At 41.8% G+C, this 72089-nt stretch overlaps 1 protein-coding gene across 1 annotated transcript; it reads left to right on the plus strand.

Annotated features, from left to right (window-relative positions):
* Positions 1 to 7769: 7769 nt before the first annotated feature.
* On the plus strand, positions 7770 to 60096 carry LOC123766503 (ankyrin-2-like). The gene is made up of 5 exons (XM_069304660.1): positions 7770 to 7811; positions 22783 to 23073; positions 35037 to 35201; positions 35607 to 36035; positions 55854 to 60096. Exons 1-5 carry the CDS (start codon positions 7770 to 7772, stop codon positions 57624 to 57626), a joined length of 2700 nt encoding a protein of 899 aa, XP_069160761.1. The 3' UTR covers positions 57627 to 60096.
* The last annotated feature ends 11993 nt before the right edge of the window (positions 60097 to 72089 follow it).

The following is a 72089-nucleotide window of genomic DNA, read 5'->3' on the forward strand; positions in this document are numbered from 1 at the left end:
CATCCAAATCTACTGAAGTCATCTTGTATGCTCTTGCTAATTGCCAGGATGATAAGCTGATATGCAATATAATGAATGTCAGCAGACACAAGGACTCAAGTATGAGTGGGGTATATGCTGTGGCGTTTGCTGCATCACTTGCAAGTGGTGTAGATCCGGTGAACCTCGTATGATATGCAGAATGAGACAACATCTTCAAGAGAACTTTAAAGGAAAGTGTCTCATCTCATTCCCTGCAGCTCAGACACTGAGAAGAAAACGAATCATCCGGTCATGCTCGATGGAAGTGTACTGCATTTGCAGAAAGCTAAATGATTTGAAGCTGATGGTATGCTGTGAACGTTGCAATATTTGGCACCATGGATCATGTGTAGGTGTTACAGAATGTAATGATGATTCGTGGATTTGTTTCTTGTGCGCTAGCAAGTTGTAAATTATAATTTAAAATACTTAATTAATACATTATTATTATTATTATTATTATTATTATTATTATTATTATTATTAGTATTATTATTATTATTATTATAACCTTACCAAATGCTTTGCTGAATCAAATAATGTTATTACTTTCAATGTGTTACAATAGCATAATTAAGTGCTGCAACTATCAGGTCTTTTATATAGTCGGTATTTGTTATATTCTGCACTCTTTTAATGTTATTTAAATTTCAAATAGAAATAGTTTTTAAAGTATGTATCTTAATAAATTTGAACCTTATATTATTTAACATCAACAAATTAGATTTCGAATATTAAAACCAATTTCAACCAATTAAAGGATTTATTCTTTAATGTTAAAAATTGTTCAAACTGAAATAAATATATAACACTGTACGGTACAGTTGTGTTTAATTATGTTTTGCGATTCCTTTGGAAAAGGTATTTGTGCACCAAGTACTACTAGGTCATTATGAGATATGCTGAATGTTGTCAATATACCATCTGAATACGCTTCACTTTGCGTTAATCATTGAACGTCCTAATGATTAAGGTCCCCAAAAAGACTTAATCAGACCTCAGTGGATATTTTTACTCTCCCTCTCTCTCTCTCTCTCTCTCTCTCTCTCTCTCTCTCTCTCTCTCTCTCTCTCTCTCTCTCTCTCTCTCTCTCTCTCTCTCTCTCAGAGCATCCCTTTATGTGTTGTATGTGGGTGCTGAAGTTCAGTCTCTTGTCTATGTACCCAAGCAAACCCAAGCAAACTACTGTGGAAATGTGCAGGACAAACATATCAATTGTGACACTAGCTCTCCACATATAGCATTTGCTTAATTTAGAAACTGTACTTGTGGTCGATCTCGAACACATGTTGTTGATGTGACGATGTGTTATGAATTTTGTGGCTAGCTCCTCAAGATTGTAACTTGCTTAGATAAATAAATTGTGTGTTCAGTCCCTGAACCCATTATGTGATAAATTAACTAAACTAAAAACTATAGTCTGGCGACGAAACCTGAACTGCATAATGTAAATAGGGATTAACCAGAAAAAGATATAGGTGAAGAATAACACCAGGTAACTGGAAAGCTGCCGCCCAGTTGGGTGGGTGTGGAGCAAGACTAGTAACTGTGCGACTCCTCATAGATGTAAAGTGCCTTGTATAGTGACTGTTGTGAGCCTCTTGTTGAATCACTTGTGACACAAAAAATTACTGATGTGTGTATTTGTGTGGGTGATTAAATATGTATGTGTATTTATATATGTATACGTATGTATATGTACATGTATGCATAAGTATGTGTACATTAATAATTTTGTAACTAGCGTCAAAAGATTGTTATTTGCTTAGCTAAACGAACTAGAGGGTTCAGTTCCTGAACCGATTATGTGCCTCTGTAATCCTTTACACCACCGCCCACAGGATGGGTATTATGGGGTGCATAATAAAGAAAGAAAATGAATGGACCGAACCCCACAATTCATTTAGCTAAGCAAGATACAATCTTAATGAGCTAGTTACAAAATTCACTATAAGTCGTCAAATCATAAATGGGTTCGAGATCGACCACAAGTAGTGCATTATATAATTTATCAGTATTGTGCAGCCTGTGATCCCCGCCTGGCTGGATACTGATACCTAGGTAATTTTCATGTGTCCGGACACCGGCAATAAGGTGGTATTATTTACTTAACTTAAGAGATATATATTTTTAAATGTTGTCACATTAACGACTACATCTTCCTTTCTTCTGACATATAGATTTTTAAGATTAATTAAAATATATGGAAACTAATTATACAATTTATTGGCTGGTGTGCAGGGCTTCACACTCTCAGAGCAAGCCATCAAGTAACTATCAAAACGCATATATCTTCGTTTTCACTTCAGTTATATTTATGACAAAGGATTTTAAATGTATCCTATATTTCTACCTTTCAGATGACATAAATACTTTCGTTAATTACAATATCTAGATCAAACTAATATTGATTTTCAAAAGGTTGTATATTTTCCATCAATGGAGAGCATCAGCCAAGAAGCCTTCTTTAAAATATGAATATCTTTCCTCACCCAATAAGATCTAATCTCTGAATAAAACGCAAAAAAAAACTTGATTGTAACCTATCCACCGCTGCCCATTGGATGAGGGAGAGGGGGTTATGTGTAGGATAAACATATCAATTGTGACACTAGCCCTCCATATATGTCAGTTGCTTAAATTATAAACTGTACATGTGGTCGGACTCGAGCCCATTGTTGATGTGACAATGTGTATTGACTTTTGTAACTAGCTTATCAAGATTATAACTTGCTTGGCTATATGAATTGTGGGGCTCATTCCCTGAGCCCATTATGTGCCTCTGTAACACTCCACTATCGCCCATAGGATGGGTATGGAGTGCATAATAAATGAACTAAACTAAGCTCTGCCTTTTTGATAACATATACAATTATAAGCTTTATTTGTGAATCTCAATTAATTAAACAATATATCACAGAGCCTGTAGGGTTCGGTGAGATGAGCGAAGAGACATGGGAGATTTTACATAAGTACAGTACATGGTAGTTTAAGTAGCGAACGCATGTCAACGAATAACGAGTATATATAACAAAACCATTGTCCTATGAAGTCGATTTAACTTCCAAACATATATTTTTTAATTAATGTTAAATGTTTTCTGGCTAGTTATGTTAGATTTTATTAAAAATACGTATTCTACTTGTTAACATTATAATTTAAATTTGTGATAATTTGAGCAGAGAAGTGCGACAACTGGATATGCCAACAAACACTTTCCAAACAACGATATATCTTGGATAAGTCGCTCCACAACATTGCTGCTTGGACCATCGACTTCCTTTGATGCTACTTATTTCATAATGAAATTATATTAGTTTGGAGTAAATATATGTTTTCTCATGTTCTGCATTCAGCACCCACATTATAGTGAGTAAATATACCATATTACTTCATTACTTAAATAATGCTAGGAGGGTTTGAGTAGCTTTGGGTATTTAGTGCACAGAATCTCCAATAGATGGGGCGAGAGTCGCCCCATCTCTCTCACCCGAAAGAGAGTCGAAACTTAATTTAAAATTGATATATCTTTGTTCTCGAACATGATATATTTCATTTGGTGCAATTATAATAATGTTCATATATCGGTCTTTCTGGAGGCATATAAGATTTTAGGCTTTATTAGCGTATCTTTGTTAATTATACAATATATCGGCAAGTGCGTAGGCGTCTGCACTCCATGCCCGACAAGCTACTGAGCGTTACTATAAAAACATATGTATTTTCACTTGAGCTATAAATATGTCTATTGTAATGTATTTAAAATGAAGCTCTTATTTCTATCTTGCTTAAGACTTATAAAACATTTGTGTTTATTAACGAATTTACGTGAAATAAACATTGATCTGAGAGAGAGTTGCTCTGTCGTTCAGTCTGTACGGGGTGGGAGCTCCGTAATTTTTAAAATACAATAATCTTCATTAGAAATTTAAATATGTCTATAGTAAAGTGTTTAAAGTGAAGCTTATGTGTCTGTCTTTCTTGAGACATATAAAACATATATGTTTACTAACAAATTCACGTGAAATAAACATTGTTCTGAGAGAGAGTTGCTCGGTCGATCGATCTGTCCGGGGTCGGAGCTCGGCTATTATAAAAGTACACGTATCTTCGGTTTAAATTTAAATATGCCCATGGTAAGGTATTTAGAATGAAGCTTATATTTCTATCTTTCTTGTGACATATAAAACTTTTACGTTTATTAAGGAATCTGCGTGAAATAGGCATGGTTCTGAGATGAATGCTGCGGTTTTCGAGTTCGACGCGCGGCAATGGACGCCATATACACATCCAGTGGGTGTTATTGGACCCCATACCTATTTTATGGGTGGTTGGAGCCCCATACCCATTCTATGGGTGGTTGGAGCCCCATACCCATCCTGTGGGTTGTAGTGGACGCCATACTCATCCTGTGGGTGGTATTGGACCCCATACCCTTCCTGTGGGTGGATGTGATCCCCATACTCATCCTCTGGGTGGATGTGACCCTCATACCCATCCTGTGGGTGGTATTGCACCCCTTACTCACCTAACAGGTGGTAGTGGACAATATACCGATCCTGTAGTTGGTATAGTAGACACAATACCATCCTGTTTAGAGTAGTTTACCCCATAGACATTCCAATGAATCATCGTTTTCTGTTAGCGTTCCTACAAAACATCCTTTAAAGATTTGTAAAGCACCAACTATGGTATATAATATTGATTGGTGAATGACTGTTATTCTATGTAATAATTTTTAGTGCTTATTATAATTTACTAAGAACAACTAATATTTCTCAAAACAAAACTACGAACCTTCAATAGGAAGTAGCTGATCTATAATATTCTAAGAGCATGGACAATAGTAGGTAAATTTCACAACCCATGTGGGACCTGAAAAGTACAATTTTCCTTATAATTGAACCAATCACGACTATTCTGCTATCTAGGTTGACGGACGGGTACTGTGAGACGCAAGTTGGTACGTGAGGAAGAGTTTGGGCCTTGGAAAAAAAAGTAACTGGGAATATATCACATATTTACTAATTCATATTCAACATATTGACTTTAAGCATTAAGTCATATATGTGCTGTCTTGTGTGAGAACGGGTTGATACTTGCATACGTTATCATTAAATGAAGGGCAGTGTGTTATACCATGATAGTGAATTATTGTGTCCATTAATATAGAAATGTTTGATTGAGCTCAAGATCAGTGCAGCGAAGTATTTACGTGCTATTGTCGCAAATATTGTGTGTTCAAACTTCTAGTGATCTTTGAGAATTTAAAGAAACAGGCGCCTCACGCCCCCAGGCAAACAAGTACACGAACATTCGCGCGGTGGGAGTCGCCCAGCTGATTTTGACATTGACGTGAGGGGGGAGCATTGCCGGCTTGGCGAGTTCATGATTATATGTGGGAACGAGCGACTTCCGCCTGAAACAGCTGTTTGCTTATTGATATAATCTTGTGATGTCTTTGAATTTTTTTTTATGTAAAATACAATATACCTTGGTGTTTATATCATCCCCTCCATATTTCTTGTGGCTATATAATACCTGAAAGGAAATAGTGATAGAAATAAATACCTGCCTGATATCAGATCTATTGAGTGTGTTCTTGCCACTGCTACCACAATTCAACAAAACCACTGACGTGTTACTGGACACTGGAAACACCAGTTGGCGACCTTGTGGTTAATAGTAGAGCCCATGCCGGGGCGGGCACACAATAGTTAAGAGAACAAGTTGTGTTCCCACTCTTTCTCGATCAGAGGCCGGTTGGGATTGACTGGGATACTCTCCTGGCGTACAGTGGCGCCACGAGGATAGAGTGAAGACCCTCAGGGCTACGGTGAGTGACCTTGAGTATACTGTTACTCGCCCCCTCTCATAATGAGGTGAACCCCAACAATATATATATATATATATATATATATATATATATATATATATATATATATATATATATATATATATATATATATATATATATATATATATATATATATATGTATATAAATATATATATATATATATATATAATCTCTATATATATATTCTATTATATATTTATATATATATATATATATATATATATATATATATATATATATATATATATATATTCTAGATATATATATATATATGTATGTATATATATATATATATATATATATATATATATATATGTATATATATATATATATATATATATATATATATATATATATATATATATGTATATATATATATATATATATATATATATATATATATATATATATATATATATATATATATATATATATATATATATATAATATATATATATATATAGAAGGGGTACCACCTCTGGTGTAAGTGTTGGGACCTATAGCCTCGGAGAAGAAAATAAAGAGTACTCAGAGAAGACCTTGTGGATCCTCACTGAACACTGATATTTTCTTCTACCACCCCTATTCTTTTGGTATGTGTGTATATTTATCTAACTTTATTTGAAAATGTCAATACACAAAAAAAGTTACAATATTGATTACATGCAGGGTACAAGGCTGCTTCTCACAAGTTGAACAGCTCCTCCAGCTCCTCAGATGGCGGGCAGGAACTATGTATGCAGTGAGCATTTCCTCTTTGGATTGCCACACTAAGGCGCTGAAAAAGAAAACTGGCAGCTCTAGGGTCTCTAGTTGTTTCGATTAGCTTAGACCCCAACTCCTTCAAAAAGCTAGCAGCACTTTTACCCCAGGCATCAAGTGTCTCTGAGGCAATGGGGACAAAATTGTAGTGGTGCTCAAGGTCTCTGTATTTACGTGACTTGGCCGCTTCCCGGTGATTGGCAGCTCCTCCTGCTTGTGTAGCACTGAAGTCAACATAGGTATTGGCTAGAGGTGAAACGCAAGTGTAGTCCCACACCAACTGTCAACCATTCTTCCAGGGGTTCACCGTGATTCCGTCTGGGCGACCGACAGGCTCATCAGAGTTGCGGGACATTAGGTAACGGGGTTGTCTCTCTGCTGGACAACCGGCTGTGGTAAGGCTTCTCTTAATAATGTCATTGACCTCACCGTGTCTTGCATGCCATCCTCCTGTCCTTTGGCAGAGAAGGCCATGCCGTCCGTATCTGTCGGCCTCTGCCTCGCCGCAAATACACCTGTATTCGGTGTGGATTGGGGCAGCGAGGCGGAGAGCCACGGCAATTCTGAGGGCCTGCGGTGTGAGACGGGTGCCAGTTGCTGACATTGGGGTTGCTAATAGGAAATCACCTGCATGGGGAGCTGCTACAGCTCTAAGTCGGGCAGTGTCATGCGGTGTTGTCGCAGCTTCTAGCAAAGTTGCAGCTTCTTGGTCGGCAATGGGGCGACCCCAGCTGGATTGCTTATGGGCTTCAGAAGGCGGTGGTTGGGGTGCTTGTCCTGCGAGAGAGACCCATTTGGTTGTGCAGTCTGTGAAGCTGGGATCATGCACCCCTGCCTGTTGAACTAGGTGCTCAGGTAGGATTTCCTTCACCAAGTTGTCAGACCCCACTGAAGAGGACAGGAACGCTGGTACAGTAATTTGTGTTGCTGTGCGCACGCCAAGGCCCCCGAGTCTGACAGGAAGGGAGGCCTGTTTCCACTGTGAGTCGCTGAGGAAAAGATTGAGGGCTTTTTCTAGTGTTGATTTCAGCAAGCTGTCGTACTCTTCTAATTTAATATTGTTGAAAGATGGCGAACATCTTAGAAAGTAGGTCAGCCTGGAGAGGGTCAAGCAAGGGAGGGTGCATCATGAGGATCGATGTCTTCAATCCTCTCGTTCATCCTCTTCAGGTCAGTGATCTTCTTACCAAGGACCCCGTCGATGGCATTCCTTCCAAGAGGAGCACCTAGGAGTGTGCTGTCCTCAGGGTTGGTTGTATGAATGTCAGGCAAAACAACCTTTATTTGCTCTATTATGTGCTGGTTGGTGGAGGTTATTTCGCACCTGGAAGGGTTCAGGATGAGGCCTAGGCTTGCTCCTTGCTCCTGAATTATTCTTATGTCGTCCAAGAGTGAGGCTGGGGAGCCGGCTAGAGTACCATCGTCCAAAAACCAAATTTTGAGCTCACTGGACAGGTTCTCGGTCACTTCCTTGATAACTAGGCAGAAAAGAAAAGGAGCAAGGGGGTCACCCTGTTGGACACCTTGTGATTCAATTTCATGTTCTCCAAAAAGCAGAGTTAGATTCTTGCTGTAACATGAGTTTACAAACTGGTAGAGGGAAGGAAAAATGCGATGAACCGCACTGAGTACTGCATCCCTTCATGAAAACTTGACTTATTCATGAAAACTTGACTTATTAGGCAAATCGGGCCTTGCATAGTACGCTGAGAAGTGCGTTCTGGCTACGCTACTAGGTACGATATATATATATATATATATATATATATATATATATATATATATATATATATATATATATATATATATATATATATATATATATATATATATGTCGTACCTAGTAGCCAGAACACACTTCTCAGCCTACTATGCAAGGCCCGATTTGCCTAATAAGCCTAGCTTTCATGAATTAATTATTTTTCGACTACCTAACCTACCTAACCTAACCTAACCTAATGTTTTCGGCTACCTAACCTAACTTAACCTATAAAGATAGGTTAGGTTAGGTTAGGTAGGGTTGGTTAGGTTCGGTCATATATCTACGTTAATTTTAACTCTAATAAAAATAAATTGACCTCATACATAATGAAATGGGTAGCTTTATCATTTCATAAGGAAAAAAATAGAGAAAATATATTAATTCAGGAAAACTTGGCTTATTAGGCAAATCGGGCCTTGCATAGTAGGCTGAGAAGTGCGTTCTGGCTACTAGGTACGACATATATATATATATATATATATATATATATATATATATATATATATATATATATATATATATATATATATATATATATATATATATATATATATATATATATATATATATATATATATATATGTCGTACCTAGTAGCCAGAACTCACTTCTCAGCCTACTATTCAAGGCCCGATTTGCCTAATAAGCCAAGTTTTCCTGAATTAATATATTTACTATAATTTTTTTCTTATGAAATGATAAAGCTACCCTTTTCACTATGTATGAGGTCAATTTTTTTTATTGGAGTTAAAATTAACGTAGATATATGACCGAACCTAACCAACCCTACCTAACCTAACCTAACCAATCTTTATAGGTTAGGTTAGATAGCCGAAAAAGTTAGGTTAGGTTAGGTTAGGTAGGTTAGGTAGTCGAAAAACAATTAATTCGGAAAACTTGGCTTATTAGGCAAATCGGGCCTTGCATAGTAGGCTGATAAGTGCGTTCTGGCTACTAGGTACGACATATATATATATATATATATATATATATATATATATATATATATATATATATATATATATATATATATATATATATATATATATATATGTCGTACCTAGTAGCCAGAACGCACTTCTCAGCCTACTATTCAAGGCCCGATTTGCCTAGTAAGCCAAGTTTCCATGAATTAATGTTTTTTCGACTACCTAACCTACCTAACCTAACCTAACCTAACATTTTCTGCTACCTAACCTAACCTAACCTATAAAGATAGGTTAGGTTAGGTTAGGTAGGGTTGGTTAGGTTCGATCATATATATACGTTAATTTTAACTTTAATTAAAAAAATTGACCTCATACATGATGAAATGGGTAGCTTTATCATTTCATTAGAAAAAAATTAGTGAAAATATATTAATTCAGGAAAACTTGGCTTATTAGGCAAATTGGGCCTTGCATAGTAGGCTGAGAAGTGCGTTCTGGCTACTAGGTACGACATATGTATATATATATATATTGTGACGATAATCTCCTTCAAGAGATTGAGCCTGCTCTTCCCTCCAAAATTACGTCTTCACAATTATATAAAAAGACTATGGAAGAAATGTCCAACAACGACAACACCACCAGCAAGGCTTGCCAGGGTGAGCAGAAACGTATACAGCCAGCCACCTGTTCGAACTCCAACCACCAAACTACCCGTTGATCGCTACGACTCCGCTGATTGGTCGCCGGTCTGGCTGCACCTGCACTCGCCCCCCAATACTACCTGATGTCTGGGGTCGCCCCAACATCAGTCCTCAGAATGTTCAGTGCTTTCGTAGCCAGCACTCCTCCCAGCTAGACGTTAGCGTGTACTGAGAGAGGTGGTGGCTTTAAGCCAATATTCCAGCACCTCCCACTTAACTTTTGTTGCACTTCTTGTTATTTTGCCTTAACGTAACTTTTCATTGTGTCATTTAAGTATTCTTATTATTTTGATTGATTGATTTTATTATAAGAATTTGTTTGTGCATTATTTTCATGTTTTGATTTATTTAACGTAATTAAAATTTCATTGTTAAAGTTTACTTGTGTTTTGTGTGTCTTCTCCTTGCCTTACCACAGACGAAGTTCCAGTTTTTCTATTTTTTTTTATAACTATGTGACGAGGCCATACCCCTAGCCTTAAACAGCCGAACACCAACGCGTTACCGTCACAAGTTATATGGGGGCCTGTCCTAGGAGCTTCACTCAGGTACTGGTGTCAAGTGGTAATTTATGGTAAGCGTATTTAACTTTGTTAACGTAGCTTTACTATTTTTCATTCAATTTCATTTTTTATAAGGTGCGGTGTATTGTGCATTACGAGAGTAACATATAGTGAAGGTGAGACAACTTTGGATTACGTGGTGACTGTAGGCCTCAGTCATACTCTTAATTGGTCATCTCTCCCTCCATGTTATTACTCGTATTTACCATCTATGTCCCTTGAATATTTCTCATTCTGACAGATCATCATATTGGTACCCTGGTACTGTGGTCTGCCCCGGGTCAAGAGTACCCAATCTTCTGCAATCTGACTGTAGGAGGACAAAGAGGGCCATAGTTCCTCTAGCTCGAACTTTAGTTGCTGAATTGGGACCTCAGCAGCAGTTCTCGTCACCAGTTGACACCTCGCACCCCTACACGTCAGTCAGAGATGATGATACATACAACGGTAGGGAATTAGCTTATTTTTTCAGAGCACAAAAGTTCGCTAATTCTGTAAGTATCATATTAAATTCAGTAGGAAAAACTTGCTTTATGTCCTATAGAGACTTGGCAAGGTATGCCTACATCCTTGGACTACCAATTTTACTTTTGAAGCATTTAACTGTTTCATTTGTTTTCGAAACTTTGTTTCATTTGTTAGTAGGATTTTCTTGCCCTTATTCTCTTACATGAGTACCGGGTACAAGATTTCCTGCGCCCTTGATTTAATTTAATCATTTAATATCTTTCACTTAACGTTAATTGTTAAAGATCACACAGGATAGGTACCAGTTGCCACGTTGTCCTGTTTCTGACATTTCATTATTGAACATTCGTGTACCTTTATTTGCTAATTTCACCATGTTTCGTCTCCAAACTTTCCGTGCAAATCCAGCAGGTGAAATAGGGACTTTAAGTCGTGCCAAGAGGACTGAACTACAAACTCTTGCACATGAGTATCAACTAGAAGTTCCCTACCAAGCCAACAAAAATGACCTACACAACCTGTTGCTGGATTACTATTTAGAGCAAGGTAAGATAGACTCTGAAACTCATGAAACTTACTATATTGCAGATAAAACTGATTTGGCCACGCTGAAACTCAAACTAGAGCTGGCCAAGATTGAACGTGAGCAGCAAAGGGAAGCAGCTGCTTTGAGGAGGGAAGAACAAGAACGAGAAATCACCCTCAGAGAACGTGAAGCTGCCTTGAGGAGAGAAGAACACGAACGTGGACTCGCCCTCCAGGAACGTGAGGTTGCACTACTCCAGGAGCGGGAACGAGTACAGCTTGAAACACTCCAGGAGCGGGAACGAGTACAGCTTGAAACCAAACGACGCGAGTTGGAGATGCAACGCGAACATGACAAGCAACAAGCGACTCTGGCTCTAGAGTGTCGTCAACGCGAAATCTCCTTGGAAACTTCACACTTCACTCAACGCCAGCAAGCTACTGCCAATCTTCCCGTCAGTTTTAATATATCACATGCAAGTAAGTTAATGCCATCCTTTGTAGAAGCAGAAGTTGATGTGTTCTTTACCACCTTTGAAACCCTTGCTAATCAACTCAGTTGGCCTGTCGACCAATGGGCCACACTTCTCAGAGTCCATCTTACAGGTAGAGCTGCAGTCACACTCAGTACTTTGGCGTCTGAGAATGACTACTACACTCTGAAACAAGCAGTGTTGGACGCCTACCTACTTTCCACCGAAAGTTATAGAAGGAAATTCCGTGACCACCTGAAGGCAAGTACCACTACCTTCCTCGAGTTTGCTAACACGAAACGGAGGTATTTCATGAAATGGCTGGAAGCAGCACATGTCTCTACTTTTACAGAACTCGTCAACCTGATGCTTGTTGAAGAATTCTTGAGACGTGTGCCGCCTCCTGTCCGCCTCTACTTAGCAGATAAAGAAGAAACCGACTACCTGAAGTGTGCTAAGTCGGCTGACACTTACAGCCTCATCCACCGGCTGACACCTGAACCATCCTCCAGTAAGAAGTCGTGGTACAGTTACGAGAAGGTGAGCCCCGATCAAGCTGGTTCACAACTGTACTGCAAGTATTGTAGACTCTATGGACATACCATAGACAAGTGTGGTAAGTCTCAATACAAGGGAACCACTGACCAACAACGACCCAAACCAACTCCTCCTAAGTCCGGTAAGCCTGTGATGAATGTTGGTGTTGATGTTAATGATCTTTCTCTTTTCAGTAACCACCTGTATACTGGAACTGTCTCTGCCAACGGTTCAAATCCGGAGGGACGTTTCAAATTGAAGATCTTGAGGGACACAGCGGCTCTACAATCGATCATCTTGAAGTCGGCTGTGCCCAACATAGTCTACACCGGGGAAACAGTCTTCATCACTGACCTCACTGCTACCACTCCATACCCTCTCGCCAGAGTCCACCTGAATTGTCCCTACGTGAACGGGGAAGTCCAAGTCGCCGTCAGGGAAAAGCCTTTTCCCATGCCTGGAGTGCAACTTCTCCTAGGCAACGACTTGGCAGAAGACCTGCAACCGACCAACCTGATCGTCATGGACAAACCCCAGGTGTGTAACTCTGTGCCAATAGATCCTATTCTCGAGTATGTTCCAGCAGAGGTTCAAGAGAGTGATGAAGTTTCTCCTCCGGTTCTCGTGACCACCCGTGCACAAGCCGCACGTCCACAGCCAGCTGACTCTACTGCTACCGCTGTCCCTCAAGACCCTCAGAAACTACCCCCGCATCTGACCAAGTTGGAGTTCCGTAAGTTGCAGAGGGAAGATCTTACTTTAACACCATTGTTTTTCCAGGCTGAGACTCAACCCGACAGTATTCCTGGGTTCTTCCTAGAGAACGACTTGCTCTACCGCAGATATAGACCCAGTAAACTGAAGGAGGAGGACGATTGGGCCAACACCGAACAACTTGTGATTCCCACCAGCCTGCGGCCCACTATTCTACACCTGGCCCACGGAGCATTCTCCCACTACGGCTTCAACAAGACTTACCATGGGATTCGCCAAGACTACTACTGGCCAGGTATGGTAAATAACGTCAAACAGTACGTAAAACAGTGTCATACATGTCAGATGGCAGGCAAACCGAACGTCTCCATTCCCAGAGCACCACTGATTCCCATACAGGTGCCTGTGGAACCTTTCCACAGACTCATAATAGACTGTGTTGGTCCTTTACCTCGGACCAGTTCAGGTAACGCCTACATCCTAACCATCCTGTGTCCTACCACCAGATTTCCCATAGCAGTTCCAGTGAAGAACATCACGGCTGCTACGGTTATCAAACATCTACTGAAGATCTTCACTCAATACGGATTTCCCAGGGAGATTCAAAGTGACTGTGGCACCAACTTCACCAGTGATCTCTTCAAAAGGACACTGGAGGAGTTCAACATCAAACAGGTATTGTCCAGCCCCTATCATCCTGCTTCACAGGGTTCTCTTGAACGTAGTCATCAGACCATCAAAGCACTCTTGAAAAAGTTTTGTAGTGAAACCACAAAGGATTGGGATAAGCAGATTGACCTAATAATGTGTATTTTCAGAAGTCTCCCCAATGAGTCCCTAGGAGTATCTCCTTATGAGATGCTCTACGGCCGTAAGTGCCGTACTCCCCTTAAGGCTTTCAAAGACTCTCTCAGAGATGCCACCTTCAGTGAGCATCAGAATGTGCCCCAGTTTCTTCAAAACCTTCAACACATTCTAGAGAGAGTCCACCGCTTCGCTCATGATAATCTATTGAAAGCCCAGGTGAGAATGAAGACTCATTACGACCAGACCAGCAAAGTAAGAAAATTCAAGCCGGGAGACTTCGTCCTTGCTTATTTCCCTATCCCAGGTTCACCTTTACAAAACAGATTTTCAGGACCCTACTGCGTCAAAGAGTGCAGGAATAATAATAATTATGTGATAGAGACTCCAGATAGGCGGCGGAAGACCCAGCTGTGCCACGTCAACCTCCTGAAGCAATATAATGGTACTCCTCCCACTGTCTTGACTAACTATTCCACATTCACAGAACCCTACATCCACAGTGAGACCATCCCGGCTTCTTCTCCCGAAAGCACTGACAAGGAGTCGGCGCTTTCTAATTCCAAAATCCTTAATGATCTTCCCAAATGCTTTCAGGATAATAATCGTGCTCCTATGCCCTCTTCTAATTCCACTCTCACCTCGTCAGATAAGCCCTACATCCTCCATGTCGACGCCAATGGTACCGACGATGGTGGTGTCGTGATGCAGCAACGAGGCGAGAAGAATACACCTGTCAGCGACTACTGCTACAAGGAACGACGGAACAATTGGCAAGGAGCTACTCTTCCTCATCCTGAAGCTTCCGCACTTCACTCCACACCTGAAAAGTGCTCGGTCCACCATCAATACGGACCACACCACCCTACACCTCCTGCAGCACGCCCACTTCTCATCTCAACGTCTTCTACTATGGGCTTGCTAACTGCAGAAATTCAACCTGGAGACACGCTATACCAAGAGTCTGACAATATCTTAGCCCATGATCTCTCCAGAGTTTATGAAGTAGAAGCAACTCCATCCATTACTCCACCACATAACGACGTACTTCTTCCAGAACCGCAGGCTTCGGGGGAGAGTTGTGACGATAATCTCCTTCAAGAGATTGAGCCTGCTCTTCCCTCCAAAATTACGTCTTCACAATTATATAAAAAGACTATGGAAGAAATGTCCAACAACGACAACACCACCAGCAAGGCTTGCCAGGGTGAGCAGAAACGTATACAGCCAGCCACCTGTTCGAACTCCAACCACCAAACTACCCGTTGATCGCTACGACTCCGCTGATTGGTCGCCGGTCTGGCTGCACCTGCACTCGCCCCCCAATACTACCTGATGTCTGGGGTCGCCCCAACATCAGTCCTCAGAATGTTCAGTGCTTTCGTAGCCAGCACTCCTCCCAGCTAGACGTTAGCGTGTACTGAGAGAGGTGGTGGCTTTAAGCCAATATTCCAGCACCTCCCACTTAACTTTTGTTGCACTTCTTGTTATTTTGCCTTAACGTAACTTTTCATTGTGTCATTTAAGTATTCTTATTATTTTGATTGATTGATTTTATTATAAGAATTTGTTTGTGCATTATTTTCATGTTTTGATTTATTTAACGTAATTAAAATTTCATTGTTAAAGTTTACTTGTGTTTTGTGTGTCTTCTCCTTGCCTTACCACAGACGAAGTTCCAGTTTTTCTATTTTTTTTCATAACTATGTGACGAGGCCATACCCCTAGCCTTAAACAGCCGAACACCAACGCGTTACCGTCACAATATATATATATATATATATATATATATATATATATATATATATATATATATATATATATATATATATAATATGACCGAAAAAGTAAGATTAATAATTCTAACACGAATTTTTCAATATTTCTTATGTTTCTTTTCACTGTCGATAGTAATTGAATAATCAGTTCTCCAAAATTCATTTTTATTTCTAGTATGATGCGACACTTGAACGCGTTTCGTTATAACTTATTACATTTTCAAAGACTTTAGTTTACACACACACAACTATAACCTGCAAACACTAAACAGAGATCTTACTATGCTATAATTCAAACGGCTTTTCATTTTATATACCTGCATTTGGGTGAGGTGATATGTTACAACAGTTTTGGATGAGGTGAAAACAAACTTTCAACACAAGTTAGAACACGAAATATTGGGTAATATTGGGTAAATTTAAAGGGTAAGAATGGAAGTAAATGCAAAGGGCCTATTGGCCCATATTTCTTGATGCTTCTATATTGGTGCAGAGCCTTGAAGTGGGTAGAATATAGTTGTGCATTAATTGGTTGTTGATTGCTGGTGTTGACTTCTTAATGTGTAGTGCCTCGCAGATATGAAGCCGCCTGCTATCGCTGTATCTATCGATGATTTCCGTGTTTTTTTGTTAAGACTTCTCTGGTGATGGTCTGGTTGTGGGAAGAGATTATATGTTCCTTAATGGAGCCCTGTTGCTTATGCATCGTTAATCGCCTGGAAAGAGATGTTGTTGTCTTGCCTATATACGGAGTTCTTTGAGGCTTACAGTCCCCAAGTCGGCATTTGAAGGCATAGGCGACATTGGTCTCTTTCAAGGCGTTCTGCTTTGTGTCTGGAGAGTTTCTCATGAGTAGATTGGCCGTTTTCTTGGTTTTATAGTAAATCGTCAATTGTATCTTCTGATTTTTGTCTGTAGGGATAACGTTTCTATTAACAATATCTTTCAGGACCCTTTCCTCCGTTTTATGAGCTGTGGAAAAGAAGTTCCTGTAAAATAGTCTAATTGGGGGTACAGGTGTTGTGTTAGTTGTCTCTTCAGAGGTTGCATGGCATACGCCATGCAACCTCTGTTTCCGATTTAAAAATCGGAAACATTGAAATGGAATCGTAACATATTTAGTACAACATATGTTGCTTTTACGTGCAACAGATGGTGCTGTTTTTCAATAAAACAATGTTTTTTACCTGTCACACGTGTGGCATCTGTACTTATACTCACGAAATGAACGGTATGGTAAACAACACAGCTCAACTCCAATGCAATGTCAAACAAAATAATTAAATCAAAATGAAATCATATCGAAATCTATGAAACTACATTTTGTCAATGCTATCGGAAACATTGAAATGGAATCGTAACATATATATTGTAGCGTATGTTCTCTTACGTGCAACAGATGGCGCTGTTTCTTAAAAAAAGAATGTTTTTAACTGTCCCAGGTGTGACATCTATACTTATTCTTAGGAAATGAACGGTATGGTAAACAACACAGCTCTAATCCAACGCAATGTCACACAAAAGAATTAAAATGAAAATCAATTGAAATCTACAAAAAAATCAATTCATCAGTGCAATCGGAAACATTGAAATGGAATCGTAACATAATTAGTACAGTGATTGTTGCTATTACATGCAAAAGATGGCGCTGTTTTTCGAAAAGCTAATTTTTATCTGTCACAGGTGTGGCATGTGTATAGTAGGCAAATAAAAAACCGCTCGGATTCGACTGGAACGTTGTGACAAAATTTCAAAGCAATCGGTGAAGAACTTTCGGAGATTAGCGATTTTGAACAAACAAGTTTTTTATTTATATAGATAATGACCTTGAGACAGTACCTAGCAAAGGTGACCTTGAGACAGTACCTAGCAGAGGTGACCTTGAGACAGTACCCAGCAGAGGTGACCTTGAGACAGTACCTAGCAGAGGTGACCTTGAGACAGTACCTGGCAGAGGTGACCTTGAGACAGTACCCAGCAGAGGTGACCTTGAGACAGTACCCAGCAGAGGTGACCTTGAGACAGTACCCAGCAGAGGTGACCTTGAGACAGTACCTAGCAGAAGTGACCTTAAGACAGTACCTAGCACAGGTGACCTTGAGACAGTACCCAGTAGAGGTGACCTTGAGACAGTACCAAGCAGAGGTGACCTTGAGACAGTACTTAGCAGAGGTGACCTTGAGACAGTACTTAGCAGAGGTGACCTTGAGACAGTACTTAGCAGAGGAGATCTTGAGACAGTACCCAGTAGAGGTGACCTTGAGACAGTACCCAGCAGAGGTGACCTTGAGACAGTACCCAGCAGAGGTGACCTTGAGACAGTACCAAGCAGAGGTGACCTTGAGACAGTACCCAGCAGAGGAGATCTTGAGACAGTACCCAGCAGAGGTGACCTTGAGACAGTACCCAGCAGAGGTGACCTTGAGACAGTACCAAGCAGAGGTGACCTTGAGACAGTACTAAGCAGAGGTGACCTTGAGACAGTACTTAGCAAAGGTGACATTGAGACAGTACTTAGCAGAGGTGACCTTGAGACAGTACCCAGTAGAGGTGACCTTGAGACAGTACCAAGCAGAGGTGACCTTGAGACAGTACTTAGCAGAGGTGACCTTGAGACAGTACTTAGCAGAGGTGACCTTGAGACAGTACTTAGCAGAGGAGATCTTGAGACAGTACCCAGTAGAGGTGACCTTGAGACAGTACCCAGCAGAGGTGACCTTGAGAAAGTACCCAGCAGAGGTGACCTTGTGACAGTACCAAGCAGAGGTGACCTTGAGACAGTACCTAGCAGAGGTGACCTTGAGACAGTACCAAGCAGAGGTGACCTTGAGACAGTACTAAGCAGAGGTGACCTTGAGACAGTACTTAGCAGAGGTGACCTTGAGACAGTACCCAGTAGAGGTGACCTTGAGACAGTACCCAGCAGAGGTGATCTTGAGACAGTACTTAGCAGAGGTGACCTTGAGACAGTACCCAGCAGAGGTAACCTTGAGACAGTACTTAGCAGAGGTGACCTTGAGACAGTACTTAGCAGAGGTGACCTTGAGACAGTACTTAGCAGTGGTGACCTTGAGACAGTACTTAGCAGAGGTGACCTTGAGACAGTACTTAGCAGAGGTGACCTTGAGACAGTACTTAGCAGAGGTGACCTTGAGATAGTACTTAGCAGAGGTGACCTTGAGACAGTACTTAGCAGAGGTGACCTTGAGACAGTACTTAGCAGTTGTGACCTTGAGACAGTACTTAGCAGAGGTGACCTTGAGACAGTACTTAGCAGAGGTGACCTTGAGACAGTACTTAGCAGTTGTGACCTTGAGACAGTACTTAGCAGAGGTGACCTTGAGACAGTACTTAGCAGTGGTGACCTTGAGACAGTACTTAGCAGAGGTGACCTTGAGACAGTACTTAGCAGAGGTGACCTTGAGACAGTACTTAGCAGAGGTGACCTTGAGACAGTACTTAGCAGAGGTGACCTTGAGACAGTACTTAGCAGAGGTGACCTTGAGACAGTACTTAGCAGAGGTGACCTTGAGACAGTACTTAGCAGTGGTGACCTTGAGACAGTACCCAGCAGAGGTGACCTTGAGACAGTACTTAGCAGAGGTGACCTTGAGACAGTACCCAGCAGAGGTGACCTTGAGACAGTACCCAGCAGAGGTGACCTTGAGACAGTACTTAGCAGAGGTGACCATGAGACAGTACCCAGCAGAGGTGACCTTGAGACAGTACCCAGCAGAGGTGACCTTGAGACAGTACCTAGCAGAGGTGACCTTGAGACAGTATTTAGCAGAGGTGACCTTGAGACAGTACCCAGCAAAGGGGACCTTGAGACAGTACCCAGCAGAGGTGACCTTGAGACAGGACCCAGCAAAGGTGACCTTGAGACAGTACCCAGCAGAGGTGACTTTGAGACAGTACCCAGCAGAGGTGACCTTGAGACAGTACCCAGCAGAGGTGACCTTGAGACAGTACCCAGCAGATGTGACCTTTAGACAGTACCTAGCAAAGGTGACATTGAGACAGGACCCAGCAAAGGTGACCTTGAGACAGGACCCAGCAGAGGTGACCTTGGGACAGTATTTAGCAGAGGTGACCTTGAGACAGTGCCCAGCAGAGGTGACCTTGAGACAGTACCTAGCAGAGGTGACCTTGAGACAGTACCCAGCAGAGGTGACCTTGAGACAGTACCCAGCAGAGGTGACCTTGAGACAGGACCCAGCAAAGGTGACCTTGAGACAGGACCCAGCAGAGGTGACCTTGAGACAGTATTTAGCAGAGGTGACCTTGAGACAGTGCCCAGCAGAGGTGACCTTGAGACAGTACCTAGCAGAGGTGACCTTGAGACAGTACCCAGCAGAGGTGACCTTGAGACAGTACCCAGCAGAGGTGACCTTGAGACAGTACCCAGCAGAGGTGACCTTGGGACAGTACCCAGCAAAGGGGACCTTGAGACTGTACCCAGCAGAGGTGACCTTGAGACAGTACCCAGCAGAGGTGACCTTGGGACAGTACCCAGCAAAGGGGACCTTGAGACAGTATCCAGCAGAGGTGACCTTGAGACAGGACCCAGCAGAGGTGACCTTGAGACTGTACCCAGCAGAGGTAACCTTGAGACTGTACCCAGCAGAGGTGACCTTGAGACAGTACCCAGCAGAGGTGACCTTGAGACAGTACCCAGCAGAGGTGACCTTGAGACAGTACCCAGCAGAGGTAACCTTGAGACTGTACCCAGCAAAGGTGACCTTGAGACAGTACCCAACAGAGGTGACCTTGAGACAATAATGAGCAGAGGTGACCTTGAGACAGTACCCAGCAAAGGTGACCTTGAGACAGTACCCAGCAGAGGTGACCTTGAGACAGTACCCAGCAAAGGTGACCTTGAGACAGTACCCAGCAGAGGTGACCTTGAGACAGTACCCAGCAGAGTTGACCTTGGGACAGTACTCAGCAGAGGTGACCTTGAGACAGTACCCAGCAGAGGTGACCTTGAGACAGTACCCAGCAGAGGTGACCTTGAGACTGTACCCAGCAGAGGTGACCTTGAGACAGTACCCAGCAGAGGTGACCTTGAGACAGTACCCAGCAGAGGTGACCTTGGGACAGTACTCAGCAGAGGTGACCTTGAGACAGTACCCAGCAGAGGTGACCTTGAGACAGTACCCAGCAGAGGTGACCTTGAGACAGTACCCAGCAGAGGTGACCTTGAGACTGTACCCAGCAGAGGTGACCTTGAGACAGTACCCAGCAGAGGTGACCTTGAGACAGTACCCAGCAGAGGTGACCTTGGGACAGTACTCAGCAGAGGTGACCTTGAGACAGTACCCAGCAGAGGTGACCTTGAGACAGTACCCAGCAGAGGTGACCTTGAGATAGTACCCAGCAGAGGTGACCTTGAGACAGTACCCAGCAGAGGTGACCTTGAGACAGTACCCAGCAGAGGTGACCTTGAGACTGTACCCAGCAGAGGGGACCTTGAGACAGTACCCAGCAGAGGTGACCTTGAGACAGTACCCAGCAGAGGTGACCTTGAGACAGTACCCAGTACAGGTGACCTTGAGACAGTACCCAGTACAGGTGACCTTGAGACAGTACCCAGCAGAGGTGACCTTGAGACAGTACCCAGTACAGGTGACCTTGAGACAGTACCCAGCAGAGGTGACCTTGAGACAGTACCCAGCAGAGGTGACCTTGAGACAGTACCCAGCAGAGGTGCCCATAGATGCCCCAGGCTTATGTGTCTTGACCAGCCATAGATGCCCCAGGCTTATGTGTCTTGACCAGCCATAGATGCCCCAGGCTTATGTGTCTTGACCAGACATAGATGCCCCAGGCTTATTTGTCTTGACCAGCCATAGATGCCCCAGGCTTATGTGTCTTGTGTGTTATGTGTCAATGACTATAAGAACTACTGAAGGGCAGACTCTATATGTAGATTACTCTTTAGTAAGGTCGGGTATTAGTACTCGTACTCTGATACAAGTAGGAACAAGCTCGTGTCCACACGACATAAGAGCCCGTCCCCCTACAACCTTACCTTGAGGTGCTTCCGGGGCTTAGCGTCCCCGCGGCCCGGTCGTCGACCAGGCCTCCTGGTTGCCGGACTGATCAACCAGGCTGTTGGACGCGGCTGCTCGCAGCCTGACGTATGAGTCACAGCCTGGTTGATCAGGTATCCTTTGGAGGTGCTTATCCAGTTCCCTCTTGAACACTGTGAGGGGTTTGCCAGTTATGCCCCTTATGTGTAGTGGAAGCGTGTTGAACAGTCTCGGGCCTCTGATGTTGATAGAGTTCTCTCTCAGAGTACCTGTTGCACCTCCGCTTTTCAACGGGGGTATTCTGCACATCCTGCCATGTCTTCTGGTCTCATGTGATGTTATTTCTGTGTGCAGGTTTGGGACCAGCCCCTCTAATATTTTCCACGTGTAAATTATTATGTACCTCTCCCGCCTGCGCTCAAGGGAGTACAGTTTTAGGCTCTTTAGTCGGTCCCAATAGTTTAGATGTTTTACTGAGTGGATTTTAGCAGTAAAGGATCTCTGCACGCTCTCCAGGTCAGCAATTTCTCCAGCTTTGAAATTGGCTGTCATTGTGCAGCAGTACGTCACTCTAGAGTGGAGTACAATACAATGTTCACGAGAGGTTGTTAACTTAGTTCTGGCTCAGCGTATACGAAATACACAACATTAGTGTAGAGTTAAATCCCTCCATCAATGTTCAAAAAAATTTTCCGAGCAAGTAACTATTAAGGGACGGCTTTCAACCTGAGTAAGTTCTCGATCATCCAGTACATAAGCGAAACATTAAAGGTTTACTCACCTACAAACTTGTGATGATTCACCATCAACAAGAAGAGCGACATTTGTCTAAGACTGTGACATTGTGCAGGTTGAGGGTGGACCAGGAGAGATGTACGAGCAGCTGCTGGGTGTGATCAGCCTGTGTGACGACACCCAGCAGGCAGGTCAGCTGTTGTGGTCAGGAGCGTCCCTGGAGCCCCTGGGATGCTGGAGCGTCTCCCCGCTGTGTCTGGCCGTCACCAGTAACCGGTGCAGGATCACCACCCTCCTGCTGGCAGCTGGAGCCCCGCTCACCACCACCTCCCATGGCCTCAACCTGCTGACACTAGCCTGGTGCTCCCCCGACGTCACTCTCCGTCTTCAGGTCACCATCACGCGGGTGAGTGACCACCATACACCAGTTGATATAGTGTCCACCATACACCAGTTGGTATAGTGCCCACCATACACCAGTTGGTATAGTGTCCAACATATACCAGTTGGTATAGTGTCCACCATACACCAGTTGGTATAGTGTCCACCATACACCAGTTGGTATAGTGACCACCATACACCAGTTGGTATAGTGACCACCATACACCAGTTGGTATAGTGTCCACCATACACCAGTTAGTATAGTGTCCACCACACACCAGTTGGTATAGTGTCCACCATACACCAGTTGGTATAGTGACCACCATACACCAGTTGGTATAGTGTCCACCATATACCAGTTGGTATAGTGTCCACCATATACCAGTTGGTATAGTGCCCACCATATACCAGTTGGTATAGTGTCCACCATATACCAGTTGGTATAGTGTCCACCACACACCAGTTGGTATAGTGTCCACCATACACCAGTTGGTATAGTGACCACCATACACCAGTTGGTATAGTGTCCACCATGCACCAGTTGGTATAGTGACCACCATATACCAGTTGGTATAGTGTCCACCATATACCAGTTGGTATAGTGTCCACCATATACCAGTTGGTATAGTGTCCACCACACACCAGTTGGTATAGTGACCACCATACACCAGTTGGTATAGTGTCCTCCATACACCAGTTGGTATAGTGTCCACCATACACCAGTTGGTATAGTGTCCACCAAACACCAGTTGGTATAGTGTCCACCATATACCAGTTGGTATAGTGTCCACCATATACCAGTTGGTATAGTGTCCACCATATACCAGTTGGTATAGTGACCACCATACACCAGTTGCTATAGTGTCCACCATACACCAGGTGGTATAGTGTCCACCATATACCAGTTGGTATAGTGTCTACCATATACCAGTTGGTATAGTGTCCTCCATACACCAGTTGGTATAGTGTCCACCATACACCAGTTGGTATAGTGTCCACCATACACCTGTTGGTATAGTGTCCACCATATACCAGTTGGTATAGTGTCCACCATACACCTGTTGGTATAGTGTTCACCATACACCAATTGGTATAGTGACCACCATACACCAGTTGGTATAGTGTCCACTATACACCAGTTGGTATAGTGTCCACCATATACCAGTTGGTATAGTGTCCACCATATACCAGTTGGTATAGTGTCCACCATACACCAGTTGGTATAGTGTCCACCATACACCTGTTGGTATAGTGTCCACCATATACCAGTTGGTATAGTGTCCAACATATACCAGTTGGTATAGTGTCCACTATACACCAGTTGGTATAGTGTCCACCATACACCTGTTGGTATAGTGTCCACCATACACCTGTTGGTATAGTGTCCACAATACACCAGTTGGTATAGTGACCACCATACACCAGTTGGTATAGTGTCCATCATACACCAGTTGGTATAGTGACCACCATACACCAGTTGGTATAGTGACCACCATACGCCAGTTGGTATAGTGCCCACCATGCACCAGTTGGTATAGTGTCCACCATACACCTGTTGGTATAGTGTTCACCATACACCAATTGGTATAGTGACCACTATACACCAGTTGGTATAGTGTCCAACATATACCAGCTGGTATAGTGTTCACCATACACCAGTTGGTATAGTGTCCACCATACACCAGTTGGTATAGTGTCCACCATATACCAGTTGGTATAGTGTCCACCATACACCAGTTGGTATAGTGACCAGCATACACCAGTTGGTATAGTGTCCACCATATACCAGTTGGTATAGTGTCCAACATACACCAGTTGGTATAGTGTTCACCATACACCAGTTGGTATAGTGTCCACCATACACCAGTTGGTATAGTGTCCACCATACACCAGTTGGTATAGTGTCCACCATACATCTGTTGGTATAGTGTCCACAATACACCTGTTGGTATAGTGCCCCCCATGCACCAGTTGGTATAGTGTCCACCATACACCAGTTGGTATAGTGTCCACCATACACCTGTTGGTATAGTGTTCACCATACTCCAGATGGTATAGTGTCCACCGTACACCAGTTGGTATAGTGTCCACCATACACCTGTTGGTATAGTGTTCACCATACACCAGTTGGTAAAGTGACCACCATACACCTGTTGGTATAGTGTTCACCATACACCAGTTGGTATAGTGACCACCATACACCTGTTGGTATAGTGTTCACCATACACCAGTTGGTATAGTGACCACCATACACCTGTTGGTATAGTGTTCACCATACACCAGTTGGTATCATGTCCACCATACAGAAATTGGTATTGTGTCCACCAGTAGTGAAATTTACGACGTAGACCGTGTGCACCATCTGCCAGCTGGTGTAACAGGTGCACCAGCAGTTGTGCACCATCTGCCAGCTGGTGTAGCAGGTGCACCAGCAGTTGTGCACCATCTGCCAGCTGGTGTAACAGGTGCACCAGCAGTTGTGCACCATCTGCCAGCTGGTGTAACAGGTGCACCAGCAGTTGTGCACCATCTGCCAGCTGGTGTAACAGGTGCACCAGCAGTTGTGCACCATCTGCCAGTTGGTGTAACAGGTGCACCAGCAGTTGTGCACCATTTGCCAGTTGGTGTAACAGGTGCACCAGCAGTTGTACACCAGCTGGCAGATGGCACGCGCGGGGCTACATTGTAAGGGTTAAAGTGCGTGTGGCCTTAGTTATGGTGGCGACGTGGGCCGTGTGAGTAACCACAAACTCCACCCCCATGAACGTGTACAAAGTGCACCAGCTGTGGCAGGTGGTTAACCTAGTCTTCATGTTGTTTGGGGGAAAGTGTGTGTGGTATAGAGGGCTAAATTGTGTATTGAATGTTGTAGATTGGTAATACTAAGTATATATACATTTACATATACATATATATAATATAGCTGTACCCAGCCACGCGTTGCTGTGGCTGAGCAACACATATGCTTCTGTGCCACAGCAACCTTTCCCTCTCTCCCAGTCCTCCTTACCTTTTCCCTGTCTTCCCAACCTTTCCTCACTCCTCTGTCCCCTCGTCCTCCCAACCATTACCCACTCCCCCGTCCCCTCATCTTCCTCCTCGCCATTCACCCCTCCTCCGTCCCATTGTCATCCTCACAATCCCCCCCTACTCCACCATTCCCTCGTCCTCCTAACAATTCCCCACTGTGCAGTCCCCTCGTCCTCCCCACTGTCTCCCACTCCCCCATCCCCTCGTCCTCCCAAACCATTACCCCCCCCCTACCCCGTCCCCTCATTCTCCACTTCCCTATCCTCTATTCCTCCCCACCATTCTCCACTCCACTGTCCCCTCGTCCCCACTATCCCTAATTCCCTCGTTCCCTCGTATGCCTCACTATTACCTCCCACCTTGTCCCCTCGTCCTTCCCTCCATACCCCACTCTCGTCCCCTCCTCCTGTCCACCATTTCCCACTCCCTCGTCCAAATGCATTCCCACATGATCTGATGTTTCCATAAGAAAATTGTAAACATTATATAATCTGATGTTTCCATAAGAAAATTGGAAACATTATATGATCTAATGTTCCCAACACTGAAAAATAAGAAAAACAGTTACAAAACGAAATGAAAAAAAACGAAAAAATTACAAAATAAACTATTCTCACAAAATGAATGGTATGGTAAACAGCGCAGCAAAATTCCAATGCAATATCACAAAAAAATTATTAAATCAAAATTTAAATAAATTGAAAATTTAATTTATACATGAACTTGGAAACATCGAAATGGAATCATGACATATTTAGTATAGCATGTGTTTCTCTTACATGCAACAGATGGGGTTTCTAAATCAAATAAATTGAAATCTATGAAAATTAAATTTATCAATGTAATTGGAAACATTGAAATGGAACTCGTGACATATTTATTATTGCGTTCATGTTGCTATTATATGCAACAAATGGAGCTGTTTTTCAAAAATGCATGTTCTTACCTGTCACAGGGGTAGCATCTATATAGTAAGTATATAAAAAGATGCGCCTATTCGAATGCAACGTTGTGTCAAAATTTCAAAGTAATTGGTGAAGAACTTCCAGAGATTATAGCGAGTGTTGCTCTTACGTCCAACAGATGGCGCTGTTTTTCCAAAAAACATGTTTTTTCCTGTCACAGGTGAGGCATGTATATAGTATATATGTGAAAAGACGCGCCTATTCGAATGCAACGTATGACAAAATTTCAAAGCAATCAGTTATGAGGTTTCAAAGATTTCCCTCACATGAAAAATACATGAAAAACTTAGTTTTTCAGAAAAAACATGCTTTTTACCGTCGCAGACGTGACACTTATATAGTATGTATATAAAAACATGCTCGGATGCGAATGAAACGTTGTGTGAAAATTTCAAAGCAATGTGTGAAGATCTGTCGGAGATTAGCGGTTATGCACAAATGAACATTTTTAATTTATATTTATATAGATATAGATACTAACTGTACCCGGCGTTACTGTGGTTCAGCAATGCACATGCGATGTTGAGCCACAGCAACCTTTTCCAGTCTCCCAGTCCACCCCACCACTCCCTCCTCCCCCATCCCCTCGTCCTCCCAACCATTCCTCACTCCTCCATCCCTTCATCTTCCCGACCATTCCCACACCCCCGTCCCCCCTCGTCCTCCCTACTATTCCAACCGTCCCTTTATTCTCCCACCATCCCCCACTCCACCGTCCCCTCGTCCTCCTAACTATTGCCTAATTTAACGTCCCCTCGTCCTCCCCACCATCTCCCACTCCCTCATTCCATCATATTCCCTACCATTCCCCTATCCCCCATCTCCTCATCCTCCTAACCATTCTCCATTTCACTGTCCACTCGTCTCCACCATCCCTAACTCCCCTATTCCGTCGTCGTCTCCACTGTAACCCGCTCTCTTGTAAACTGTACCCAAATGGGTTCATGAGTGTCGCCGGGGGTTCAACAGTCAGGGAGCTTAGTTAATAAGCACCATGACTGACCAATCCTTATAGACGATCATTGGTGCGGTGGTCACGGTACTGTGTACGTTTAGGGGGTCATCCTGGAAGGCATGGGTTCGAATCCTGGCCGAGTCAAAGAGTTCTTAGTGATATATATATATATATATATATATATATATATATATATATATATATATATATATATATATATATATATATATATATATATATATATACATATATATATATATATATGACGTACCTAGTAGCCAGAACGCACTTCTCTGCCTACTATGCAAGGCCCGATTTGCCTAATAAGCCAAGTTTTCCTGAATTATTATATTTTCTCTAATTTTTTTCTTATCAAATGATAAAGCTACCCATTTCATTATGTATGAGGTCAATTTTTTTTTATTAGAGTTAAAATTAACGTAGATATATGACCGAACCTAACCAACCCTACCTAACCTAACCAACCCTACCTAACCTAACCTAACCTATCTTTATAGGTTAGGTTAGGTTAGGTAGCCGAAAAAGTTAGGTTAGGTTAGGTTAGGTAGGTTAGGTAGTCGAAAAACAATTAATTCATGAAAACTTGGCTTATTAGGCAAATCGGGCCTTGCATAGTAGGCAGAGAAGTGCGTTCTGGCTACTAGGTACGTCATATATATATATATATATATGTATATATATATATATATATATATATATATATATATATATATATATATATATATATATCACTAAGAACTCTTTGACTCGGCCAGGATTCGAACCCATGCCTTCCAGGATGACCCCCTAAACGTACACAGTACCGTGACCACCGCACCAATGATCGTCTATAAGGATTGGTCAGTCATGGTGCTTATTAACTAAGCTCCCTGACTGTTGAACCCCCGGCGACACTCATGAACCCATTTGGGTACAGTTTACAAGAGAGCGGGTTACAGTGGAGACGACGACGGAATAGGGGAGTTAGGGATGGTGGAGACGAGTGGACAGTGAAATGGAGAATGGTTAGGAGGATGAGGAGATGGGGGATAGGGGAATGGTAGGGAATATGATGGAATGAGGGAGTGGGAGATGGTGGGGAGGACGAGGGGACGTTAAATTAGGCAATAGTTAGGAGGACGAGGGGACGGTGGAGTGGGGGATGGTGGGAGAATAAAGGGACGGTTGGAATGGTGGGGAGGACGAGGGGGATGGGGGTGTGGGAATGGTCGGGAAGATGAAGGGATGGAGGAGTGAGGAATGGTTGGGAGGACGAGGGGATGGGGTAGGAGGGAGTGGTGGGGTGGAATGGGAGACCGACAAAAGTTGCTGTGGCTCAACAACGCATGTGCATTGCTGAACCACAGTAACGCCAGGTACAGTTAGTGTGAGATTTTTTTCTACGCCTACCTCCCTTAGGAGGTGGACTACAAGTTTAAAGTCTGCTCACGGCAGTTAAGCATGAGTCCAATAGAAAAAGGAAAAGCATGAGCAAACCGCCAGGCCTCCACCACCAAGAGTGAAAACCTGTCCACAAGAGGCCGCTGGCTCCTCCTAGTTAAACAGGACGTTAAAACTAATAAAGGGTAACCGACGGGTTCTCACAATCAAATATTTATATTTGATGTGGCGCTGTGAATTGGAATTTCGAATTCCCAAGAACAGCCGCCTTATCAAGATCACATCAACATTTAATAATAATATGCAGAAATATGGTGGAATAATATGGTTGAAGGGTTGACATCAAAGACCGTTTTCTATAACATAACAATTTATTAATAACAAGAGTCTAACTACTACATTACCGAGTTTGCGTTACGTTAATGTCCATCCAGTGGCACGATAACAAACAGCTAAATAGCAACCCTTGCTGTGTGGCTGCATACTGAACTAACCTGAACACACGTGTGCCCACTGATGACGCAATATTGCAAATCAAAGAAAAATATCAGACTAAGTTACACCACAGCGAATGGTTACGTTACTGTACATCAAGTGGCATTTGCAACACAGCTATTCAACAGCCCCTCGAGAAGTGACAGCAGGCTCCATCTTGCTGACACTTCGGGCTGACAACATGAACTAACTGAACAAATGAAGGATATCCACTGAAGACAAAGACACAAGCAGGCAATCAATAGTGTCTCGGTTTCCCTGACAGCTACTATAATCACAAACTTAGGGGTCCTCCCGCCCCCCCAGGAGAGACCCACGTAACTAGGCGGGAGTTCAACAGTGACCCCCCTTATCACAACCCAGTGTGAACACTCTTTGCAACTCCCAACAAGAAGTTGCCCTGTTGTAAACAGTAACAAAGACAGGCAAGGCGGGATTCTGGGACACAGCTCCACAAATCCCTAGATGACTCTACTCTCGTCACCAGACGACAACCAAAAGAAATTGCCTTAAGTGATTAATTACGTTAATTGACTGATAGCAGCAGTCAGCAACAAAGTACTACGGTAATCACAAACAATTGTCTCACACTAGACAACAACATGATGATACTCTACGTTAATCTTTAACACTTGTCTCTCTTGTTAACAATAACTCAAACATATATTACATCACACTTGACTCCTTGCAAGTATTCAGTGAGTAATTCTCAATTATTACATATTAAGGTCAAACGGACCACTAAATACATCCCCATTGAGTTACGTTAACTAAGCCTGCCCTAACTTGGTAGCTTCTCCACAGTCTGTGTCAAAAAATTACTAGTGAGTGTTAATTACCCTAATTAAGCCCCTAATTAATTCTGAGCGATTAATTAACTGTCACCAGGACCGATAATTAATCATCCATAAATACGTCTCACTCCGCACTGCCTAAGCAGGTCTCATCAAACACTGTGAATTCACGGGAAAGGAGTTAATTACCCTAATTAACAAGATGTGCCACTAATCCACTGTCCTCAGATAGGATATGATTAATACAACGATTTATGCTAGCTCCATGACCTCGCTTTACCGAGTCATCGGAGCTCTCCAGTGTTAATTACTCCACTAATTAACCTGAGCCACTAATTGCTATTCCCCAGAAAGGTAATTAGTCTCGAGCATATTACGTTAACACAAATACTGACAGACTCTCTCCCACTACGTGAATTCATGATGAGAAGGCTAATTACATAATTAGCTAGAGTGGTCAATTAGTTGTCACATGGACAATTAATTGCCCCTGAGACGTATCTCATTCAAACTCAACACTGTTCTCTCTTAACAGCCCTCACTCACTCCACAATACTAAGTGTGCACCCCTTATCCAGTTAATTACCCCTTACTTAATTAACTCACTGAATCCTTAAGTCCTCAACACAACTTAAAGAAACAAAGTAACCCCAGCGTTACATAGGTCACACTACAATGGCATGCAACATCATAAAAGCACTGCCCACATATGGTTGCAGCTACTGCAACTCGCTAATTACTGTGCCCACACAATAATGACACACGGTTGTGCAACACACAAAAGTATACTCATATTACTGGCCCCCTCTTATCTTCTTGCACCCGATTGCAAAGGAATACTGTGAACACACACACTTACCTCAGCAAGGCAATTAACCCATCAATTGCCTGCTCTCATTAAGTACTGTGAATCACCCTGAATAATCCTAGAGGTCCCTTAAACCCTCAACACAGTTCCTGGGGCAATAATATCGTATAAACTGAAACAATACTGCACAAACCTGCAACATAATGATGCCGTCAGCATACCCCACATGCTAATGACATCATTAGGCAATCAGTCAGCAATCACATCTACTGACTTACCACACAACACAGTACATAAACATGCAAATGAACACATAGAAATGGCATTCACATAATCAATGAAAATTATATCACCAAGTAATTGTACTTAACTACCTCTAATGATTATAATTTTACGGTACTCTATGGCATTAATCCAGTCTGAACGATTATATAGAATCGACAGGCTGGATCACTTATATGGTAAATCTCTACACTGACTGGTTACATACTCTAGTCAGTCTACTATACATACAGTGTGGTCCTGTGTATAATATCTATCTCCAGGTACCGCCCCTATCAATCACCTGGCCCTACTGACAGCTGTCACTCAGCTGCTTCTCAAGCCTGGCGAGGCTCTGAGACAAGCTCTTTCCGTGAATTTCCACCGGTACCCATCACACTGTAATAGTACTCATTTCTACTGCCCTCTTTCCTTTATTTTTTTCCTCATTTCCCAAGTCACTACCACACTAGCTGACAACACTTAGCTTGCTTGCTCCTCATGCGTCGACAAGATGTGGCCCTAGGCTGTCCCGGGAAAGTGGCCAAGGCATGTGGCCTAGGCATGGCCCACAGCGCCCCTCCCGAACTGAGAGGGGGGGTGGGGTTTGGCCGCGCAGGTGACCAGGGTGGGTGGCCGCACACGGGCCGGGCCGAGCCGCTGGGTGGCCTGGGGGGTGGCCACGGGTAGCGCATGACGTCATAGCACCCCACCGGCTGAGCTGGCGGGCGGGGTGGGGGTGGGGTTTGGCCGCGCGGGTGGCCTGGGTGGGTGGCCACGGGTGGCCACGGGTGGCCGCGGGCTGGCAGGCTGCCGCCCACAGAAGTACCCATGCAGCTGGGGGGTGACAATGGCCGGCGGCGTCCCCACACTGACGCAGCCTGGCGGAATGCAAAGTCCAACATGGGCCTGTAATATCACACTCACTTATACTGCCCAACACCAATTGTCCATTGCCACTAGACAGGATACTCGACCCACCTGTCACACCATGAGGCTCTGCCAGCCTGCCTCATGGGTGAACACAGTCAACTGTCTCTTTAGGTTTTTACTGTTTCTTCCGTAAATCCTTGGCCCCATTCACCTAATTGGGCCTTGACACAACCAGGGATAGCAGGGGTGCCATCCCTGCTAGTTAACATGGTAACGTCCGCGATTAACGGGATGGAGGGGGAAAACTCCCCCCCTCCACCCAGACACGTCCTAGTCCACCTGCTACCCTGCTCCGACTGACGATTTCCCGCGCTAGGGAAACTCAAAATGCCCATACCTTCTCCCTACCTTGTCTTGACCAATCAGCTTGGAGCCGGCACGGCTCCTCGTGCCGGATCCAACTATAGCTCTTCGCGCCAAAACTAGGCTTGGAGCACACATGCCTGACCCAATCATATGCCTCCGTCACCCTCGGGCGTCCTGTGACGTCACAAGGAGGGGGAGGCCTAAACACAGGAGCGATGTATCCCATGTGGGGGGAAAGGCAACGTTCACTCCACTCTCCCCCCACCTCTAACGGTTTTTAGTCAAGTACCACACCGTCCTATTTCACAGAAACAGGAAAATCTCTGTAATTCTCTCTACAGAGCAATCACAGACTTCTAACTACTCACAAATGATAGTCCGTAACATATGCTTTCATTCAACACCCAACAAGCATATGTTATTTTGAAAGCTTCAGTTTCTAGAGTGTCTAGCCTAATCTAGAAACTAGGAAAACTAGCTGAGGGATCTAGATCCCTCACAGTTAGTATCTATATCTATATAAATAAAAATTAACAATGTTCGTTTGTGCATAACCGCTAATCTCCGACAGATCTTCACACATTGCTTTGAAATTTCACACAACGTTTCATTCGCATCCGAGCATGTTTTTATATACATACTATATAAGTGTCTCGTCTGCGACGGTAAAAAGCATGTTTTTTTCCTGAAAAACTGAGTTTTTCATGTATTTTTCATGTGAGGGAAATCTTCAAAACCTCATTACTGATTGTTTTGAAATTTTGTCATAACGTTGCATTCGAATAGGCGCGTCTTTTCACATATCTACTATATACATGCCTCACCTGTGACAGGAAAAAACATGTTTTTTTTTTTAAAACAGCACCATCTGTTGGACGTAAGAGCAACACTCGCTGTAATCTCCGAAAGTTCTTCACCAATTACTTTGAAATTTTGACACAACGTTGCATTCGAATAGGCGCGTCTTTTTATATACCTACTATATAGATGCCACCCCTGTGACAGGTAAAAACATGCATTTTTGAAAAACAGCGCTTTCTGTTGCACATAATACCAACATGTACGCAATACTAAATATGTCACGAATTCCATTTCAATGTTTCCAATTGCATTGATAAATTAAATTTTCATAGACTTCAATTTATATGATATTTTATTCAATTATTTTGTGTGACATTGTGTTGGAATTGAGCTGTGTTGTTTACTATACCATTCATTTCGTAATTATAAGTATAGATGCCACTCCCGTGGCAGGTAAAACTGTGCTTTTCTTGAAACACAGCGCCATCTGATACATGTAAGAGCAACACACATGCTATACTAAAAAGGTTACAATTCCATTTCACTGTTTTTGATTGCATTGATAAATTTAATCTTCATAGATTTTTAATTATTTTCATTTTGATTTAATTATTTTTTGTGATATTGAATTGGAACTTTGCTGCGTTGTTTACCATACCATTCATTTTGTGAGAATAGTTTATTTTTTAATTTTTTCGTTTTTTCATTTCGGTTTTTTTAACTGTTTTTCTTATATTTCAGTGTTGGGAACATTAGATCATATAATATTTCCAATTTTCTTACGGAAACATCAGATTATATGATGTTTACAATTTTCCTATGGAAACATCAGATTATATGATGTTTACAATTTTCCTATGGAAACATCAGATCATGTGGGAATGCATTAGCCCGCGCGTGCCATCTGCCAGCTGGTGCACAACTGCTGGTGCACCTGTTACACCAGCTGGCAGATGGGGCACAACTGCTGGTGCACCTGTTACACCAACTGGCAGATGGTGCACAACTGCTGGTGCACCTGTTACACCAGCTGGCAGATGGTGCACAACTGCTGGTGCACCTGTTACACCAGCTGGCAGATGGTGCACAACTGCTGGTGCACCTGTTACACCAGCTGGCAGATGGTGCACAACTGCTGGTGCACCTGTTACACCAGCTGCCAGATGGTGCACACGGTCTACGTCGTAATGTGTATACAGGTGTTGGTGCATGTGTTACAACAATATAATGTGTTTACAGGTATTCCTTCATATAATGAAGCAAGAACGTCCAAAGATCAAAGAGCTGGGAGAGCTTGGTGCAGGTGTTGATGTAGTAACAGAGCTTAGTGCAAGTGTTGATGTAGTAAGAGAGCTTGGTGCAGGTGTTGATGTAGTAAGAGAGCTTGGTGCAGGTGTTGATGTAGTAAGAGAGCTTGGTGCAGGTGTTGATGTAGTAAGAGAGCTTGGTGCAGGTGTTGATGTAGTAAGAGAGCTTAGTGCAGGTGTTGATGAAGTAAGAGAGCTTGGTGCAGGTGTTGATGTAGTAAGAGAGCTTGGTGCAGGTGTTGATGTAGTAAGAGAGGTTGGTGCAGGTGTTGATGTAGTAAGAGAGCTTGGTGCAGGTGTTGATGAAGTAAGAGAGCTTAGTGCAGGTGTTGATGTAGTAAGAGAGCTTGGTGCAGGTGTTGATGTAGTAAGAGAGCTTGGTGCAGGTGTTGATGTAGTAAGAGAGCTTGGTGCAGGTGTTGATGTAGTAAGAGAGCTTGGTGCAGGTGTTGATGTAGTAAGAGAGCTTGGTGCAGGTGTTGATGTAGTAAGAGAGCTTGGTGCAGGTGTTGATGTAGTAAGAGAGCTTGGTGCAGGTGTTGATGTAGTAAGAGAGCTTGGTGCAGGTGTTGATGAAGTAAGAGAGCTTGGTGCAGGTGTTGATGAAGTAATATCCACCATAAGAGGCGAGGCCCCATGGAGAGCCTGCTGGCCCCGAGGCAGGTCAGTGGTGAGCCTGACTCAGCTCATGGTTCAGGCGGCTCGTGCCAAGTGCACCTTGACCTGCAGCTTCCTCCACCTGGCTGGTGCTCAGTCCTCCTTATGTAGCAAGTCCGGCGCGAGTCCTCTGCACGCTGCCCTGGACGCTGGACACTGGGAGCTGGCGGCCCGGATGGTGAAGGACATGGACGGCTCTCTGTATGTTCCTGACCCCACAGGTCGCCTGCCCACAGTCACCCTGCCTCCACACCTCGCCCACTCTCTGGAGCAGGTCAGTGTTCATGCTCCACACCTCGCCCACTCTCTGGAGCAGGTCAGTGTACATGCTCCACACCTCACCCACTCTCTGGAGCAGGTCAGTGTACATGCTCCACACCTCACCCACTCTCTGGAGCAGGTCAGTGTACATGCTCCACACCTCACCCTCTCTCTGGAGCAGGTCAGTATACATGCTCCACACCTCACCCACTCTCTGGAGCAGGTCAGTGTACATGCTCCACACCTCGCCCACTCTCTGGAGCAGGTCAGTGTACATGCTCCACACCTCGCCCACTCTCTGGAGCAGGTCAGTGTTCATGCTCCACACCTCACCCACTCTCTGGAGCAGGTCAGTGTACATGCTCCACACCTCGCCCACTCTCTGGAGCAGGTCAGTGTTCATGCTCCACACCTCACCCACTCTCTGGAGCAGGTTGTGGGAAAAACCTGCTGGGATTAATATAAGAGGAGACTACCAGGGACTTGTACTGAACTAAATTAAAAAATTACTGTCTGCAAATTAATTCAACTAAAATCTCTAGCTAGGGTTGTAAATCCTAGCCCCTCTTTTCCTAATGACAGACTGTGGGCTGTAAGGGACAGGTGGGGTGAATGACTTGTTGATAGAAGTTCCAGTCCACCTGTAGACAGGGATCTCACATCAGCTTGTATTTTATACAAGGATAAGATTTAATAAATTCAGTTGTATGACTGAACACTGGCTCTGTTTAAATCAGGGATTTAAACATACATAGTCTAACCTAGCACCATAACTTACAGCCAATAGATTCTTATACTATAAACAACAAATTAAATTGTAAAAGTATAATAAATGACCTTAAATGTAGTCTAAATATTGTTAAGTAAGTACTAGAAATTATATTCAATTAAATGAACTTATATGATAACTTAAAAATAACTAAGCAAGCAATTGATAACTTAATTTATATATTCAAATATATATGCAGACATATTCAATTTATATGATACAGTTAGCTTGAGTGAATCTCTTCCAATGCTATGGACACTTGTGAGGTTTTTACTTATTGAGGCTGAATTCTTTCTGACACAATGGACACTCATGAGGTTCAGTGCTTGGATAAGATTCACAGCTACACTACAATTTTAATAAACTTACTGATATGTGAGGCTTAGCCTCGCTTTTTAACCAACAGACAGATTTATAGGATATTAAAGCTACACAAGCATACAATTGGCCAATCATATACCAAATAACCTTCAATATACTTCTCTGCCAGTCGGGGTGCCTGTCTGACAAGTTTGCCAGACTGATTAACTCTCCCTTGTTGAGTTTAGGCACGATATTTTGCTACAGCGTTGCTGTATGATGATCTGGTAGCGTTGCTACGTGATTATCCTGCAGTTGCAGAAGAATGATTGGAGATAAAGATAAAGAATGAAGGTGGAGGAAACCGTGTCACCGTGATCTCCACTATACACTCTTATTTTATGTAAATGTTCTAGGATTTTCCTTGTAGATATTGTCCAGGTACTCCCCCAGTTCTAGAGAGTATTCACTGGCGATAAAATGTTAAATAAGGTGTCCTTGAGCTGGTAATGTTCGCTAAGGATCAGTCACTCTTGTTCACTCAGTTGTAAACAAACGCGGAGTGCCTCGAGGCATCGTCGTGGGCGCTTCTCGCCCTCCGAGATCCTGCCATGCTCTGAGCACGGTAGCCTTCTATGAATATTGATTGATTATTTTTACAGTCTAGACTTATGATTGAAATAAGATGTGATTATAATATAATTAGATATAAGATTTAAAGATTATAAGTAGTATTTGAAAGAACCACTGAATCTTATTAAGGATTCGATTTTTAATCTACCGGATGTTGAATAAATGTTCCAATAGTTTTTTAATTAACAAATCCTTCTAGAAGCTTCTGGATCCTTGAGAGATCATGTACAAAGTCACGTAGGCATCAAAAGGGCCCCTGTTGCGTACGTGTTCATGGTGCCATTGTCATCCAGGATCAAGCTATATAATGAATCTTTAATGATTCTAATATGATTTTGATACGATTTAGATATGATTTTGATATGATTTAGATATGATATAGAAATTATACATTTCTTAGATGATTATTAGATATGGTGGGTAAAAATTTCCCACATCTTCCAGAGGGAGAGAACTGGCACAGAGTCCAATACTTAGGACAATAGTAACCATATGTATTTATTTACTCTCCATTGGATTGATAATACAAGTGCAAATTTTGCTTGCACTTTTGTGCTGCTGTCCGTTGTGGACGATTGTGTCTGTTAGGAGTCTGTGGGTCTTGTGGAGTTAGAGTGTCTTGAGGTCTCTCAGGATCTAACTGCAGCTGGCTCACTGATTCCATGTGGATGAGTTTGTCCAATGTCTTCAGGGAAGTTGTTCCTTTAGACAGGATTTTGACTATTCTCAAAATCCCCTGACTATCTGGATGGACTGAGACAACTTTACCTAATGGCCAGTCAGCCCTAGGGCCATCACTGTCTACCAAGAAAATATCGCCAGGTTGGAGATTAGCTATATTATGTGGGACATTGGCCCCATAGTGATGTTCTCGTAGAGATGTAAGATATTCTTTTGTCCAAACATCATTCCATTTTTGGATTAGGCTGGACAGATGCTTATACCCCTGAACCAACTCGCTCTGACCCACATATGAGGGATCTCTGATCTCATCATCCACTAGAGATGGTACTGGAGTCAGAAGTCTTCCATACATTAGGTGGGCAGGACTTAATGGCTCATGTTGAGTAGGATCCTCAGACAAGTAAGTCAACGGCCGGTTATTCACCCTTGATTCTATTTCCGTGATTACTGTCTGGAGTTCTTGAAGATTGATTTTCTGACGGTGTAGAGATTTTCTCAAGGATCTTTTTACAGTTCCTATTAACCGTTCATAAAATCCTCCGTGCCATGGGGCTCTCGGAGGGATAAATTTCCATCTGCAATGACGCTGTTCCAGTGTGGAAGTAACTGCAGGATGGGAACAGATTTCCCGTAGACATGCTTCTCCAGCTACCAAGTTTGCTCCGTTATCTGAAATCATCAGCTTAGGGCATGATCGGCGTGCTGCGAATGATTGAGCAGTCATATCGGGTGTTACCTCTAGATGTACTGCCCTGGTGGTAGCACAGGTGAACAGACAGATGTATGCCTTGATAGGTTGCTTATCTGCAGTCCCTGTTAGATATATTGCTCCTGTATAATCTACTCCTGTCGTTTCGAAAGGTTGTAGATGGACCACTCGTTCCTTTGGTAGGGGTGGTGGCCCTGGATAAGAGCAAGTTCTTGCATCGTACCTTCGGCATATCATGCAATTCTTCAAGATTGATTTGACTGACTGTCTTCCCTGAGGAATCCAGTACTGCTGTCTGATTTGTGTGAGTGTGTGTCTAACACTCCTCCATGTTTGATGATTTGTTGATGTGTATGCAACACAATCAACCTTGTGACCCAATGATTTTTTGGTAAAAGCCATGGATGCACGGTATCTAGATTGATATCTGCGTGTTTCAGTCTCCCTCCACAACGCAGAATGTTGTGATTTTCTTGGTCTATCCACAGACCGAGATTGTGTTTTAACTTATGCGGAAGATTTTCATAGTTATTCCCATAAGTTTCTCTCTGGGCTTGTCTTACCCAATAGATAAGTGCATCAGGAAAAGTGTATTTTATACCTTTTTTCCTGAGATAATGAAACACGTTCGGTGTTACATTGATTAATTTGATGAGCGAGGAGTAACGAGTACAATCCAAGACTGATATTTGAGCTTGCTGCCTGGTGGTAGTTATGGTTTGTGTCGTAATGACGTGTGGCTTTTGTTCAGGCCAACTACCATTCACTAACCATCGAGGCCCATGAAACCAAATATCTGCCTTTGCAAACTGTTTAAATGTCATACCTCTTGATAAGAGATCAGCTGGATTATCCTTTGTTGGTACATGCAACAATTGAAAGCCTGCGGAAATTTCTTTAATTTCCGAGACGCGATTTTTTACATATGGAGTTGGACAGTTGTCGTTTCGTACCCATTGTAAGACAGCTTCATTGTCAGACCATATGATGACATCTTTGATGTTCATGGTAGACAAGACTTGTTTGATATGTAGTGCTAAGCGTGTGCCAGTTAGCAGTGCTGTTAGTTCCATCTGAGGCAAAGTCCTCTTTTTTAATGGAGCGACTCTGGCCTTAGAGGTGATAAGATATGATTGATTAGAAGTCACTAAGTAAGCACAAGCTCCAAAAGCTTTGGCTGACGAGTCTGCGAATACATGTAGTGATACTTCTTCATTTTCCTCGACTATGTGTCTCGGAAAGATTATCTTTTCAACCAAAGTTTGTTCTTGAGCCACTTCCATCCAAGCTTTTTGTAACTGGATTGGTAGTGGATCATCCCAACCAACCTTAGCTTTCCATGCTTCTTGCACCAATAAACGCCACTTGATAATCAAAGGATTTAGTAGACCAAGTGGGTCGAATACTTTGCTAACTTGTGAAAGCAAATCCCTTCTTGTAGTGATGTTGTAATTTACTGGCACAGATTTGATCTATATTGTGTCCGATATTAAATCCCAATCCATACCTAACACCTTTTGTGATTCTGGTACGTGATATTCAGGGTAATCTCTTGCTATTTGATTATTCAATGTTGCATTATTAGAGGCCCAAGATTGTAGTGGCATGTTGGCACCTTGTAGCTCCTTGTTGGCCTCTTGATATAATTGTAACAGTTCAGTAGTACTGTTAACTGTCCCTTGAAAATTATCTACATATAGATTTTGACTGATTTCAGTCTTACAGGGACTTGATGATTTCTTCAGATGAGTATCTAGAGTTGCTTGCAATAGAAATGGACTGCTTGTCGTGCCAAAAAGAACTGATGAGAATCTGAAAGTCACTACAGGACTATTGACATCTTCTGGGTTCTCTACCCATAGAAACTTAGTGAAGTCTCTATCTTCTTCTTGTAAGCCAACTCTTAGAAAGGCCTTACTTATATCTGCTGAATACGCATATTTGTTAAGTCTAAACTTCAACAGTATGTCATACAATTTCTGAGTTAGACTTGGACCTGTTTGCAAACAATCATTTAGACTGGTACCTTGGGGTCCAGATTTAGAGCTACAATTAAAAACTATCCGTAAAGGAGTCATTTTTGATTCTCTCATTACAGCCATGTGTGGTAAAAAATAGCCTGTTTGCTTATTGTCATGTTTCACGACTTCGATGAACTTATTCTTTAATTGTTGAGCAATAATCTCATGATAGAGTTTTAAATGCTCAGGCCTTTTTCTTAGCTTTGCTAGTTGCGATTTAAATTGACTATAAGCCATGTGATAATTGGTAGGTAAGGTTTTATGGTTTATTTTCCATGGTAGCCTTACCCAGTACTGTCCATCATGGTACTGTACAGTTTCTAAGTACTGATTGTATGCACAGACATCATCAGGACTTGGTTGTTCAGGAATTATTCCTATGGCATCAAGTTCCCACAATTGATGTACAGATTCTAATCCATCATCAATCATGTGGGGGATTTTAAGTGGTGACTGTTCTTGCCTAGTCATGCCACTATTACAGTTTCTGTATGATGTGATTTTTCAGGAGTTGAAGGTTCAAGATCTAGTATAGGTCCTGTCATCAATATACCTCCTGCTGATTTGAGTATATTCATACCCATAGATTCTTCTGATCCCAGAATGAATCGATGATAGTAGTCAGCTCCAATCAGGATTCCGATATCTCCTATGTAGTCAGAATCAAGCAGAGGATCTGCTAATTGTATTCCTTTTTCTTTTAGGAATCTAATAGTTGCTGTCAGACCAGTCACTTCCATTTCAGTAGGAATTTTATCAACTACTATGGCTTCTACTGTCCTTTGGGATGTACCTAGACAGACATTGAGTTTTACTACTGGAAAGGTTCTACGACCAGAATTAGTAAAAAACCCTGATATAGATGTAGATACTTGCTTTGAAGATTTAAGTTGTAAATCTTCTGCCATCTTTTTACTGATAAAGGTTTTCTGTGACCCTTGATCAAAAAAGCCTCTAGTTGCAATACAAATTCCTTGATTGCATAGTTCTAGCTGTGCAGTAGGCAATATAGCTGTTGTAACAATTTCTGTATCCAAGTCGTTGACATTGCTCATTACTGTACAGAATTGTACGGCTGTTGTGATATTATCATCTTTGGGCTTTGCCTGAGATGCAGGTTGATTATTGGAAGTCTGTGATCTGGATTGAGTGTTAATATCACTACAGAGTGCTGTGTGATGTACACTTTTATGACAATATTGGCAGTTTTGCAATGGAGTGTTACACTCACTTGTATCGTGCTTCCGTAGACAACGGATGCACCTGTTGAGAGATTTCAGTCGATCGATTCGACTGGCACGGCCTTCATATACTGTTCATTGATAAATGGTATGTGCTTCTTGACAGAATAAACATTTTGGGGCACTTGTAGCTCCTTTTGTCTTATCTGTCTTAGGAGCTTGGTTTCCTACAGTTCTGTTAACTGTGGGGGATATAGCATAAGAGCCAACATTATTCTGTTTCCACTTTGCAGAAGAGGAATTTTGTTGCCTTGATTTTTGACTGCCATTTTGGACATTTTTATTTTTGTCCGTGGATTCACCTTTGGGGATTTTTTCTTGAGATCTAAGTTTTCCTCGGCTTCGTAATCTTTGTACGTAAGCTCGAAGTCCATCAAAGATTTGGCTTTGTGATAAGATGTTGTTACAAGTATGTAACACTTGTAGGTAAGTAATTACATGCAAGTAGGTCATACAAGCATGTAACACTTGTACTCCTCCAAGGATTTCCTTAAAGGATGAATTGTATCTGTAATAATGTGTAACTACATTATTCATGATGTAATGAAGCATTTTGCTTTTTATTTTTTCTTGGCTTTGCCTTTTCTATTAAGTAAGTCTCTTTGAGATGCTTGATTAACTTCAGATTTTCTGAGGCTGCTTTCACTCCAGTGAAAGCATGAAATTAAGTGATCAAGACTTTCTTCTTGGATTAATTAAGATAGTTATCTTAGATGGATGATAATATTTGTATTGACATTGTCAATGGGCTGTTAGCCTTTCAGATTGTGTTGTGAGATTAAGATTGGTCTTAATCCCCAATTGTAGACTATTGTAGCCAAGTGATGATGACATTTGTCTATCACCTGATTTAAATGGTCTGTAGGCTGTAGATTCAAGTGATTTTTTTAGACACTTTGTGTCCTTTTCTTTTCTGTTTCAGCTGCTGGTGGAACACTGTTAGCCATTTTGACCTTTTCCGAGTTTCGGAGATTCCGAGATTTTTCTCTTTTTTCTGATGAATATGTTTGATGTTAATGTATTTTGATAAATGAGCTTTCCTGTCTACTTAGGTAATGATTCCAAAGATCGTCCTTCATTTCCTCCCTGGAATCTGGTTGTAGCAGGTGTTCAATTATCAAAAGTACTGTAATAATTTGATTTGTGACCCAAATGCACCAAGTTGGTAAATCTTGTAATAATTTTTTAAAAATAGTAAATGGCACTATTTTTGCAAAGTTATTACAAAATCTGTTACCATAATAGTTGCTTGATAAAATACAGTAGATTGCCTACTGGTTTTACCTGTAATAGGGTATGTACAGTATATTATGGTTAGATTGTAATGAATGCTCTTACAGTGATGATAACACTTTTTTAAAAGAATTTTATGTAATGAGCAGCTCTGAAAATCAGTAGATTAGAGATAATGCTAGATAATACACTTAAATATGTATATAATGTTACCACAAGTGAGGTAGGTAATTGTATGATTAAGATGCAGTTGTGTCTGTGGCACTGATATACTTAAGTACTGTGGTTTCTTAACACTGAACAGTATCAGTATGCTATGAATGCTTACTAGTTAATGGATATGGTGGCTTAAGCCACTGCAAACTATTTGTTTACTTAAATATATAGCTATGATAAATATTGGCTGATAGCTAGGTTAGGCTAGAATATGTAAGAATTATTCCAATGCAAAATCAAGAAGTTTCTTATGTATTTGGCATTGAAATATTCGGTAAACGAATGATCATAAATATCTAGGTACAAAGGACCATTATTATCCGGTTCGAAGGACCATTAATATGGGAAAAACCTGCTGGGATTAATATAAGAGGAGACTACCAGGGACTTGTACTGAACTAAATTAAAAAATTACTGTCTGCAAATTAATTCAACTAAATTCAGCTAGGGTTGTAAATCCTAGCCCCTCTTTTCCTAATGACAGACTGTGGGCTGTAAGGGACAGGTGGGGTGAATGACTTGTTGATAGAAGTTCCAGTCCACCTGTAGACAGGGATCTCACATCAGCTTGTATTTTATACAAGGATAAGATTTAATAAATTCAGTTGTATGACTGAACACTGGCTCTGTTTAAATCAGGGATTTAAACATACATAGTCTAACCTAGCACCATAACTTACAGCCAATAGATTCTTATACTATAAACAACAAATTAAATTGTAAAAGTATAATAAATGACCTTAAATGTAGTCTAAATATTGTTAAGTAAGTACTAGAAATTATATTCAATTAAATGAACTTATATGATAACTTAAAAATAACTAAGCAAGCAATTGATAACTTAATTTATATATTCAAATATATATGCAGACATATTCAATTTATATGATACAGTTAGCTTGAGTGAATCTCTTCCAATGCTATGGACACTTGTGAGGTTTTTACTTATTGAGGCTGAATTCTTTCTGACACAATGGACAATCATGAGGTTCAGTGCTTGGATAAGATTCACAGCTACACTACAATTTTAATAAACTTACTGATATGTGAGGCTTAGCCTCGCTTTTTAACCAACAGACAGATTTATAGGATATTAAAGCTACACAAGCATACAATTGGCCAATCATATACCAAATAACCTTCAATATACTTCTCTGCCAGTCGGGGTGCCTGTCTGACAAGTTTGCCAGACTGATTAACTCTCTCTTGTTGAGTTTAGGCACGATATTTTGCAACAGCGTTGCTGTATGATGATCTGGTAGCGTTGCTACGTGATTATCCTGCAGTTGCAGAAGAATGATTGGAGATAAAGATAAAGAATGAAGGTGGAGGAAACCGTGTCACCGTGATCTCCACTATACACTCTTATTTTATGTAAATGTTCTAGGATTTTCCTTGTAGATATTGTCCAGGTACTCCCCCAGTTCTAGAGAGTATTCACTGGCGATAAAATGTTAAATAAGGTGTCCTTGAGCTGGTAATGTTCGCTAAGGATCAGTCACTCTTGTTCACTCAGTTGTAAACAAACGCGGAGTGCCTCGAGGCATCGTCGTGGGCGCTTCTCGCCCCCCGAGATCCTGCCATGCTCTCTGAGCACGGTAGCCTTCTATGAATATTGATTGATTATTTTTACAGTCTAGACTTATGATTGAAATAAGATGTGATTATAATATAATTAGATATAAGATTTAAAGATTATAAGTAGTATTTGAAAGTACCACTGAATCTTATTAAGGATTCGATTTTTAATCTACCGGATGTTGAATAAATGTTCCAATAGTTTTTTAATTAACAAATCCTTCTAGAAGCTTCTGGATCCTTGAGAGATCATGTACAAAGTCACGTAGGCATCAAAAGGGCCCCTGTTGCGTACGTGTTCATGGTGCCATTGTCATCCAGGATCAAGCTATATAATGAATCTTTAATGATTCTAATATGATTTTGATACGATTTAGATATGATTTTGATATGATTTAGATATGATATAGAAATTATACATTTCTTAGATGATTATTAGATATGGTGGGTAAAAATTTCCCACACAGGTCAGTGTACATGCTCCACACCTCACCCACTCTCTGGAGCAGGTCTGTGTACATGCTCCACACCTCACCCACTCTCTGGAGCAGGTCAGTGTACATGCTCCACACCTCACCCACTCTCTGGAGCAGGTCAGTGTACATGCTCCACACCTCACCCACTCTCTGGAGCAGGTCAGTGTTCATGCTCCACACCTCACCCACTCTCTGGAGCAGGTCAGTGTACATGCTCCACACCTCGCCCACTCTCTGGAGCAGGTTAGTGTACATGCTCCACACCTCACCCACTCTCTGGAGCAGGTCAGTGTTCATGCTCCACACCTCACCCACTGTCTGGAGCAGGTCAGTGTTCATGCTCCACACCTCACCCACACTCTGGAGTAGGTCAGTGTTCATGCTCCACACCTCACCCACTCTCTGGAGCAGGTCAGTGTACATGCTCCACACCTCACCCACACTCTGGAGTAGGTCAGTGTTCATGCTCCACACCTCACTCACTGTCTGGAGTAGGTCAGTGTTCATGCTCCACACCTCACCCACTGTCTGGAGTAGGTCAGTGTACATGCTCCACACCTCACCCATTCACTGGAGCAGGTCAGTGTACATGCTCCACACCTCACCCACTGTCTGGAGTAGGTCAGTGTACATGCTCCACACCTCACCCACTCTCTGGAGCAGGTCAGTGTTCATGCTCCACACCTCACCCACACTCTGGAGTAGGTCAGTGTTCATGCTCCACACCTCGCCCACTCTCTGGAGTAGGTCAGTGTTCATGCTCCACACCTCACCCACTGTCTGGAGGAGGTCAGTGTACATGCTCCACACCTCACCCACTCTCTGGAGCAGGTCAGTGTACATGCTCCACACCTCACCCACTGTCTGGAACAGGTCAGTGTTCATGCTCCACACCTCGCCCACTCTCTGGAGTAGGTCAGTGTTCATGCTCCACACCTCACCCACTCTCTGGAGCAGGTCAGTGTACATGCTCCACACCTCGCCCACTCTCTGGAGCAGGTCAGTGTACATGCTCCACACCTCGCCCACTCTCTGGAGCAGGTCAGTGTACATGCTCCACACCTCACCCACACTCTGGAGCAGGTCAGTGTACATGGTCCACACCTCACCCACACTCTGGAGCAGGTCAGTGTACATGCTCCACACCTCACCTACACTCTGGAGCAGGTCAGTATACATGCTCCACACCTCACCCACACTCTGGAGCAGGTCAGTGTACATGCTCCACACCTCACCCACTCTCTGGAGCAGGTCAGTGTACATGCTCCACACCTCGCCCACTGTCTGGAGCAGATTAGTGTAAATGCTCCACACCTCACTCAGTATGTGGGTGAGGTGCTCCACCTCCACAAGTCAGTTGTTCAACTCACTACATTCATACTTAACTAGGCATGACTAAACTAACATCCAGTTATGGAAATTTATCACTATGCAATTATATATATTCAATGATATTCCATTGACTAGTGCACTAAGGTACTACGATAGTAGTGTAAACCGGGACAGAAGCCGGCAATTTTTATTTTTTCCCATGCCGGCTTCTGGTCCCTGGGTTTTACAAACTTTTTTTCCCATGCCGGCTTCTGGTCCCTGGGTTTTACAAACTTTTTTTCCCATGCCGGCTTCTGGTCCCTGGGTTTTATGAACTTTTTTCCCATGCCGGCTTCTGGTCCCTGGGTTTTATGAACTTTTTTCCTATGCCGGCTTCTGGCCCCTGGGTTTTACAAAGTTTTTTTCCCATGCCGGCTTCTGGCCCCTGGGGTTTTACGAACTTTTTTTCCCTATGCCAGCTTCTGGCCCCTGGGTTTTACGAATTTTTTTCCCCATGCCGGTCTATGCACCCTGGGTTTTCTCGAATCAACTTGCCTGGGGGATTAAAATGCCGGTCCCTGTCTCGTGTGTTTTGCGTTACCTCAGCGACCCTTGCACAGGCATAGCCAATGGTCAATGACGTCACCAGCAAGCCGCGCAGCGTTCCTGCACAGGCACGTTCAAGGTGATTAAAAAGCCGGTCTATGAGTCGTGTGTTTTGCGTTACAACAGTGACCCTGAAACCTAATGGAAAATACCATCATCCCTAGTCTATATTAAATTTCATATTTACTTCCAACCATCACCCATTACATGTATCAAAGGGGCAGCAACACAGAGCAAGAACTACCATGTATCTCAGCGTTCATCCCTGTAACTGAACCAGGTCTTTTTTCCTAAATGTAAAACTTATCCAGTTCATTCCTGTTCTGTTTCATGTTGATACGTTTAATAGGTTATTAATATCCCCCTTTACTATGACCATTCAGTCACACCTCTATCATGACACCCCTATTTCTTCTTCGTCTTTCTAGAGAATGTAATTTAAGCTTTGACAATCTTCCTTGAAGGATCGTTTATTTCTCATAGGGCAAAATAAAAACCGCTATCAGTCATATATATGAAAAAACAGAGCCCTGGGCATTGGCAATTTCAATGCAAGTTCAGTAGTAATCTAATATTGTCCCTAACCATATACACATCTCACATTCGCTCAAAACATACCTGCCACACCTTACTGTAGCATATAACAAATCAAAAATACTTATTCGGTAAAAGCAAGCCTCTCATGTTTTGAAATAAGGCCTTCTGCAATTACTTGCTTTTCTGACGTCATCATCCCTAATTCGGCGCGAGGCGCCAACATGCTAAATGCGGACCCTAGGAGGTTCACACATAAGTGTGAACTCTTAATCAGGCTTAATACCTCAATTGTACTCTGTGCTTCATTAGAGTCGATATTCAGCTACATTGGCTCGTATTTTCGCTCATTGCTCCTATTTTCTGATATTCATAAACCCGATCAAACCATCCTAACCTAACTTATTATATATAACAAACAAATACATTCTACAGACCAATTGTTGTTGTTTATCGACGTCGCGAAAAGCGACCTCAGGTATAGGGATGAGGTATTGTCGGCCATTAGCATATAAGTGTCAAGGTATCACAGCACCTGACTGGTCAACTATGTATGACGTCACCAGATAACCAATGCAACCTTTGGCGTCCTACTGGCATGTGTATTTAATGTTATTATTCAAAAATGAGTAGACTATCCATCCCCACCTAACCTAATCAGAGGTTTAAGAATATGCATTTTAGTCATCCGCAACTATAACCATTCATTATGCAGTGTTAAGTTCAAAACTCAAATAGATGCCCAAATGTTGTACTGCAATTTAAGCAGAATCGTACATCTGGCAGCATAGCAAGTGAGCTGAACATACGAATAAAGGTAACTGCAGAGGTCCTATTGGCCCATATGAGGCAGCTCCTATATATCTCCACCCAATCTCATTCATATTCATGTCCACCCTATGCTTAAAACAACCAAGGGATCCCACTTAAAGTATTAGTTTGCAATAATAGTTTTAATAAATAGCTCTTATTCTAGTTTTATACACAACAGCAATTATGAAACCCTATAGCTAGATATTCTACTATAATCCACAAGTAGTTACCTAACATCTTGCAGCAAAGCGGATTAGTAGCTTTGTTCATAGGCTAGTCAACTGTTCTCACATCCATCAAATAGCTATCCAAATGTCGCACCTCAATTCATCCATCTAGCAACTCAGCTGGATGCTAGCCACTATATTCATAGGCTAATCATATCTACACCTTAAAAAAATCCTACTCTTGCTACGCAAATCAACTAACTTGTTTCTAAACCAACACTCGCAAATACAATCATATTTACCTACACATACTCAACATCCCATACATTCATATTGAATAGCTAAGTTTTTTGCCCCCCTTTCCCCCATTAATCAGATGTAATTTATGCCATACACAGAAAATACAGCATTTACACACCAAATATGTCATTTATGCACAAAATATATTATTATTTACACTCAAAATATACCATCACACAAAAAAATATGACATTTACATACAAAATATGTCAGTTGCACACAAAAATATACCATTTACACAATATTGCATGTACGCTCAGAGTATGACATTTACACAAAGTACAGTATTTTGCACAAATATATCAAAACGCTTATGCATTTAGACAATCAAAAATGCGCTTTCACTAAAATTACACAATTTCATATACATAATTTTCACAAAATACCCACACATTGTCTCATAAACCAAAATACACTTACACCATGGAGATCTATTTTGCAGATTATAGAGCTTACACAAAATACACAATTTGCACACAAAAATACAGTTGCACCAGTTCCACTTCAACAAATTAAAAACACAGCTTGCATAAATGCACTATTAGCACAAGAATTATTATAAATCATGGACAATTATTAAAAAATTTGTGTAATTATTATACATCTTTGCACAATTAATACAAGAAAACTTGCACAATGACAATCAATACACAAAGGTATAAATAAACAATTCGTCCATATGCAATTACACAACATGCGCAATTAATACACAACTTTCACAAATATTACACATCTTTCATAATTATTACACAACTTGCACAAATACATATCTAGCTCAAATACGTACAATACATAACTACCCCAAATATGAAAATACACAACTGGCATAAAACACGATTTACACAAATACAATTGCGACATTTACACAACTTGCTCAAAAATAAAATCAATACACAACTGAACAATACATAACTAACACATATTCATTAAATACACAACTAGAAAATTTCCACAAATACACATACAAAACATATACAATTAATACATACAACTTGCACAAAACAATAAACAATTTATGGAAATATAATCAATACATATTTGCAATAATCATACAACTTATGCAAAATACATAATCTGCACAATTAATACACAAGTATATTAATTGTGCTATATATGTACAAACACAACCAACTGGGTCAAACAATACACAATTTCCATGATATTTTTCTGGGCATATTTAGGACATTAATTATAATATGCTGAGTTTAACCAACTCCCCAAAAGTCACAATTTCACATATAAAAATAGTACATATGACTTCCGATGAGCCCAATATAAAGCACATTCTTTTGCCATTAAAATTTCAACATTATTAGTGCTAAACTATTTATCTAACATATGTCCACTGTTTTTAATGTCTTATTAACCTTCCTTGTTACATCCTCTCCAATCAGACCACCCATATTTATGTATTTATGCAAACCATCTAACAGACTTAATATACTTATACTACGCAAATTTGACTAAATTCAACCTAGCAAAAGCTAAACTAACCAAATATGAGCATCCCATATCCTCACATACAAGCCTATGTCGCCTCTGTCCATACATTGCATGAGTCTGCCATATAGCTCGAACCCCAAATAGGAAAATTTACACTATTTCATAAACGTGCTAGTTCATTACCCCTTAGATATTATATATGTCCTTCCCTACACGACCTCACCTAACCTGACCTAGCATATCCAAACCTGGATTTAGTTCAAGTTGGTGAAATTTAAGCTATGCCACTTAAATTCGAGCTAATTTAAGGCAATTTCCACCAAATATGCCCAAATGTTGTGTAGCATAGCACTACCAAAGCCCATTTTTACCCACATTTTCTCCTGTTCCATACTACCCTAGCATATCCAAACCTGGATTTGGTGAACGTCAGCGAAATGTAAGCTATCCCACATAAATTCGACCTAATTTAAGACAAATCCCACCAAATATACCCAAATGCTGTGTATCATAGCACAGCCAAAGCCCATTTTTACCTACATTTTCTCCTATTCCATCCTACCCTACGCAACCTCACCTAACCAAACCTAGCATATCCAAACCCAGATTTGGTTAAAGTTGCCGACATTTAAGCTATTCCCACATAAATCCGACCTAATTTAAGACAATTTCCACCAAATATACCCAATGTTGTGTATCATAGTACTGTCAAAGCCCATTTTTTTTTCACCAACATTTTCACCTATTTCCATCCTACCCTACACAACCTCACCTAACCTAGCATATCCAAACCTGGATTTGGTTAAAGTTGGCGAAATTTAAGATATTCCACCTAAATTCGACCTAATTTAAGACAATTCCCACCAAATATATCCAAATGTTGTGTATCATAGCATCGCCAAAGCCCATTTTTACCTACATTATTTCCTATTCCATCCTACTCTACGCAACCTTACCTAACCTATCCTAGCATATCCAAACCTAGATTTGGTTAAAGTCGGGGAAATTTAAGTTATCCCACACAAATTTAACCTAATTTAAGACAATTTCCACCATATATACCCAAAAATGTTTTGTAACATAGCACGGCCAAAGCTCATTTTAGCTGAGTTTTCACCTATCCCAACCTTCCCTATACAACCCTACCCAGCCTCACCTGGCATAACCAAAGTTAGATTTGATTAAAGTTGGCGAAATTTATGCCTTTCCCATTTAAATTCAACCTAATTTAAGCCAATTTCCACCGAATTTACCCAAATTTTTGTATCTTAACATAACCAAAGTTCATTTCACCCAAGTTTTCACCGATTCCATCTTACCCTACACAACCTTATCTAACCTGACCTAGCATATCCCAAGCTTGATTTGATTAAAGTTCGTGAAATTTATGCTTACTCACCTAAATTCAACTATATTTAAGACAATTTCTACCAAATATACCCAAAATGTTTTGTTGCATAGTACAGCCAAAGACCATTTTAGCCCAGTTTTCACATATTCCAACCTACCCTACATAGCCTTACCTAACCCTGACCTAGCAAATTTGATTAAAGTTGGGGAAATTTAAGCTATCGCCTCCAAATTGGAGACAATTTCCACCAAATATACCTAAATGATGTGATGCACAGTCAAAGCCCATTTTACCCACATTCCATCTAATTTAATTCCATCTAAACCTGGACCTAACCTCTGATACGACATATACTCAGAGAAGTGATGTTTTTTCGATATGAACCTAAATGCCCGTGCCTAACCTGCAAGAGTCTTGGAGCTTTGTTGCATATTTTATCTATTTTCTTTGAAAAGTGAAGTTTTGGATATGAACCTATCCGCACTGTGCCTAACCTACTTGGTTCTTTGTTGAACATTGTAAGCATATTCATAGAAAAGTGATGTTTTGGATATGGATCTAACAGCCCCTCTCCTTTAAAACTTGGAATTGTGTTCAATATTGTATCTATATTGATGGGTAGGTGTTTTTGTTTTTACACATCAACCCAACCGTTCTGGACCTAACCTCCCTTTATCGAACTTCAAATTTATAGTATATATGGAAGGAACGTGTTGTTTGTGCATCAACCCAACCGTCCTAGACCTAACCTCCCTTTATCTAACTTCAAACTTATCGTAAATATGGGAGGAACGTGTTGTTTGTGCTTCAACCCAACCACCCTGGACCTAACCTCCCTTTATCTAACTTCAAATTTATCGTAAATATGGGAGGAATGTGTTGTTTGTGCATCAACCCAACCACCCTGGACCTAACCTCCCTTTATCTAACTTCAAATTTATTGTATTTATGGGAAGAAAGTGTTGTTTATGCATCAACCCAACCACTCTGGACCTAACCTCTGATACATGGATCTTGGTTCAATATTGCATCATATTCGTAGCGTTTTTTTCACATCAATACAACCATCCTCAACTCAACCTTCATTACCTGGGGAGGAGGTTAATGGAAAATACGATAATAATGGGAATTTTCTCTACCTCAGTTCATGTTAACCATCCTTAACCTATAGCCTTATAGCGTATAGCCTATAGCCTTAATATAGACTAGGGATGATGGTATTTTCCATTAGGTTTTAGGGTCACTGTTGTAACGCCAAACACACGACTTTTTGACCGGCTTTTTAATCCCCTTGAACGTGCCTGTGCAGGAACGCTGCGCGGCTTGCTGGTGACGTCATTGACCATTGGCTATGCCTGTGCAAGGGTCGCTGAGGTAACGCAAAACACACGAGACAGGGACCGGCATTTTAATCCCCCAGGCAAGTTGATTTGAGAAAACCCAGGGTGCATAGAGCGGCAGTGGAAAAATTTTGAGAAAACCCAGGGTGCATAGACTGGCATGGGGAAAAAAATCGTAAAACCCAGGGGCCAGAAGCTGGCATAGGGAAAAAAAGTTCGTAAAACCCCAGGGGCCAGAAGCCGGCATGGGAAAAAAAGTTCGTAAAACCCAGGGGCCCGAAGCCGGCATAGGGAAAAAAGTTCATAAAACCCAGAGGCCAGAAGCCGGCATGGGAAAAAATGAAAATTGCCGGCTTCTGACCCGGTTTACACTACTTACGATCTTTCTCCTACACAAGCACACATATTGCGCCTAACAGGTAGAACCGTCCCACTTATCCTATTTAGCGAGGCTCAACATGCTCAACAAAATAAACACATTTTTCCTTTGTTGATTACATTTAAGTTTAATTTTGTTAATATTATAATGGAACACCATAAATTGGTTTATTTAATATTTCACGTGTAACGAGAGTTCAAATGTTTACGAGAGTCAGTACACAGGATAGTGGCGGCGCCAGGCTATCGGCCCTTAGCATTTCAAAAGTCACATTTTTTGAGGGTTAATTGTCACAGGTTAAGTAGAGGTCAGGTCGTATCAGGTGACCTCGCTCTCAGCTAAACAGGTAACTGCAGACGATGGCTGTGTTCTTTCCATCAAACAAGCTATTGTGTAGGTGTGGTAGGAAGATAGTCAGAGGCTATCTGCTGGTAGGCGGAGTTGAGCTCCCAGTCCCCCCTTAAATAAACGTTAAATTGTACATTAGAGAGATACAGAGAAAGAGAGAGACGTTCCAGTAGCCATGACTATGTCTGTCTCTCATGTTACCTGTCCCATCGACCTGTACCAGGCCGGTGAGAACTCTAGCTGTCAGCCGTATCACTCTCTCCTTGCTGACCATCTTATACTTAGAGACTTTGGTGAGTGAAATTGTAAGGTTGACGTATTTTGTGCTTTCCAATTTATATGTTGTGTGATTTTTAAATTCTGAATTAATGTTGACAAATGATCATCAAGGGAAAGGGTTGAGTTATGATATCTATATGATTGTGAATTTTCCTGAATATATACATGCAATTTAATAATTTATTTAATTACTTTTAAATTTTCTTTAATTCTGATCCCTAGAGTTTGGATTTATGCCTATGATATAGTGAAAGCTAGAGTAGAGAGCATTCTGAAGTTTTCTTGCTAAAGATTATGTCCTAATAATTCTTGATGATATGATATAAATGCATACAGTTGTTACGAGATAACATCAGTTAAAATTTTTGGATTTACAAGTTCCATTCTTTATCTTATTAATAACTCTTGAATGGTTGGTGGCAGCCCTTACTCTTTCTTCTTCCTTTACTTCTATTTCTTCTACCCTTTCTTCTTACTCCTTCCTACATTTTCCACTCTTTTGTCTAGCACTTCTACTACTATCTACTCTTCCTATCTACCTCTTATCTAATTAAAGTACTCTAATCCATTTTCTCTCATTGTAAACTTTCCCTTTCACCTGACCACTCTTCCTCACTCCTCCCCTCCACCTCACTCGCCCCCACTCTATGCGTTTTTATCTATTTTCGATTATGTTACAACACCATCAATATTTTATAATAACCTATTTAAATATTATATTTTGGCAGTATTGACGAATAATTGGTATATTTTGGTAAGATGAGACTGCAAAGTTATTTTGGTCTAAAGTATACAAATTGCATATCATATATGTAATAATTCATGTATCTGTCAGTGTATAAGATAAAAATGACATTAACAATTCTTTGTGAGGCATTTCGGCTTCTTCAACAACATCCTTACAGCAATAGTTTAAAAAATCTGCAAGAGCCATTATTATTATTATAATATTTTTCATTTAATTTTATATATATATTTTTTAACATCTATTGTTTTTTTATAGATAAATATGATATCAGAAACCAATGTTTTGCAATGTTCAATGTATTAAAATGTTGTGATAATAATTACGAGTAATTATAACCCAACATATTTTACAGAGTATTTATAACAAGGAAAGGAACAAGCTGCAGGACCTACAGGAGAAGATAACACACCCCAGCGACAAGAAACAGGTGCAAGAGATTCTGGACGTTCAGGAAATTCTCTTCACTAGCTACTTCAAGACTACTACTCGGGTCATGAAGACAGCAGGAGCTAGAGGATCCCGAGTGTTGTCCACAGGACCCCAGGCTCTCCTGGTGTTGTCCACAGGACCCCAGGCTCTCCTGGTGGCCTCACGAAGTGGGCTGCAGCAGCTGATATACCTCCTGGTGAAGGTAGGAGGCCTGGCTGTAGACACACTAGTGGATCCCACCGCTGCCACCACTGCCCTCCACCAGGCAGCCGCTCATGGCAAGTCAGGCTGCGTCCTCCTCCTCCTGAGCCTTGGTGCCCAGCCGCTCCTGCCTGACAGATACGGCCACACACCTCCCCACCTCGCTGCAATGTTCGCTCATGATGACGTTCATGAACTTTTAGCAGAATTTATTATAGAACCTGAACCTACCTGCAGGGCGGGAACTACCCCACAAGAAGTCCGTAGACATTTCTCTCAGTATCTCCTGAAGTACAATATACGTGAACCTGAATCATCATCTAATATTGAACACATAAATAATGACCCAACAAAAACTGCAATGAACCTTCTCTACCGTATTGACTTGGGGAGCTTGGTGAGAGACTTGGAGAAGACAACGGTTGACTTCACCATGTGTGAAGCACAAGAGGTCAAGAATGAAGTAATGAAAGAACTTCAACAAATTACAGCAAATGTTTCAGATGAAATTTTCAGAGGGGAACTGAGACTGTCTGGGAGCGCTGCAGATGGTACAAGGCTCTATTGTCCCGATGAGTTCGACGTTAATTTTGTTCTCCAGGAGCTTCCTGGAGTCAAAGTTAAAGTTATACAACAAACAGAGAAAGAAGTCTTAGCCAGTGGTCATAAGTTAAAAGTCAAAATAAAGACGAAAAATTCTGGTCTCCATGGGAATAACTTAGTAACAAAGTTTTATGATAGAGTGAGAGAGATCCTGAAGAGCCACACCATTGGTGACAAGCGTCTTAGTCTAGTGCCACCTGGCCTGACCAGGACGCAGGTGGGCGTGGCACTGTCACTGGCCTGGCAGGGAAGTGAGTATCCGCTGTTGTTGGTCAGTGTTGACTTAGTGCCAGTGGTGGTGGTGCCATGGCCTGAGGAGATCAGCAGACCTCCCCTCACGCCCGACTCCTCACAAATAATCCAGCTCAGCAACACAGAAGATGGGTCGTGGAGGTGTAGCCTGGCTGCGACAGAGGTGGAGGTGCTGCAGCAGCTGGAGCCTCAGGAGCGTCGGGTGTTTCTCACCTGCAAGACTCTCCTCTCCCGCTTGAAGGCTGAGCCTTGGATGCCCAGACATGTCAAGAACCAGTTTTCCTGGTGGGACTCCCGCTATTGGAAAGTTCCGACCCCTGCAGGATTCTGCCTCAAAAATTCCTTCCTGAGGAAGCTGCAAAGGAAGCGAGAGCAAGGAGTCGAGTGGCCGGAGAATGACATATTGATCATAGTGCGGTCTGTCTTCAGAGACATGTGCCATGAGATGGTTGATCCATCAACTGGTGTCGAGTCTCTCGTGCCAGCCAAAGTTAATGCCTACTTCGGTGGAGATTGTGAAAAACCCAAGATGGGTGAAGGAGCTCCCGAAATTGTTGGCTATCTTGACACTCTGTCTAAGATAGCTGGAAAACCTAAGACAGGCTACTTAGGACTCAGATGGGGCTTCCTTAATAAGTGAGTCAGTAACTTAAGCTGTAGGACTGTAGGTTTCTCAGGGAATCTTCTGCTGACAGAACACTTAATCTTGCAGGTGTTTACAGGACAAGAAGGATATACAAGGAAGACGAACCTCTCAATGGGATCATTATTGTCAGGAACAGTAATGGTCTTCCGCCTCAACAACATCAATACATTTAACGTTTTATCCCACCTGGTTCTGTTAGGCCCTGGAAGTCCTCTCCTGTTATCTGTTATTATTGTTGTCAGGGTGACTGTTGTCATGGTGACTGTTGTCATGGTGACTGTTGTCATGGTGACTGTTGTCATGGTGACTGTTGTCATGGTGACTGTTGTCATGGTGACTGTTGTCATGGGGACTGTTGTCACGGTGACTATTGTCATGGTGACTGTTGTCATGGTGACTGTTGTCATGGTGACTGTTGTCATGGTGACTGTTGTCACGGTGACTGTTGTCATGGTGACTGTTGTCATGGTGACTGTTGTCATGGTGACTGTTGTCATGGTGACTGTTGTCATGGTGACTGTTGTCATGGTGACTGTTGTCATGGTGACTGTTGTCACGGTGACTGTTGTCATGGTGACTGTTGTCATGGTGACTGTTGTCATGGTGACTGTTCTCATGGTGACTGTTGTCATGGTGACTGTTGTCATGGTGACTGTTGTCACGGTGACTGTTGTCATGGTGACTGTTGTCATGGGGACTGTGTGAGTGTTGTACTGGACACCGCGACACAAGACAATACCCTCACATAAACTCTTCAATTCCTTGGGGGCGGAAAGTTAGCTGCTCCTTCTATCAGAGTGTTTCAGATTAGTTGAAAGAGTCAGTGTTTGGCACCGTGACTGTTCCAAGCGACCAGTCTGGCCTAGAATGAGCAGTAACAGTCATGTATGACTCACCTGTGAAGGAAACAATTCTATGATGGCTCCATTCACTCCCTTAAGACTAACTCCCAGTTAAAAACACCAAAGACTCGAAACTTATGAGAAGTATCATTAAGAAAGTCCGGAATCTCACTAATCCAGTTACATGAGGCAAGACTGACCAGTATGCAGGAAGGATTAACTATATATTAATCAATTAATATTATTCTTCCAACAATGTGTTGGGAGATCTGGTAAATAAGATACCAGCCCAGCATACACAGAAGATTGTTGAAACTATTATCAACGTTTCCAGAGTGTTGTGGGCATGTCAGGTGTGGAAAAAGGGACTTTTAGCAATGTTTAATCCAAAAATGGTTAAAATATTTATATATATAATTTATATAATATATGTTTTTTTCTGAAACTATTTTCTTCCCTATATATAAATATCAGTTTTTACATGTTTAAATAATAAATTTATGTGCTTTAAGTGAAATTCTTTGAAAAATTGTATATGTTATTTTATGGTTGTATGAAACAGTCTTAACACATTTAAATATTCAAAGATCAGATAAATATTTTGTTATTAATTTGCTAAGATTCACTTTTATAACATTATTTATCTCCTTACAAATTCAACAAATAATAATTTCAAATTTAAATAATTAATTCATTTATTATTCTCTAAAATACATTATGTATATTCTTAATGTTATTTATCAGCTGTTGAAGCATTTGTTATAAATTGTGTTACTCCAGGATCAAATTATAATTTAGTTGTTGTTGTTTAAGATTTGCTACCTGGACCAAATGTTCCAAGTAGCACGGGCTATGGTGAGCCCGTAGGAAAATTATTTAGTTCTGTGAATTCGCTAATATTGACATATGTAACAAATTGCTCCCTTAAATATAATAAAATTTTTATTTAAATTTAAATAATAAATTTATATGTAATTTTGGTACATGTATTAATAATAATTGTAAAATCTTCATCTAAGAGTTCTAGACTAACAACCCGAAGGTTATACATAGAGATACATAGAGGAAAACAATTATTTTCCCCCATTGTATCTATGCCCTGAGAAATAATGAACATCTTATGAAGGCCAAGGCCTACGAACATCTTATGTTCATTATTTCTCAGGGCAAAGATACAATGTGAACAATTCTATTTTGTCCTCTATGTATCTAAGAGCTCTTCGGCTTGTTAGTCCAGAACTCGTAGATGGAGAGTTTAAGAATATTGATTCTATTGGTCTCAAGCTTTGTTTTCCACTAAGTTTTTTGGAAGTTTGCCGTAGCAAAGCACGTCGTACATATTATAATAATATATGCAGTGAGAAAATTCGCCCAGAGAATGTGTAATGTTTACCATATTTTTCTGGGTTTGAAAATATTGTCAAGGCCTTGAAACTTTTTGATATACATGTATTGTTTAATTACGAAAACACTGTTAGAAAACCTTTAGTTAGACACAGTCCTCGTAGTGATAATTGTGTCATTTATAAAATACCTTGTAAAGATTGTAATAGGTTCAATGTTGGGCAAACATCTAAAGATTTGAAATGTAGAATATCGCGATATAAATACTCTGTAAGACATGGCCAATTGTCTAATGCTTTGTTTGTTCATTTGTCAAGAAAATTTAACACCACTGTTAATGTTGAATGGTTGAGAAGTTGAGCCGTCGTACACGACTGTCCCCTTCATGTCCTTGTGGAACGATTGTATCATGCTGAGTAGGATAGGTGGACAGCCAATTTTGGCCAAGATCTTGAAGAGTCCGTCCCCGCTCACGAGGTCGAAGGCCTTTGTAAGGTCAATGAAGGCAATGTACAAGGCTTTTCTCTGCTCCCTGCACTTTTCTTGAAGCTGTCTCAGGGAGAACACCATGTCAGTGGTCGACCTCTCTGCTCGGAAACCACACTGTGACTCGGGGTACACTCATTCAGCAAGAATCTGAAGCCTGACCAAGACGACCCTGGCGAAGAGTTTGCCGACGACGCTGAGGAGGGAGATGCCGCGATAGTTGTTGACATCGCTTCTGTCACCTTTATTTTTGTAGAGAGTGATGATGTTTACATCTCTCATGTCTTGTGGCACCGAGCCCTCCCTCCAGCACTGGCACAGAAGTTCATGAAGCTCAGATTTAAGTGTTCCACGAGCGCACTTGAGAACTTCAGGCGGAATCCCGTCGTCTCCTGGGGCCTTCCCTGAGGAAAGTGAATCCACTGTTTTCTCAACTTCTTCCACAGTTGGTTCAAGATCAAGTTCTTCCATGATGGGCAGGCATTCAATTCCATCCAAAGCCTCTATGCTGACCAAGTTCTCACTGGAGTTCGGAGTAATGTTCCACCCAGCGATTCATCTGTTGATCACGGTCTTTAATGATCTCTCCAGTGGCTGACTTTAGAGGAGCCGTCCGGTTTTGTGTTCGGCCTGTTGCCTGTTTGATTCCTTCGTACATGCCTCTTATGTTGCCGACAGTGACCGCATTCTGGATGCTGGAACAGAGTCGAAGCCAGTAATCGTTAGCACAACGCCTCGCAGTTTGTTGAACTCAACTGCAGGCAGTACGGAGGGCCTGTAGGTTCCTTTCTGAGGGCAGGTTCTTGTAGGATGAGAGAGCTCGTCTCTTTTCCTCTACGAGGGGTAACAGTTCCTCTGCACTGGCCTCGAACTAATCTGCTGACTTGTTCTGCCTCTTACCGAAGGTGGACATGGCAGTGTTGAAAATAGTGCCCCTGAGATGTGACCACCTCTCACTTGCACTATCGCAGGGTGGTACAGGAAGGGCATTTACCAGCGCCGCAGTGAATTCCTCCACCTTGTGAAGGTCACGGGTATTGTTTACGTTAATGTGTGGTCTTCCCTCCTTCTTTGCTCTGTGGATTTTCCGGGGCTGGAACTTTACTCTGCAAACGACGAGAGAGTGGTCGGTGTCGCAATCTGCGCTCTGGAAGCTGCAGTTCAGTTTGACATTTCTCAGATTGTTACGCCCCGTAAGCACCAGGTCGAGTTGGTGCCAATGCTTAGACCTGGGAGGTCTCCAGGAAACCTTATGCTGGGGCTTGGTGTCGAAGAAGGAATTGGTGATGCAGAGATCATGACGGCAGCAGAACTCCAGGAGGCGCTGCCCACTCTCATTCATCTTCCCGAATCCAAACTGGCCCAGGCAGGAAGGCCAAGAGCTGTGTTCAGAACCAACTCTTGCATTAAAATCTCCCAGGAGGAAGACTGGCTCTTGTTGAGGTATGTCTCTGAGAGCCAGGCCGAGGTCATCATAGAACTTGTCCTTCGCTTCGGTAGAGGAGGTCAGTGTTGGTGCATAGGGATTGATGAGGCTGACCATTCCTACTGCTGTATGAAGCTGAAGTTTGATGATCCTTTTAGACCCCTCCATAGGCGGTACTATGGACCCTAACAACCTGTTCCTGATGGCAAAGCCAACGCCATGCTCCCTTACCTCTTCTGGTGGTTTGCCCTGCCAGAAGAAGGTAAAGTCCTTCTCCCGTATGCTGCTGGTTGTGGGCAGACGTGTCTCCTGCAGGGCGACTATGTCCATCTGGAGCCTGCGCAGTTCATTGTTGATCACAGCTGTCTTGCGGGCGTCGTTCACTTCCAGTAGATCTTCCGAGAGACCCGGTGTCATGGTCCTTACATTCCATGTGCCCAGTTTGAGAGCTGGGTGGCTCTGTGTTTGTTTTCTTTTGCCTGGTGCATGGGTTGACGATCCGCTTATTGGATTGTGGCCTAAGCCCCACGCACCCAGTGGAGCAGGCGGACCATGGTGGGACAGCACCTTATTAGCTGGGGGCTGCCCAGCTTGAGGCGGGCGGTAGCTGTCCTATGAAATCGGATGATTTCTCCCACCGACGGAAGCAACCCCTGGCGCCTTTCTCTACGCCAATTGAGTGGTAGGCTTATCACCGGTAACTGTCACTTCCCGTGTTGAGCCACCGTCAAGACGATGCTGGAGTGTCCTCTCCAGGGCACAGGCCTGGGCAGTAATTATGGAGGATCAGCTGTTGCCCATGCAGCAGATCCACCCTCTCCACGCCACCGATGTGATCCAAGGGAAGGGCAGGCGCCAAACGCTTGGCACCAGTGTCGTCGCAGGAGGAATGTAGCTGTAAACATCTGCAAACTGCCTTAGGGACTCCGACTCCGGATTTTTCCTCAGGGTTGACTCCCGAAGTTTTTCCCATGAGTGGGTTTAGCCACAAGACAGCAGAGATTTGAATTCGGGGTTTTCCTTCCCCTAGATGAGCTGCCTTTCCAGGCAAACGAGTCCCATCTGCCCAAAGCAACTGGTTTTAAGACGCCAGAGACCCGCCTTCGCCCCTTCTCCTGTTGGTAGAAGCAGTTCCGCCAGGCCTAGAGGCTAAGCCACACGTGCAGGCCAGGAGCTGGACTTGGTTGTCAGAGGCTATTTGAGATGCACGCCATCAGGGGCACTTTACAGGCTGTGGGAGCTTATCTCTACAACCCTTCCACCAGGCTATAACAACCCTTGGAACCAATATATATATATATATATATATATATATATATATATATATATATATATATATATATATATATATATATATATATATATATATATATATATATATATATATATATATATATATATATATATATATATATATATATTGTGACGGTAACGCGTTGGTGTTCAGCTGTTCAAAGCTGGAGGTATGGCCTCGTCACATAGTATTAAAAAAAAATAGAAAATCTGGAACTCCGTCTGTGGTAAGGTAAGGAGAAGACACACAAAACACAAGTAAACTTTAACAATGAAATTTTAATTACGTTAAATAAACAAAACATGAATAAAAGGGACAAACAAATTCGTGTAATAAAATCAATCAAAATAATAAGAATAATTAAATGACACAATGAAAAGTTACGTTAAGACAAGTGAGCAAAATAACAAGAAGTGCAATATACAAAAAATGAGAGGTGCTGGAATATTGGCTTTAAGCTATCACCTCTCTTAGTACACGTACGCCAAAGCTTACGTCTAGCAGGGAGAAGTGTTAACTGTGAGAAAGCACGGAATATTCTGAGGACTGAGGTCGTGGCGGCCCCAGACATCAAGTAGTATGGGGGGGTGGAGTGCAGTTGCAGCCCGACCGGCGACCAATCAGAGGAGCCGGCAGCAAGACGGGTAGTTTGGCGGTTTGAGTCTGAGCAGGTGTCCCTGGCTGCATACGTTTTGCGCTCTGGCAAACCTTGCTGGTGTTGTTGTCGTTGTTGGACATTTCTTCCATAGTAGTTATATATATTTGTTGCGACGTATTTTTGGAGGGAAGAGCAGGCTCAATCTCTTGAAGGAGATTATCGTCACAACTCTCCCCCGAAGCCTGCGGTTCTGGAAGAAGTACGTCGTTATGTGGTGGAGTAATAGATGGAGTCGCTTCTACTTCATAAACTCTGGAGAGATCATGGGCTAAGATGTTGTCGGAATCTTGGTATAGCGTGTCTCCAGGTGGATTTTCTGCAGTTAGCAAGCCCATAGTAGAAGACGCTGAGATGAGAAGTGGGCGTGCTGCAGGAGGTGTAGGGTGGTGTGGTCCGTGTTGATGGTGGACCGAGCACTTTTCAGGTGTGGAGTGAAGTGCTGGATCTTCAGGATGAGGAAGAGTAGCTCCTTGCCAATTGTTCCGTAGTTCCTTGTAGCAGTAGTCGCTGACAGGTGTATTCTCCTCGCCTCGTTGCTGCATCGCGACACCACCAACGTCGGTACCACTGGCGTCGACATGGAGGATGAAGGGCTTATCTGACGAGGTGAGAGTGGAATTAGAATAGGGCAAAGGAGCACGATTATTATTCTGAAAGCATTTGGGAAGATCATTAAGGATTACGGAATTAGAAAGCGCTGACTCCTTGTCAGTGCTTTCGGGAGGAGAAGCTGGGAAGGTCTCACTGTGGATGTAGGGTTCTGTGAAGGTAGAACAGTTAATCAGGACAGTGGGAGGAGTACCATTATATTGCTTCAGGAGGTTGACGTGGCACAGCTGGGTCTTCCGCCGCCTATCTGGAGTCTCTATTACGTAGTTGTTATTATTCCTGCACTCTTTGACCCAGTAGGGTCCTGAAAACCTGTTTTGGAAAGGTGAACCTGGGATAGGGAAGTATGCAAGGACGAAGTCTCCCGGCTTGAATTTTCTTACTTTGCTGGTCTGGTCATAATGAGTCTTCATTCTCTCCTGGGCTTTCAATAGATTATCATGGGCAAAGCGGTGGACTCTCTCAAGAATGTGTTGAAGGTTTTGAAGAAACTGGGGCACATTCTGATGCTCACTGAAGGTGGCATCTCGGAGAGAGTCTTTGAAAGCCTTAAGGGGAGTACGGCACTTACGGCCGTAGAGCATCTCATAAGGAGATACTCCTAGGGACTCATTGGGGAGACTTCTGAAAATACACATTATAAGGTCAATCTGCTTATCCCAATCCTTCGAGGTTTCACTACAAAACTTTTTCAAGAGTGCTTTGATTGTCTGATGACTACGTTCAAGAGAACCCTGTGAAGCAGGATGATAGGGGCTGGACAATACCTGTTTGATGTTGAACTCCTCCAGTGACCTTTTGAAGAGATCACTGGTGAAGTTGGTACCACAGTCGCTCTGAATCTCCCTGGGAAATCCGTATTGAGTGAAGATCTTCAATAGATGTTTTATAACCGTAGCAGCCGTGATGTTCTTCACTGGAACTGCTATGGGAAATCTGGTGGTAGGACACAGGATGGTTAGGATGTAGGCGTTACCTGAACTGGTCCGAGGTAAAGGACCAACACAGTCTATTATGAGTCTGTGGAAAGGTTCCGCAGGCACCTGTATGGGAATCAGTGGCGCTCTGGGAATGGAGATGTTCGGTTTACCTGCCATCTGACATGTATGACACTGTTTTACGTACTGTTTGACGTTATTTACCATACCTGGCCAGTAGTAGTCTTGACGAATTCCATGGTAAGTCTTGTTGAAGCCGTAGTGGGAGAGTGCTCCGTGGGCCAGGTGTAGAATAGTGGGCCGCAGGCTGGTAGGAATCACAAGTTGTTCGATGTTGGCCCAATCGTCCTCCTCCTTCAGTTTACTGGGTCTATATCTGCGGTAGAGCAAGTCGTTCTCTAGGAAGAACCCAGGAATACTGTCGGGTTGAGTCTCAGCCTGGAAAAACAATGGTGTTAAAGTAAGATCTTCCCTCTGCAACTTACGGAACTCCAACTTGGTCAGATGCGGGGGGAGTTTCAGAGGGTCTTGAGGGACAGCGGTAGCAGTAGAGTCAGCTGGCTGTGGACGTGCGGCTTGTGCACGGGTGGTCACGAGAACCGGAGGAGAAACTTCATCACTCTCTTGAACCTCTGCTGGAACATACTCTAGAATAGGGTTACTTGGCACAGAGTTACACACCTGGGGTTTGTCCATGACGATCAGGTTGGTCGGTTGCAGGTCTTCTGCCAAGTCGTTGCCTAGGAGAAGTTGCACTCCAGGCATGGGAAAAGGCTTTTCCCTGACGGCGACTTGGACTTCTCCGTTCACGTAGGGACAATCCAGGTGGACTCTGGCGAGAGGGTATGGAGTGGTAGCAGTGAGGTCAGTGATGAAGACAGTTTCTCCGGTGTAGGTGATGTTGGGCACAGCCGACTTCAAGATGATCGATTGTAGAGCCGCTGTGTCCCTCAAGATCTTCAATTTGAAACGTCCCTCCGGATTTGAACCGTTGGCAGAGACAGTTCCAGTATACAGGTGGTTACTGAAAAGAGAAAGATCATTAACATTAACACCAACATTCATCACAGGCTTACCGGACTTAGGAGGAGTTGGTTTGGGTTTCTGTTGGTCAGTGGTTCCCTTGTATTGAGACTTACCACACTTGTCTATGGTATGTCCATAGAATCTACAATACTTGCAGTACAGTTGCGAACCAGCTTGATCGGGGCTCACTTTCTCGTAACTGTACCACGACTTCTTACTGGAGGATGGTTCGGGTGTCAGCCGGTGGATGAGGCTGTAAGTGTCAGCCGACTTAGCACACTTCAGGTAGTCGGTTTCTTCTTTATCTGCTAAGTAGAGGCGGACAGGAGGCGGCACACGTCTCAAGAATTCTTCAACAAGCATCAGGTTGACGAGTTCTGTAAAAGTAGAGACATGTGCTGCTTCCAGCCATTTCATGAAATACCTCCGTTTCGTGTTAGCAAACTCAAGGAAGGTAGTGGTACTTGCCTTCAGGTGGTCACGGAATTTCCTTCTATAACTTTCTGTAGAGAGGAGGTAGGCGTCCAACACTGCTTGTTTCAGAGTGTGGTAGTCATTCTCAGACGCCAAAGTACTGAGTGTGACTGCAGCTCTACCTGTAAGATGGACTCTGAGAAGTGTGGCCCATTGGTCGACAGGCCAACTGAGTTGATTAGCAAGGGTTTCAAAGGTGGTAAAGAACACATCAACTTCTGCTTCTACAAAGGATGGCATTAACTTACTTGCATGTGATATATTAAAACTGACGGGAAGATTGGCAGTAGCTTGCTGGCGTTGAGCGAGGTGTGAAGTTTCCAACGTGTATTCTCGTTGACGACACTCTAAAGCCAGAGTCGCTTGTTGCTTGTCATGTTCGCGTTGCATCTCCAACTCGCGTTGTTTGGTTTCAAGCTGTACACGTTCCCGCTCCTGGAGTGTTTTAAGCTGTACGCGTTCCCGCTCCTGGAGCATTGCAACCTCACGTTCCTGGAGGGCGAGTTCACGTTCCTTGTGAGCGATTTCTTGTTCGTGTTCTTCTCTCCTCAAGGCAGCTTCGCGTTCTTGTTCTTCTCTCCTCAAAGTAGTTTCACGTTCTCTGAGGGTGATTTCTCGTTCTTGTTCTTCCCTTCGTATGGCAGCAGCTCGTTCTTGTTGTTCACGTTCAATCTTGGCCAGCTCTAGTTTGAGTTTCATCGTTGCCAAGTCAGTTTTATCTGCAATATAGTAAGTTTCATGAGTTTCAGAGTCTATCTTACCTTGCTCTAAATAGTAATCCAGCAACAGGTTGTGTAGGTCATTTTTGTTGGCTTGGTAGGGAACTTCTAGTTGATACTCATGTGCAAGAGTTTGTAATTCAGTCCTCTTGGCACGACTTAAAGTCCCTATTTCACCTGCTGGATTTGCACGGAAAGCTTGGAGACGAAACATGGTGAAATTAGCAAATAAAGGTACACGAATATTCAATAGTGAATGTCAGAAACAGGACAACGTGGCAACTGGTACCTATCCTGTGGGATCTTTAACAATTAAAGTTAAGTAAAAGATGTTAAATGATTAAATTAAATCAAGGGCGCAGGAAATCTTGTACCCGGTACTCATGTAAGAGGATAAGGGCAAGAAAATACTACTAACAAATGAAACAGAGTTTCGAAAACAAATGAAACAGTTAATTGCCTCAAAAGTAAAATTGGTAGTCCAAGGATGTAGGCATACCTTGCCAAGTCTCTATAGGACATAAAGCAAGTTTTTCCTACTTAAATTAATATGATACTTACAGAATTAACGAACTTTTGTGCTCTGAAAAAGTAAGCTAATTCCCTACCGTTGTATGTATCATCATCTCTGACTGACGTGTAGGGGTGCGAGGTGTCAACTGGTGACGAGAACTGCTGCTGAGGTCCCAATTCAGCAACTAAAGTTCGAGCTAGAGGAACTATGGCCCTCTTTGTCCTCCTACAGTCAGATTGCAGAAGATTGGGTACTCTTGACCCGGGGCAGACCACAGTACCAGGGTACCAATATGATGATCTGTCAAAAATGAGAAATATCCAAGGGACAAAGATGGTAAACACGAGTAATAACACGGAGGGAGAGATGACCAATTAAGAGTATGACTGCGGCCTACAGTCACCACGTAATCCAAAGTTGTCTCACCTTCACTATATGTTACTCTCGTAATGCACAATACACCGCACCATATAAAAAATGAAATTGAATATGAAAAATAGTAAAAAGCTACGTTAACAAAGTTAAATACGCTTACCATAAATTACCACTTGGCACCAGTACCTGAGTGAAGCTCCTAGGACAGGCCCCCATATAATATGTGACGGTAACGCGTTGGTGTTCGGCTGTTCAAAGCTAGAGGTATGGCCTCGTCACATAGTATTAAAAAAAAATAGAAAATCTGGAACTTCGTCTGTGGTAAGGTAAGGAGAAGACACACAAAACACAAGTAAACTTTAACAATGAAATTTTAATTACGTTAAATAAACAAAACATGAATAAAAGGGACAAACAAATTCGTATAATAAAATCAATCAAAATAATAAGAATAATTAAATGACACAATGAAAAGTTACGTTAAGACAAGTGAGCAAAATAACAAGAAGTGCAATATACAAAAAATGAGAGGTGCTGGAATATTGGCTTTAAGCTATCACCTCTCTTAGTACACGTACGCCAAAGCTTACGTCTAGCAGGGAGAAGTGTTAACTGTGAGAAAGCACGGAATATTCTGAGGACTGAGGTCGTGGCGGCCCCAGACATCAAGTAGTATGGGGGGGTGGAATGCAGTTGCAGCCCGACCGGCGACCAATCAGAGGAGCCGGCAGCAAGACGGGTAGTTTGGCGGTTTGAGTCTGAGCAGGTGTCCCTGGCTGCATACGTTTTGCGCTCTGGCAAACCTTGCTGGTGTTGTTGTCGTTGTTGGACATTTCTTCCATAGTAGTTATATATATTTGTTGCGACGTATTTTTGGAGGGAAGAGCAGGCTCAATCTCTTGAAGGAGATTATCGTCACAATATATATATATATATATATATATATATATATATTTATATATATATATATATATATATATATATATATATATATATATATTTATGTCGTACCTAGTAGCCAGAACGCACTTCTCAGCTTACTATGCAAGGCCCGATTTGCCTAATAAGCCAAGTTTTCATGAATTAATTGTTTTTTGATTACCTAACCTACCTAACCTAACCTAACCTAACTTTTTCGGCTATATAACCTAACCTAACCAATAAAGATAGGTTAGGTTAGGTTAGGTAGGGTTGGTTAGGTTCGGTCATATATCTACGTTAATTTTAACTCCAATAAAAAAAAATTGACCTCATACATAATGAAATGGGTAGATTTATCATTTCATAAGAAAAAGATTAGAGAAAATATATTAATTCAGGAAATCTTGGCTTATTAGGCAAATCGGGCGTTGCATAGTAGGCTGAGAAGGGCGTTCTGGCTTCTAGGTACGACATTTATATATATATATATATATATATATATATATATATATATATATATATATATATATATATATATATATATATATATATATATATATATATATATATATATATATATATATATATTTATGATCGATGTTCCCTTCGGGAATCTTAATTTTAAGATAAATAGGAAAACCAGGGATATACTGAACATCTTGTTTCAGATTCTTTACTTTAAAATGCATAACGTTTCGAATACTTCTCGTATTCATCATCAGATCTAAAAGAAAAAACAGAAATCACAATCAAATAACTAGTAAACAAAGAACTCATACTGAATATAATTGCCTATCAAAGAAAGGAAAATGCTTAAAAACAAAACACTTAAGCGCACTTAAAGTGATGAATACAAATAAAACTTATTAACTGTCACATATAGAAAAGCTAATTTAAAAATCCATTAAACTACAAGACGAAATTTATAACTACTAAAACAAACCATTCTATTAAACTTACGTGAAGTGATCAGAAGTGAAACTTGATACCTAACACATAGATACTAAACACTATAACAAATATTCATATAATGACTACAATAATCAATAATTTGTATAATCAAAAAGACTCTCTTTTTGATTGTACAAAATTACTTGCAACTGGCTCTAAGCCAGGCATCTTATACGGGTTACCTAAAGTTCATAAAACAGGTATACCGATTCGTCCTATTTTATCAGCGATTGGCACTTTTAATTATAAACTGGCAAAGTTTCTGGTTCCATTATTAGAACCATTAACGCATAATGAATTTACTGTGAGAAATTCTCAGGATTTTGTAAAAAAAACTTTCCTCTTTAAATTTTGAGTTCCCAACTATAATGGCCAGTTTCGATGTTGAATCACTTTTTACTAATATTCCTTTGTTAGAAACCATTGATATCTGTGTAAATCAATTATTTGCTGACACTAACTTAGTGTCTGGATTTTGTAGTAAAATATTCAGACGGCTGTTAGAAATAGCGGTTAAAGACGTCTTTATGTTTAATAATAAATATTATAAACAAATTGATGGAGTAGCAATGGGGTCTCCTTTAGGTCCTGCACTGGCTAATGCTTTTTTGAGTTTTCATGAAATAAATTGGCTTGATAATTGTCCTTTGGCCTTTAAACCAGTCTTGTACAGGAGATATGTAGATGACACTTTTTTGTTATTCAAGGACCAATGTCATATTGAGAAATTTAGAGAGTATCTTAATGCACAACATAGTAATATACGTTTTACTGCAGAGTGTGAAGTGGATAATTCATTGTCGTTTCTTGATGTAAAAGTGAATAACCTTAATGGGTTCAACACTAATGTTTTTAGGAAACCAACCTTTACTGGTTTAGGTTTAAATTTTAATTCTTTTGTTCCTGATATTTTTAAGAAAAATGCAATCAACACTCTACTGAATAGGGCCTTTGTTTTATGTTCAAATTGGAATAACTTTGATAAAGAAATTAATTTTCTTGTGAAATTTTTTTCAAATAATGGTTATCCTTTGCATATGGTTTATACCTTTATAAGGAATTTCTTAAATAAGAAGTTTCACCCATCGTGTAGGATTACTACAGTAGAAAGGGATCTTAAATATATTAAATTACCATTTTATGGCACTATTAGCTTTTCTGTAAGGAGTCGTTTGAGGAGACTGTTGCAGCATTGTTATCCTCAAGTAGACTTTAGATTTATTTTTGTCAACACAAATACCATAGGCTCTTATTTTAAATTTAAAGATAAAGTGCCTACCCCCTTGTGCTCAAATGTCGTATATATGTATACTTGTTCCAGCTGTAATGCTGGATATGTCGGGAGTTCCATTCGGAACTTTAAGATTAGGATACTTGAGCACCGGGGATTATCTTTTAGGACTGGATTACCATTGTCTAAACCAGCATTTTCGGAGATTAGAAACCATTGTTATGAGTTTGATCATTCTCTGCTGGAATCTGATTTTAAAATTCTGGACACTTGTATGAATGGCCAGTCAGATTTGAGAGTAATGGAATCCTTATATATAAAGGAGTTTCGGCCTCTGTTAAATAGCAACCTTTCAGCTGTTCAATTGTACACTGTATAGTGCACAGTAGGCCCTGTAATTTGATTTATAGTTCATTCTGGTAGTTTAATTTTATTACAATTTTGTTTAGTTTATCATGTCTTTGCTCTTTCTTACTTATTTCAAGTCTTAACATTGTACATTATTATAATCTTTTATTTAGGATATATAATACATTTTTTGGTATTTAATTTTATTTAATATTTGAGTTTTTATAATATTTTGGTTAGTACTTTATAATTGTCGTTTATTCTGTTTGTATTTTACATACATTTTTTGTAGATTTGTAGT

Source organism: Procambarus clarkii, chromosome 5 (genome assembly GCF_040958095.1).
Source record: "Procambarus clarkii isolate CNS0578487 chromosome 5, FALCON_Pclarkii_2.0, whole genome shotgun sequence".
In the NCBI taxonomy this organism is placed as follows: domain Eukaryota; kingdom Metazoa; phylum Arthropoda; class Malacostraca; order Decapoda; family Cambaridae; genus Procambarus; species Procambarus clarkii.

Bases quoted from the DNA above. Each gene is read 5' to 3' on its own strand.
- LOC123766503 (XM_069304660.1), top strand. From the start codon at position 7,770: ATGAGGATCGATGTCTTCAATCCTCTCGTTCATCCTCTTCAG. The intron at 23,074-35,036 runs GTGAGTGACCAC...ATGTGTTTACAG, and splicing joins TTCAGGTCACCATCACGCGG to GTATTCCTTCATATAATGAA. The intron at 35,202-35,606 runs GTAAGAGAGCTT...AGAGAGCTTGGT, and splicing joins TTGGTGCAGGTGTTGATGTA to GCAGGTGTTGATGTAGTAAG.